This window comes from Pinus tabuliformis, chromosome 5_2 (genome assembly GCF_031772625.1).
Source record: "Pinus tabuliformis cultivar Carrire ecotype Pingquan chromosome 5_2, CPIR1, whole genome shotgun sequence".
Taxonomy (NCBI): domain Eukaryota; kingdom Viridiplantae; phylum Streptophyta; class Pinopsida; order Pinales; family Pinaceae; genus Pinus; species Pinus tabuliformis.
The window spans coordinates 1,022,069,773-1,022,141,861 of NC_142306.1; positions in this window are offsets into that span (position 1 = coordinate 1,022,069,773).

A 72,089-nucleotide genomic window follows, 5' to 3' on the forward strand; every position below is an offset into this window, starting at 1 on the left:
AATTACAACCCTCAAATACATTGGTTTTATCAGTTTTCTTTTCCTTTACAACCATTAGTAAGAACTGTTTGCATGAATTTATCATTCTTTTCATCTGTCCCGAGTTTATGAGAGTATAATTATTCTTGATCTTATGAGCTCTTACAAAGTATTTGATTCCATCTTTAACAAGTAGATACTTGTTCTCGGCTCTATAGAAAATAGCCCTTTTATCATATAAGTAAGGACTTCCTAAAACAATTCCACATATATCCAAAGGAATTACATCTAACTCAACCTCATCTACAAATGCTGACCCAAAAGAAAACTTGAGTTTGCACTGTCTAGTTACTTGTAGTTGTGCTGTATCATTCAACCATCCTAATGGGTATGGCTTCTTATGAGGTGTAGTTGTTGTTGTGGGGAAAAATGCCTATGCAGGACGATCCTATCCACCTAAGGTGTGACAGTGCCTTAGCAACAAACAGAGACAACTATTCTAGTATTCTTCCTTTATGAATTAAGAATGAAGAGAGATGGATGGACTAACCGGTGTCTTCCGTTTGTCCCTCGATCTGGTTTCTCTTCTCTTGGAGAGTTCCCAGCTACTTGCCTTCTCGCTCGCCCAGCTTCAAGAGGTTTCTACAAGATCACAAGAAGAGAACACTACACAAGACATGGATTCATATTCATAACTAGTTCAGGATTAGAAATAAACTAAACATACTAATGCAATCATACATCAAAATACATCGGTATATAGGAGAAACCAAGATAACTTTATTGATGAATAACAAGGTTCAGGAAGAGATACAACCCAGAGGGCTCCAATCCAGCATCTCCTTCCCAGCAAATGGAATTCCTATCTTCACCCCCTTCAAAGCATTAAGCACCCAATGATTCCAATCTCAAACCAACAGCAATTCTTTGCAATAACAAAATTCCAGCCCCTAGATCTCATGGAGGAGAGATCCATATATAGATGTTTGGAGAGAGAATGAGTCAGCTTGAGATCTGACTAGTGTCCTCTCCCTCCATCAGTTCTTGATTCCACTTGGAGGTTCTTGCTTCCACTTGGAGATTTGGAACCTCTTACTCATCACCAGTCGAATTCCCTGAGGCAAGTGTCATTTTGGAAGCTTCCTGGGTTCTGACACCTTGAGAAATGAACTTGCCACATGTCCACTCTCGCTCAGCGCAGGTATCTAGTGTTTCCTTTGACATTCAACACAGGTAGCCAGTGTTGGCTTTGACATTCAGCGCAAACAGCTAGTGGAGCCACTAAAATGATCCTGAATTTGACTTGTTTTTGAGCAGTTTCTGGTGGAGAACTTCTGTGAATTGCTGTGGTTTGTTAGCCTTGTTCCTCTAGGGGTAGGAACAACATGTTTAGGGACTTTGGATCCCTTAGATTATGGACATTTCATGCTCAATGCTGTAAGGCACAAAAATGTCTATAACAGTTGGCCCCTAAAGTATGAGGCCGTTTATAGGGTGAAATGCTTTATCAGGGGGATCCGAAGTTCATCCAATGCTGGGAGGGGACCTGTAATAAGATACAATACAATACATTATTTTTCATACTGCTTTCATGATCTAGCTGAGGCGGGCATTCCCATGCTCAACTTTATAAATTCATTTTTCTGTACATAGAACAGACAATCGTCTGGTGGTAGACTGATAATTTTGATGAAATTATCATCCTTTGAGTAGGATGATTATCTGCTGCAATGATGTACATGTCAATGTATTTATCTTTCCTGAATATATATCGCAGCCCAGATGGATGAAACTAGATCCGGGGTCTTCAAACTCGTTTGATCTTCACTCTAAGTACAAGTCGATCCATGCGAGAAATGTTCTGAAGTCAAACATGGAAAGACATCGCTTGATTACCGATCAATGATGTAAACCGTTAACAAGCGCGAGAGGAATCACCGATAATGATAATGACCCTCAAGGTACTGTAGTACAATTCACGTGGTGTGAATAAAGGACTTGGCGTCGAACACCACGCAAAATCTTTCGGTCGAAGGCCATTGATGTATACCTGTCGCCGGAAGTGAGAAACTTTCCATTGAGGCATGCAAGCTTCAAAGTACTGAAGGGGTTGTTCCTAGATCAACTTCTTGGATAATGAGCTGATGTCGACAAGAAGTGATCCGTCAAAGGAGGGCCTTAATGAATCCCACATCAGTGACACGGAACGGAGCTAATGATTTTGATGGAGGTGAAAACGATCTGTGACATATGATTCAGGGTGGCGGTCATGAAAGGATGAAGGATAATGTATGGCAGTGGATGGGACACGGTTGACTTTTCTGAACGACTTCTCTTGAACATATGGCGACACTGATGCGATGGATTGGTAGCATTACCCCAAATATGGATGGTATGGCGAGACCATGGATGCGACCGGTGAATGAAACAACCCAACCCGATTGTGGTACGGAGGAAAAGTGTCATGTTCAAGAGCGACTTGCTACCATCAAAGTTTTCTTGAGTTTCTCCCAATTTTTCCCCAGTCATTGCTGACCAGTACCTCTTTATTTTTGTCAAGCTTGAGGAGGATAACATATGCTTGTTCTATAACCTGCCCTTCGGGCAAGCCCATCGCTATGTTTTAACGAGCCTAGCGATAGTGAAACTCGTTCTCGTCTAAAGACAAGTTTGTCGCTATTTAATGATTTTAACGAGTCTAACGACAAAGATAACTTGGTCCTTTTCATTTTTAGAGAGTCTGAAAAGGTACATAAAGTTAACTCCCAAAGTCCTTTTTCGTCATCTAATCCCTTAGGTCCAAAAAAAGTATAAAACAATACAGAAGGGATGAATTTTCGATGGTTTTAACGAGCCGAACAAAACAAGCGCTCGATCTTTTTGTGCAATAATCCCTCAGGTCCAAAAAGATTAAAATCTAGAGGAGGGATAGCTCTCCCGGTCGCTTTAACGAGCTGGAAGGCCAAAACTCGGCAATATTTTCATATTTTACGAGTCAGATGAAAAGAGCTTAAAGAAGACTCGTCTTTTGAGGAACGAGTGATAAACAGGGTTAGCAGCTAATTCCAGGTACAGGTTGGAATTTTCCAATCACGGCAGTGTCACAAGGATGGCTAGGTGAAATCACTCTTCACAGCTGTTCCTCAAAATGGGTAAACAAACATATGGAGGTGAACGATCGGCCAATGGAAAAATGGAGGTGACGGTGCAAACACGACCAAGGCTTTAATGGCTGATGATATTACATTCACATTGGTTATTTACCGGGTAGTTCATTTTTTAATGAGCTTAAACGCGGATTGAAACACTTGCTCGATCTTATGTTTATTTTTTAACGAGCATGAACTATGCGCTCAAACTGCTCGGATCTTGCGTTTATTTTTTAACGAGCATGAACTGTGTGCTAAAACTGCTCGATTACCCAGTCATATGATAAGAGTGTCTCATTGAGACTCTATTTTTTATGGAGCTTCATCTCACAAAGCTATGCCCCGCATCCTTTCTTTATGCAAGTTAGGAAACGGCTAACCTAAAAAACAGATAAATAACCGCTCTTTGCTTGCACTCCAAAAGGTTTGCATGCCCCCAGGTATAAAGTACGATTTCAAGGTTACCTCTACTTCTTTTCCATCAAAACAATTGTTTTAACGAGAGAGGCTTACCTCTTTCAGGTTACCCAAAGATTGTCTTGTTAATCTTTCAAACAAAACACTTCCTCAGCAATGTCTACCGAAATAGACAAAGGTAAGCGACGATGCCCGCCAACTCACATAACTTTGACAAAAGAATCTTATTCTAGAATAACCCTCTTCCAGCATGGGCGGGGTACAGACTAGTCATATTCTCTCACGGAAACCTACCCTATACCCAAAGTTTTCCTGCCGAAGCAGACCAGGACGCATGCCCCCTGGGTTCCAGTCATATCCTCCCGGATTACTCGCGCTCATCAGGAGGACGGACCATGGGTTGAGACACTTCTTGCATGAATAGACCATTTAGGGATGGTATATGACTATTTGCGATGCGTGATCCGGGAAATGAAAGCTTGTCCATGAGCTTGACCACTCTTCCTTCGTGCGAAAAACACATTACTCTAAAGAGTGAGGAGACGATGGCTCCCATGCAATATATATAGTCTCGTCCAAGGAGTAGGTTATAATCCAAGGGTCCTTGAACGACCATCACGTTCATTTGAACGGACTTCCCTTTCAATGTTATGGGCACATTGGGGAGGATCCCTAAAGGTCGACTGGTTCCTTTATCAAAGCCTGATAGATTTCTCATTTCAGGCAAAAGCAGTGGCAAACCAAGTGCTTTCCAAGCAATAGAGGAAAGGATACTCACAGATGCCCCTTCATCAATGATAGTGCCAGCCATTACCATTCTGTATATTTGAACGATAATTCTGAATGGTATGCTTGCTGGCAACCGGGGTCTGCCTAGTTGGTTCCAGTCGAACGAGACAACTAGGTTGCTTGGTTGTGGGACCGAATAGATGGCCGAGTATGACTCTAACGAAGTTCCTTCCTGCGATAAAGGAATGGGCAAATTGCCCCCTTGTTCGTCGGAGTCTGTGTTGATGAAGAGAATTTGGACGGTGTCGTCTTTATTCTCCTCTGTGATGGTATCATTCGAAGATAGAGCCTCTGAAGGCAAAACCGGGTCAACTGCCACCTCAACCTTTTGACTTTCGTCAGGCATGGATCCAGACGGTTCATCTTCAATGATAGGTGCTTCGGCTGACCACCTGGGCGGGCTAGCCGGATTCTCAACTAGTGAAGGACTTGGCAGGAGTTTTTGATATCCAGGAGGAAGTTGCGCTCGTAAAATCGGGCGATCTTCCAGAACTCTTTTATCCTCGTCTAAGAAGGGACAACAGTGGATGGCATGGTCGCCTTCACACAGTTTGCAGGGAAATCTAGCTCTCCCTCTCTGTCCTGGGACTTCACTTTCACTAGTCGACGGTGAGCTGTCAACATGGCTATCAGAGGTTGATGCTACCGAATTGTGCAAACGGGGAGACCAGTCCCTTAGTATTCGAGGGATGCAGGGACAATCTTTGTGGAAGTGGTCTCCCTTGCATATGACACATGGCGATTTGGGCCTAGTCAGTGCTGTGTGTGGATTTTTTTTAGACGACACTTGTTTGCCCCCAGTCGCTTTTGGCTCCTTCTTCTTCTTCTCTTTCTGCTTCTTTTCCTTATTCTCCTTAGGAACTTGGTTTTTTGTTTTACCAGTTCCATCAAGCGAAGATGAAGGAGGAGAGGAAGAATTAGATGAAGTAGAAGGCTGATGGGCAACTCTGGTCTGGTCTAACTGTTGACTCGACTGTTCAGGAATGGTGGTGTTCTGAATGACATTGGTTGAAAAGAGCCAGACCGACAGGCCAATTGTCAGTCCTGGAAGCGACAATGTGTCCATATGGGGCGCACCAACATCTCCCCAAGAGGAGAAGGGACTAGGATTTCCACCAAGGGGAATTCCTTGGTTGGTGTGCTCCATTTTTTCAACCTAAAGATCAATGCGGGAATAGGGGTGATTGTTCCGTTTAAAATAAATTTTTAACGACACTTAGACACAACTTGCTTTTTCAATTTTAAAGAGTCGAGAAAAAGCTAAAGATGACTCTAGTCTCCTTCGATGTTTTAACGAGCCCGAAGTGACAAATGCTCGGATGGACTTTTTCTGTTATAGAGTCTGAAAAAGGCCAAAAGGAACTGCTCTGGAGTTCTAGGCAGAGGGTGTGCCAAACTTTTTGCAAAACCGCAGAATACTTTTTAGGGTACGGGCGGTCGATCTTCCTGAATGCTGTGTTCAGTGCATTGCGATCAGTAGGGCGGCCGACATGGCTTCCTAAGGATAAAGGTTTTATACCTATAGGGGTCTCCCAATATATACACGACGGTATGTGGGAGCACAATCCGTACTGGCGCTATCGTCCCTCAAGAGGAATCACCCACCATCCACGAGATCGACAGTCACCAGGCTTTACGACGCCGGAACACGTCTCTAGCCTAGACCTCTATGTTGTGCGTTATGTTGCAAAGCGTTGTTAAGTTCATTCAATTTATTTTAGGTTGATCATTTTAGAAGTTTGCCTTTCAAGGTTCACCATGAGATGTATGATACAATTCCTAAATGCAGTCTAAAGATGATAAGCAATCTTTATATCTTTTCAACTTTGAAAATCCTAGCTACTAAGGGAAAAGAAAGACACCATCTTTTCTCAAAGAGAAATCAGCAGACTCTAATGCACTTTTCCTAAATCAGACATGCAAACAATCAAGATGCAAATGCACAATGCAGGTGTTTGTTTTCCGCTTTCTTAGTATTGATGCCTACAAATAAAGCTTTTTGTACAACTTTGAATTTGCTTTTAAATGACAAATACAAACAAGTTTACTTTTTCGAAGTCAGAGAGGGTAGAAGAGATTACAACACTTAACAATTTTCGAAATGAATACTTGTTTCGACACTTAAAAGAGACAAACTCAAACCAAATGCAAAAGTAAATGTATAATCAACTGCAAACAGCCAATGAACTCTCTTCTAAGATCACAATCAACAAATCTGAATCAAGGGCTACAGGATGACTATTTCACTCATGCAAAGGAATACTGCAAATGATGCCACAAACACATAAAAACACTCACAGTATTTTTGTACAAAAGGAGGCGGAATTTAAGCAGAGAAAAGGAGTTATCAGACTGGTACCTATGCTGGTTACAGGCTGCAAAAATCAGAGATCAAAACAAGGCAAAACAGAGCAGAGAACCCCAACTGCACAAGGCCAAACTGGTTCAGTGCAACCTCAACACAGGGGTTTTGACATTCAACACAGGTAGCCTTCACGGGACCTGCGTTAAAATGCAGAATCCCTTCACTGGATCTACGCTGAAGGAGAAACTCTCGTTTCTCACTGGGTTCTGGGTCACAGATTGCTATTTAATCTACTGTTTTAAGCCAAATAAAAGCAACAAGCAAGGTGTAATCAAAGGGATGCTTTGAGGGAGTACTAAGATCTATCACAAAGGATCATCAAAACATTTATGAGTCCATTGTTCAGATCATAGACAAGTCCAGTGATTGGATCAAAGCAGCAACTGTCTACTTTGTATCCGGGAATAGCAGATGCAGTTCGATTGTTGTTGTCGAGTCTATGAAACAAACAATGATAGAAACACAAATAAAATGACTAAACAAGTTCCCCAGTGGAGTCGCCAATTTGTTGTGGGGAAAAATGCCTATGCAGGACGATCCTATCCACCCAAGGTGTGACAGTGCCTTAGCAACAAACAGAGACAGCTATTCTAGTATTCTTCCTTTATGAATTAAGAATGAAGAGAGATGGATGGACTAACCAGTGTCTTCCGTTTGTCCCTCGATCCGGTTTCTCTTCTCTTGGAGAGTTCCCAGCTACTTGCCTTCTCGCTCGCCCAGCTTCAAGAGGTTTCTGCAAGATCACAAGAAGAGAACACTACACAAGACATGGATTCATATTCATAACTAGTTCAGGATTAGAAATAAACTAAACATACTAATGCAATCATACATCAAAATACATCGGTATATAGGAGAAACCAAGATAACTTTATTGATGAATAACAAGGTTCAGGAAGAGATACAACCCAGAGGGCTCCAATCCAGCATCTCCTTCCTAGCAAAAGGAATTCCTATCTTCACCCCCTTCAAAGCATTAAGCACCCAATGATTCCAATCTCAAACCAACAACAATTCTTTGCAATAACAAAATTCCAGCCCTTAGATCTCATGGAGGAGAGATCCATATATAGATGTTTGGAGAGAGGATGAGTCAGCTTGAGATCTGACTAGTGTCCTCTCCCTCCATCAGTTCTTGATTCCACTTGGAGGTTCTTGCTTCCACTTGGAGATTTGGAACCTCTTACTCATCACCAGTCGAATTCCCTAAGGCAAGTGTCATTTTGGAAGCTTCCTGGGTTCTGACACCTTGAGAAATGAACTTGCCACATGTCCACTCTCGCTCAGCGCAGGTAGCCAGTGTTGCCTTTGACATTCAGTGTAGGTAGCCAGTGTTGGCTTTGACATTCAGCGCAAACAGCTAGTGGAGCCACTGAAATGATCCTGAATTGACTTGTTTTTTAGCAGTTTCTGGTGGAGAACTTCTGTGAATTGCTGTGGTTTGTTAGCCTTGTTCCTCTAGGGGTAGGAACAACATGTTTAGGGACTTTGGATCCCTTAGATTATGGACATTTCATGCTCAATGCTGTAAGGCACAAAAATGTCTATAACAATTGTTAATCCCAATTTCCTTACAATTGCTTCGGAAATCAGATTTTACTTATGAGCCACTATCAAACAAAGTATCAATCTTTTGATTTTTGGAAACAACTCGAATATGGAAAAGCTCATGCCTTTTTCTCTCATGTTCTTCATCAATAACAGATTGAGAAGAATTACTAGTAGATGCTTCAGAATTCTTACCTTTTATACCTGTGACTGCAATGATTGTTTCATCTCTCGAGTCTGACCCCAAATCTTTCTGAATAGCTGCTGTAGCCTTCTTCTTCTTGCCCTCAAACTTCTTAGGTCTCAGCTCTGGATGCAGAATCCAATAGTTCTCATCATCATGCCCCTCCTTTTTACAGTGAGTGCATGAAGCTTTGCCTTTCTTTGCAGTGTTAGCCTTCCTTTATTTCCACTTCTGCTTTCTTTTCTCCTTGCTCTTGCTTACAGTGGGTTGGGATGGTCCCCCAACTTCTGGATTTCCATTCTTTCCTCTAGCTTCTAGATGAGTAGCTTGTACAGATACCTCATCTATACTAGTGGGATTAAACATGAGGATGGTATGCCTCATGTAGCTGTGTAGACAACCAGTGTACTTCAAAAGAGTTTTTGGTGAGTCTAATTAAGTACCCAACATCAATGCTCTCTTTCTGAACTCTTGAGTATACCCTTGTACACATTTCCCTTTCAACTGCCAAAGAGTTTGCCAACTCATCATGGCTTGTTGCATGTAGGCCAATGGATAGAACTGCTTTTTGATTGCAGTAACAAATTCACTCGAGACAGAGATGGTCTTACCATGCTTCCTCATATTAGCTTGGGTTCTGCCTTCCCACGAAACCAAGGTAGTGCCCCCTAGGCGAAGGCTTGCCAGCTGAATCTTGCTCTTGTCTGAGTCTATATTTTGTACTCTGTAATACGCATCAATTTGTCTAATCCAATTGTCCAACTTTTCAGCATTTAGCTCTCCATCATATATAGGCAAATCAAATTTAACATCTAACTTAATCAAATATTCTTTCTTATTATGCACAGGGCTACTAGGAGGTTTAGGGAAGCTTTCTTCTTTTCCCTTTCCTTTTGAGTGGTCATGGGAATGAGATTCATCTTCTTCTTTATCTTGCTTAGAGCCTGATGAATCTTCACCCTTATGCTTTGTAAAGTCCCTATACATTTCCTCTACCATAGACTTTATAGCTAGGAAACTTTCTATGAATTGAGGATTTGGCCCTATAGAACCTTCTTCTGACATTGTCTTTTGAGAATAGACTCTCCCAATATTAGGATTAGTTTCCACCAATTCTCCTTCTCCTAATTTGAGCTTTGATCTAGTGAGCATTCACAACTAAGTCAACACAAGCTTGTCTAACCTTACAGCCTAGAGCTCTGATATCACTTGATCTGATAATCACCCTAGTAGTGACCTCAGTTGAAGATTTATCAAACAAAAAGGTATTACAGAGCCATGTGCTGGTGTGTGTGTGTGTTCTGTGTTATTGAAACAACGGATCGATTAGATTGCCAATACACAGAAAATAAATGGAAGACAACAGAGAAATACAGTAAGAAACACAAAGGCACAAGTAGTTTTTAATAAGGAGTTCACCCTATTCTCCAGGGCTACGTCTCCAATCCAGCTTCAGTGGTGGCCTTGTTTTATTGTGTCTATCAGCAGAGAAATTACAATACAGGGACTCAATATGAGTTCTCCTAAAGCAGATTTTGCTTGGCAGGGTGGTTCTTAGATTCCCCAAACCACTCAGAGTACACAGACTCTTGTTCTTCCTACCAGCTCCATGACCCTTGGTCTACAGTGTGAAGAGCCAACTATGGTGTTCAATATGGATAGATTCCTCTATGGGAAGGCTTGATTCTTCAAGCTCTCTAGTGCTTGATGTTGCATGTGGTCAGCTCATCCCTCTATCTCCTCTGCTTGGCTTTACTGCTCTTTGTGCTCAGTCCTCCTCTCAAGGTTCACTATTCACTGTCTCTCTTGGTCGCTTCTCTATTCCTCTTCTCTCTCAATCTCTATTCAACTGTCTCTGTTCATGGATTTAGCCATTCGATCTCCATGCTTGTTCGGTTCCTCTCTCGCCTACATCGATTCGCCTACCACTTGTGTGCTTGGAGTTCCCTGTTCGACATCAGCATGAATGATTGGGAAGTAGCCACGTGTCTCCATTAGAACAGTGCCAGCCTGTTCGTTGATTCATTTCTTCAGTTATGTCGTGGATACATTCTTCCTCCACCGTGGCGGTCAACAGATTCCAAATCCCCTTAAATCGCAACTTAATTCCCTATCGGTTTCGCTTCTGTCTATCAGGCACAATCTCAACCATCTGATCTGGGCTCCTCTAGATCCAACGTCATATGCAAGTCGAGTGCGGTTGACTTGCTCAACTGATAACACATGATCATGACGATTTTTCTCTCACCTCCGCTGCCATGCGTCGATCACTGAGTGGGATCGCTCTGCTCTCCTCCAAAATCTCTTACCGTTCAAGGTTGCCTCGATCAATACCTTCGGTTTCTAGGTCGTGGGTCCCACCTTCGTATGTTGGCGCATTTCGTTTCTCTGCCCACAGTTCTCCGGCTCCCAATGTGACCAAGGGCTTAAGACCCCTCCATTTCAGCCCTGTTTTCCCAGTGCCTCGAAAATCAGCTCCTTTTCCCATTTCGGGGCTCCCAGGGGCTACATCAACCTCTTGCGCATTCTCCATGGGCCTCGTTCAATGCGCTTTGACCGAGGTACTCGTCGTTCCGTGCCGGCTGCCATGGCCATTGGTTCAGGGTGTTTTCGATTGCTGTTTTGGATTTCATTCGAGATTTGTTCGACCTGATTTAGTCACGGTTCTTTGAAAGTTGTTTATGGATCCGATTCGGATCGAGCGTTAACCACAAAAGATGGATGGTATGAAAGACCAATGGTGAGATGACCGGTGAATGGAATAACCCAACCCAATTCAATAATGGAGATGAAGTGAAAGTGTCATGTTCAAGAGCAACCTGCTACCATAAGTTCTTCAAGTTTTTTCCCTTTTTTCCCTAGTCATTGTTGACCAGTACCTCTTTATTTTTGTCAAGCTTGAGGAGGATAACCTATTCTTGTTCTATAATTTTCCCTTTGGGCAAACCTGTCGCTATTTGATGTTTTAACGAGTCTAGTGACAGTGAAACTCGGTCTTGTCTAGAATGGACAAGTTTGTCACTATTGTTTTAACGAGTTTAACGACAAGGATAACTCGGTCCTTTTCATGTTTAGAGAGTTTGGAAAGGGACGAAAAGAAAAGTCCATAAGTTCTTTTTCATAAAATATTCCCTCGGGTCCGAGAAAGGGTAAAATAATACGAAAGGGATGACTTTTCCAATCACTTTAACGAGCTGAAAAAGACAAGCGCTCGAATTTTTCGTAAGATAATCCCTCGGGTCTAAAAAAGTATAAAATCATACAGGAGGGATGAAATTTCCAATCACTTTAACGAGCTGAAAATGGCAAGCGCTCGAGTTTTTTTTTCATAAAGTAATCCCTCGGGCCTAAAAGAAGGATAAAACAATATGAAAGGGATGACATTTCCAATCACTTTAACGAGTCAAAAATGACAAGCGCTCGACAATCTTTTCATGTTTAACGAGTCTGAAAAGGGCTTAAAGAAGACTCAACTTTGAGGAACGAGTGGTGTCTAGGGTAGCAACTGGTTTTGGTGAATTTGGAACTTCTCAAAACATGTTGAATTTTGTGAAGAGGCTGGCTAATAAGACCACTCATTGCAACTGTTCCTCAAAAAGGTAAAACAAACAAGTGAGAGCGTATGATCGGCCAAAGGGATGGTGGTGATGGGAGGTACAAAACCAAGGTTCAAAAGGCTGATAGAACGGTAATCACAAAGGTTAATTTTTGAAAATGGGTTCATTTTCCAACAAGCTTGAACCATGGAGGAATTATGCTTGGAGTCGTTTTCATTTCTACACAAGCTAGAAATGACAAAACTAAAAATCTAGAAACGAAAAAAATAAAAATTAAAATGAAATTGAAAAATGGGAATAAAAATGGTTTGCATGCCCCCAAAATGATGAAAATGAGAGTCTCCTGTAACCAGATGGAAATCATTGTGGTTAGGTAGGACAGTTTCATCCAGAATAGACAAAACACCTCCTTGGCTTCGTCCAGAATAGACAAAGGTGAATGGTGTGTTAGACCATGTTAGAAAATTATATATTATGGAGCAATGGAACACATAAAATATTGCAGAAATATAAACACAGAAAGCACATAAAACAAGAGAGAAATAGATATACGTGGTTCACCCGGTTTGGGCTATGTCCACCCTGAACAGCCAGTCCTTCCTTTCTATTATCCAGCAAAATGAAGAGACACAACCTACAGCAGATCTGTTGTAATATCCTCTGTTTTCTCTCACAGTCTCACCTCTCTATTTCCCGCTCATAGAATACACATCTATCACACAGCCTCAAATAAAATGCCCTCATACAAAGAGAGGGGTTTCCTTCTAGGGCAAAAAACCCTAAACTAAACATAAGTTCTACCGTCAGATCATCCACCTAATGAACGGCCCAGATTGACTAGAAATTACTATACTTTTACAAGGCAATTTTACACCTGTTTTTAGCTTCGGGGGCACTGCCCCCGAAACCCCCCACCAGGGGGGCACTCCCAAAGGTCGCAGCCGCACCCCCTTGGACCCCCTTGCAGCGAATATTTTACGGGCAGTGATGCCGCCCCCATTTCGAACTGGGGTCCAATGTGGCATTACCTTTGAATATAGAAGATAATCAGGCTCCACACCCAACAATCTCCCACTTGGAGACTGATTGTAGCAAATCCACCGCTGCTCCATTTGCTGGACAATGACTCCTCTTTGGACCTGGCTGTTTCTCATCTTCATCGTCATCCTTGAAGACCAATTGAAACTGAGCATATTCTCAGTTTCTCCCTGGTTACAACTTTTGTGAGCATATCTGCAGGATTCTGGCTAGTGTGTATCTTTTCCAGCTTCAACTCTCCATCTTCCAACACTGATCGTATGAAATGGTACTTGAGCTGTATGTGTTTAGTCCTGGAATGAAATGCTGAGTTCTTTTAAAGATGAATGGAACTTTGGCTATCACTGTATAACATGCCCATATCATGCTCCTTACCCAATTCACCCATAAACCTTTGTAACCAAATCATTTCTTTACTAGCCTCTGTAGCAGCAACATACTCTGCTTCTGTTGTTGAAAGTGCAACAACACTTTGGATTTTTGAAACCCAACTGACAGCTATTCTTCCAACAGTAAATACATATCCTGTAGTGCTCCTCCTGTTATCTCTGTCACCTGCCATATCTGCATCAACATATCCTTGTAGGGAGATGTTTGAACCACCAAAGCATAATGCTTGCTTTGTGGTACCTTTCAAATATCTGAGAATCCATTTCACTGCCATCCAATGTTCCTTTCCTAGATTGTTCATGTACCTGCTTACAACTCCCACTGCATGTGCAATATCGGGCCTTGTGCAGACCATTGCATACATTAATCTTCCAACTGCTGATGCATATGGAACTTTAGACATATAATCCATGTCTTCTTGGGTCTTTGGGCACATTTCCTTACTAAGTTTGAAATGGCTAGCAAAAGGTGTACTAACTGGTTTTGCATTGTTCATGTTAAATCTTTTCAACATCTTTTGTATGTACTCATTCTGAGACAATGTTAATTTATGATTTTTCCTGTCTCTAGTTATTCTCCTACCAAGGATTTTTTTTGCAGCTCCCAAATCCTTCATTGCAAATGAATTTGCTAATTTTCTTTTGAGCACATTTATTTCCTGCATGTTAGATCCTGCAACAAGCATGTCATCTACATACAATAACAATATAATATAGCTGCCATCATTTTGCTTTTTCAAATAAACACAATGATCAGAGTGACATCTAGTATAACCTTGTTCAGACATAAACTTGTCAAATTTTAGATACCACTACCTTGGAGCCTGTTTTAAGCCAGACAAGCTCTTCTTCAACCTACACACTAGTTTCTCCTTTCCTTTCACCTCATATCCTTGTGGTTGCTGCATATATATCTCTTCCTCCAAACCCCCATGGAGAAAGGTTGTCTTTACATCTAACTACTCAAGATGCAAATCTTCAGCTGCTACAAGACTTAAAATAGTTCTAATTGAAGTCATTTTAACAACAGGAGAAAATATTTCATCAAAATCAATACCTTTCTTCTGTGCAAACCCCTTCACCACAAGTCTAGCTTTATACCTCTATTTTCCTCCATCTTCTTCCTTCAGCCTGTAAACCCATTTATTATTCAATTTAGTTTTTCCTACAGGCAACCTAACTAAATCCCAAGTCTGGTTATGCATTAAGGATTCCATCTCTTCTTCCATGGCTACCTCCCACTTCTTCTTGCTTTCAACCTGCATTGCTTCTTCATAACATTCGGGTTCACCGGAATCAGTCAACAATAAATAATATAATGAAGGAGAGTATCGTTCAGGGGGTCTACTTATCCTAGTAGATCTTCTAACACCACTTTCAGGTGTTTGGGGTGCCTGTTGTTGTTGTGGTGGTTGCTGTTGTTGTGGTTGTTGACTATTATTATTTTCAGGCACCTTTACTTTTTCAGTGATTTCATCAAGAACGACATATTCCTTGTTTTCCTTTTCCTGTTTCTTTTCCTGCAACTGATTCTTATACAAGACCTTTTCATTGAATATTACATCTCTGCTCCTAATGATTTTGTGATTTTCATAATCATATAAGCGATAACCAAAATCATTAACACCATATCCAATAAAGGTACATTTCTTTGACTTTGCCTCAAGCTTTGTTCTATTTTCTTTATCAATATGGACAAAGGCCTCACAACCAAAAGGCTTTAAAATAGAGTAGTTTACCTTTTTACCTGTCCATGCTTCCTCTGGAACACCACCATCCAAGGAACTTGAAGGCCCTCTATTTATTAGATAAATAGCAATATCTACAACATCTACCCAAAACTGTAAAGGAAATCCTGCATGCAATCTCATGCACCTTACATGCTCCATGATTGTTCTGTTCATCCTTTCTGACACACCATTTTCTTGTGGTGTTCTTGGAACTATCTTCTCTCTGCGAATTCCATGCTCTGAACAGTACCTATCAAACTCTTTGCTGCAATATTCACCTCCATTGTCTGATCTAAGACACTTCAATTTATTTCCTGTTTCAATCTCAACCAAAGATTTCCATTTCTTGAAATTATCAAATACATCAGGTTTATTCTTAATATAATAAATCCAAGTTTTTCTAGTTGCATCATCAATAAAAGTAACATAATAACGAGAGCCACCGAGAGATGATACCTGAGCAGGTCCCCATACATCTGTATGCACAAGCTCTAATTTTTCATTCATCTTTTCTTTCCCAACTCTGAGAAATATGACTCTCTTCTATTTTCCATAAATGCAATTCTCACAGAAGTCCAAATCAACATTCTTCAAACCTGACAACAAATTCCTTGAGTGATGAATCTTCATCCCCTTTTCACTCATGTGTCCGAGCCTATGATGCCATAATGTTGCATCTGCTCCTTTGGAAGTTAAAGCATTAACAGAGTTAGAAATACCATTGCATAAATACAATGTACCAACCTTTTCGCCTTTTGCTATTACCAAGGCTCCTTTGGTGACCTTCCAAGCTTTATCTGTGAAAGTTGTCACACAACCTTCACCGCCTAACTGCCCTATTGAAATCAGATTTTTCTTTAGATCTGGAACATGCCTTACCTCCTTTAATAGCCATTGGTTTCCATTCTGTTGTTTTACAAGAACCTTACCCATTCCAACAATTTTACAGGGTTTATCATCACCCAGACGAACTTGTCCAAAATATCCTTGAACATAGTCATGAAAATATTTCTTATCAGGTGTGGCATGGAATGAAGCTCCTGAATCTACCACCCAGGAATCAGTAATATTTTCGAAAGAAAGAATCAAAGCATCTTGTAACACCTGTCACATTTGCTTCATGATTGTTTTCTCGCTGTGCATCTCCTTCTTTTCCCTTCCGAGATCTACAGTCTTTCTTTAGGTGTCCTTTCTTTCCACATTTCCAGCATACTATCCCCGATCTAGACTTGGATCTGCCTTTCCTTGATTTACTGCGATATCCTGAGCTCTTTCCTCTTTCCATTTTTCTTCCTCTAGACTCTGCACTCAAAGCATTTCCTGATGTCTCACCGGAGCTTTTCCGTCGCATTTCCTCGCTAAGGATAGCACCGACAACATCATCAAACTTTAAAGTACTAGATCCAGAAACAGAGTTACTAATGGCCATTACCAAACCATTCCAACTTTCTGGTAATGAGCACGAGAATAACAGAGCTCTAACTTCATCATCAAAGTTTACCCCTACAGAACTTAACTGACTTGTAACTGTATTAAAATCATTTAAATGTTCTGCAACAGATCCACCTTTCGACATCTTCATATTAAATAACCGTTTCATAAGAAATACCTTGTTTGAGGACGAGGGTTTTTCATATAGTTTCGACAACATCTGAATCAAACCCTTTGTCGTGGTTTCCTTCGAGATGTTGAAGGTGATTGACGCAGCAAGGCATAATCGTATTGTTCCGAGTGCCTTTCTATCGAGAAGGTTCCATTCTTTGTCTGTCATACCCGTCAGCATCTTTGATTTTCCACCCAATGGTAGGTATAGATCTTTCTGATACAAATAATCTTCCATCTGCATCTTCCACAGCGAGAAGATTTGGCTGTTAAATTTCTCGACCCTAAACTTACCATCGTCTGCCAGTGCTCCCACTCGAACCAAGAACCCTTCTTTCCTACGAGTTTATCAGCCAAATAGACCTTCGGCTCTGATACCAGTTGTTAGAAAATTATATATTATGGAGCAATGGAACACATAAAATATTGCAGAAATATAAACATAGAAAGCGCATAAAACAAGAGAGACACAGATATACGTGGTTCACCTAGTCTGGGCTACGTCCACCCCGAACAGCTAGTCCTTCCTTTCTATTATCTAGCAAAATGAAGAGACACAACCTACAGTAGATCCACTGTAATATCCTCTGTTTTCTCTCACTGTCTCACCTCTCTATTTCCCGCTCACCGAATACACATCTATCACACAGCCTCAAATAAAATGCCCTCATACAAAGAGAGGGGTTGCCTTCTAGGGAAAACAACCCTAAACTAAACATAAGTTCTACCGTCAAATCATCCGCCTAATGAACGGCCCAGATTGACTAGAAATTACTATACTTTTACAACGCAATTTTACAGTTGTTTTAAGCTTTGGGGGCACTGCCCCCGAAACCCCCCGCCAGGGGGGCGCTCCCAAAGGTCGCAGCCGCCCCCCCTTGGACCCCCTTGCAGCGAATATTTTATGGGTGGCGATGCCGCCCCCATTTAAAACTGGGGTCCAATGTGGCGATACCTTTGAATATAGAAGATAATCACGCTCCACACCCAACAGACCAATCACATAACCTACAGGGAAACTTAACTTTGCAACTAGGTATGTCCAGAATAGACAAGGGTGCACGCCCCCTAAGCTTTGTTACATTCACCAGACTACTCATGGCGATCGGGTGGATGGAATGAAGATTATTTTACAAGATCAAGTGAAAGACTCGACTTGGAACTTGGGACCTTGTTTCATTTTAAAAAGAGCTTGACATAAGACAAGGAACTATGTTTGGACTCTTTGTTTTCATTTTTTAATGAGGTTGACACAAGACAATGAACCATCCTTGAAGACCCTTGTTCAGAACTCATAAGTGGTCATGAAGGAGAGATCTGGTTCCAATGCCCCCAGTACATAATGTACAACATCACTGAATTGATCATTAGTCGATGCAGGTATGGAACATGTTGTAACATAATTAACCTGTGGCAGGGATGATACCATTGGTACAAAAGGACCATTTAGGGAAGATGGTTGACTAGGAGCCATATTTGGACTAGGAAATGAAAGTTGGTCAATGGTGATAATCCTAACTTCATGTGGGAAACAAATCACTTGAAAGATGTTCAAACAATAGCTCCCATGTGATAAACATAGTCACGCCCAAGAAGTAAGTTGTAATCTAAAGGACCCAGGACTATCATCACATTCAGATAAATGGTTTTCCCTTTGTTATAGACATTTTTGGGCACTACAACCCCAAGCATGAAATGTCCATAAACCAAGGGCTCCTAAGTCCCTAAAAGTGTTGTTCTAACCCCTAAAGGAACAAGGTCAACAGATTATACCTTCTCCAAGAAGTTCTCCATGAAAAACTGCTCAGAATTGGTCAAAACATGATCATTTCAGCTGCTCCACTGGCCAAGTGCATTGCATCTCACCTAAGTACACTGTGTGGGTGCGTTGCATTTCAAAAATCTAGGGGTGCGATGGGTGAGAAATGACAAATGGCAGTGTCATTCTGCGAGGTGGAGAGGCAATGGAAGCTTCTAGAAACTTCTCCTGTGACACTTGCCTCTCTGAATTCGACCAAGGATGAGTAAGAGATCATCAATATCCAAGTGGAAGCAAGAACTATCAGAGGGAAGACACTAATCAAATCATAAGCTGACTCATCTCCATTATAGATATCTATATATGGATCCCTCATCCCAGAGATCCAGAGGCTGGAATTTTGCATATTGTAAGGAATTGTTGTTGGTTTCTTGAGAGAAACATCAGATTGTTGGGTGATCTAAGCTTTGTATGAGGTGAAGAGGGGCTTCCTTGCTGAGAGGTTGATGCTGGGTCAGAACAACTGGTTGTAACTCCTCTTGGCTCTTTCTTGTTTATCAATAAAAGCTATTCAAGTTTTCCTCCATATTCTTGTGTCATTGATATTTGTTGCATTTGTATGGTCAATTTACATCTGATACTAGATTGTTTATGATTATAGATCCATGTCTTTGTATAGTGCTATGCTACTGTGATCTTACAGGTACTTTGTGAAGCTGGGCGTGCAAGGGAACAAGTAGCGAAAGACTATCAAGGAAGAGAGGACTCAAATTAGGAGATTAGCGCAAGACAGAGGTTGGTCTTTCTGTTCCTCTCTATCTATAATTCATAAAGGAAAAATGAAAGTAGATTTACTTTGTTTATTTCTAAGGCAGCTGTCACACCTTAGTGGGATAGAGCAGTTCTGTATAGACACTTTTCCCTGTAAAAAAATGGCGACTCCACTGGGGACGAATTAGTTTGTTTGTTTATCTTCTTGTTGTCTATTTCATAAACTTACAGGTAGCATTCGAACTGCATTTGCCATAGAAAATGCAAAGTAGATGAATGTTACTTCAGTCCATCTACGGGATCTGTTTATGATTTAAACAACTGATCCACAAACTCTCTGATTGCCCTTGTGATAGCTCTTAGATCCTCCTTAGATCTACCCCTGATTGTTGCATCACTGATTACCTTTTTCTCGGCCAAAACCCATGAACTGAACTGCAAACTATGACCCAGAACCCAAACAGAGTCTCGTTTTTGGCCCAGTGCAGGTACTGTTCAGAGAATCTAAACTGAGCGCACTTCCCGAGTGGAGAAGGTGCGCTACATTTCAAATTCCCTGTGTTACAGGTGCGCTGATCAGACTAGGCTTTGTGCAGTTTTGGTTTCTGTGATTCATTCTTTCCAGTTCTATTCCTAAATTTTGTGGCCTGTGATCAGTATATGTCTGTTTGAAACCCCTTTTCCTTGTTGTTATTCCGCCTCCTTTGTACAAAAGAACTGTAAATGTTTTTGTGTGTTTGTTGAGTCATTTTCAGTTCTCCTTTGCAAAAGTAGCATAATCGTGCTGTCGCCCTTTGATTTGAAACTATCGCAAGTGTTGATTTCAATCGTAGGAAAGAGTTTGATTGCTGTTGATGGTCGATTATCTTGTTACTATTGTTTTTGGTCTGAATTTGTAATTTTTTAGTGTCAAGAACAAGTATTCATTTCAAAATCGTAAGGTGTTGTGATCGTCTCCATTTTTTATTTCGAAAAGAAACTTGTTGATATTTGTCGCTTGAAAAGAAATTCAGATTTGTGCATCAACTTTCTTCTTATCATTCATATACTAAGAAAGTAGAAAACAAATACATGCATGTGCATTTGCATATAGACAGTTCGATTGGTTTGATTAAGGAAAGTGCATTTAGAGTGTGCTCTTTGCTCTTTGTGAAAAGATTATGTCTTTCTTTCCTTAGTAGCTAGGATTTTCATTGCACAAAGAAGATAAAAATATTGTTTATCATCTTAGATTGCATTTTAGGAATTACATCTACATCTCGCGGTGAACCTGAAAGGAAAACTTCATAAACAAGATCAACTATAAAATAAATTCAATGAATCTAACAATGCTTTGGAACTTACCACACAACATTTAGAAGTCTAGGCTAGAGACGTATTCCGGCGTCATAAAGCCTGGTAACTGTTGTTCTCACTGATGGTTGGGTGATTCCTCCACTTTGAGACGATAAGTGCCAGTACGGACTAGTGCTCCCACGTACCGTCGAGTGTATTTTGGGAGACCCCAATAGGCTTAATCCTTTATCCATAGGAAGCCATGTCTACCGCCCTATCGATCGCAATGCACTGAACACAACATTCAGGAAGATTGACTACCGTACCATAAAAAGTATTCTGCAGTTTTGCGATTGGTTTGGTAATCCCTCTACCTAGATTTCCAGAGCAGTCCCTTTTCTTCCTTTTCAGACTCCTTAACAGAAAAGGTCCATCTGAGCACTTGTCACTTCAGGCTCATTAAAAATCGAAGGATACTAGAGTCATCTTTTGTTTTTTCTTGACTCTTAAAAATTGAAAAAACAAGTTGTGTCAAAGCGTCTAAAATTTATTTTAAACAAAATATTCATTACCCTTTCCTACGTTGATCTTGGGTTGAGAAAATGGAGTCCACCAACCAAGGAATTCCCCTTGGAGGAAATCCTAGTCCCTTCTCCTCTTGGGGAGATGTTGGTGCACCCCATATGGCCACATTGTTGCTTCCAGGACTGACAATCGGCTTGCCTGTATGGCTCTTCTCAACCTCTGTCGTTCAGAACACCGCAATTCCTGAACAATCGAATCAGCAACTAGATGAATCCAGAGTTACCCACCAACCTTCTACTTCCTCTAATTCTTCCTCTCCTCCTTCCTCTTCACTTGATGGGGCTAGTAAAGCCAAAAGTCAAGTACCTGATAAGAAGAAGGAAAAGAAGAAGAAAGAGAAGAAGAAGAAGGAGCCAAAAGCGAATGGGGGCAAACGAGTGTCTTCTAGCGAAAATCCACACACTGCACCGACCAGGCCTAAATCGCCATGCGTCATTTGCAAAGGAGACCACTATCATAGAGATTTTCCTTGCATCCCTCGCATCTTAAGGGGCTGGTCTCCTCGTTTGCAGAACCCGGTGTCGTCAACCTCTGGTGATCATGTTGAAAACACACCGTCGACTAGTGAAAGTGAAGCCCCAGGACAAAACGGAAAATATAGATTTCCTTGTAAACTGTGCGAAGGTGATCATGCCATCCACCATTGTCCCTTCTTAGACGAGGCTAAAAGAGTTTTTGACGATCGTCCGGTTTCACCATTACGACTTCCTCCTGGATATAAAAAACTCTTGCCAAGTCCGTCACTAGTTGAAAATCTGGCTGGCCCGCTCAGGTGTTCGGCTGAAGCATCTATCATTGAAGACAAACCATCTGAACCCATACTAGATGAAAGTCAAAGGGTCGAGGCGGCAGTTGACCCGGTCTTGCCTTCAGAGGTTCCATCTTCAGATGATACAGTCTCCGAAGAGAACAAGGATGACACCGTCCAAATTCTTTTCATAAGCACAAACTCCAATGAACATGGGGGAAATTTACCCGTTCCTTTATTGCAAGAAGGAAGTTCGTCAGAGTCGTACCCGGCCGTCTATTCGATCCCACCTCCAAGCAACCTAGTTGTCTCCTTCGACTGGAATCAACTAGGCAGACCCCGTTTACCAGCTAGTGTACCATTCCAAATTATTGTTCAAATATATAGAATGGTTATGGCTGGTACCATCATAGATGAAGGGGCTTCTGTGAGTATCCTTTCCTCAACTGCTTGGAAAGCTCTTGGTTCACCATCGCGTTTGCCTGAGATGAGAAATCTAACAGGCTTTGACAAAGGAACCAGTCGACCATTAGCGATCCTTCCCAATGTGCCCATAACATTGAAAGGGAAAACCGTTCAAATGAACATAATGGTAGTTCAAGGACCCTTGGATTATAATCTACTCCTTGGACGAGACTATATTTATTGCAAGGGAGCCATTGTCTCCTCACTCTTTAGAGTAATGTGTTTTCCACACGAAGGAAGAGTGATCAAGCTCGTGGACCAGCTTTCATTCCCCGGATCACGCATATCAAATAGTCATATACCATCCCTAAATGGTCTTTTCACGCAAGAAATGTCTCAATCTCCAGTCCGCCCGCCTGATGAGTGCGAGTGATTCGGGGAACATGACTGAAACCCAGGGGGCATGCACCCTGGTCTGCTTCGGCAGGAAAACTTCGGGTATAGGGTAGGTTTCCGTGAGAGAATATGACTAGTCTATACTCCCGTCCGTGATTGGAAGAGGGGGTTATTCTAGAACGAGATTCTCTTGTCAAAGTTACGTGAGTGGAGTAGCCTCCTTCACTCACCTTTTTCTATTTCGGTAGACATCGCCGAAGAAGTGTTTTGTTTGCGCTGTGAATAGAACAATATTTGGGTGACATGTAAGAGGTAGGCCTCTCCTGGTAAAACAAATGTTTTAAAGGAAAGAAAAAGAGGTAACCTTGAAATTCTATTTTATACCTGGGGGCATGCAAACCTTTTGGCATGCAAGAAAAGAGCGATCATTTATTGGTTTTTTGGATTGGTCGTTTCCTAACTTGCATAAAGAAAGGATGTGGGGAAAAACTCTAAAAATTGTCGTTTTATATGAGACATTCTTATCACGCGACTGGATTAATCGAGCAGTTTTAGCACATAGTTCAAGCTCATTAAAAAATAAACATAAGCCATGAGCAAATGTTTCCCCCCGCATTTAAGCTCATTAAAAAATGAACTATTCCCCGGTAAATAACCATCTTGAATGTATTACTTCAGCCATTAAAGCCTTGGTCGTGTTTGCACCTTCACCTCCACTGTTGCATTGGCCGATCATTCACCTCCATTTGATTGTTTACCCATTTTGAGGAACAGCTGCGAAGAGTGATCTCACTAGCCATCCTTGTAACACTGACGTGATTGGAAAATTCCAAACCTTACCTGGAATCAATTGCTACCCATTTTATCACTCGTTCCTCAAAAGACGAGTCTCCTTTAAGCTCTTTTCAACTGACTCATAAAATATGAAAATATTTCCGAGCCATTGGCCTCTCCAGCTCATTAAAGGGACCGGAAGTGCTATCCATCCTCTAAATTTTAATCTTTTTGGACCTGAGGGATTATTACACAAAACGATCGAGTGCTTGTTTTGTTCGGCTCGTTAAAAGTATCAAAAATTCATCCCTTCTGTATTGTTTTATACTTTTTCGGACTTAAGGGATTAGATGACAAAAAAGGAATTTTGGAGTTACCTTTACGTTCCTTTTCAGACTCTCTAAAATTGAAAAGGACCGAGTTACTTTGTCGTTAAACTCGTTAAAATTCTAATAGCGAAAAACTTGTCTATAGACGAGAACGAGTTTCACTATCACTAGGCTCGTTCAAATACAGTGATGGGTTTGCCCGAAGGGAAAATTATAGAACAAGCATATGTTATCCTCCTCAAGCTTGACAAAAATAAAGAGGTACTGGTCAGCAATGACTGGGGAAAAATTGGGAAGAAAACTTGAAGAAACTTTGTTGGTAGCAAGTCGCTCTTGAACATGACACTTTCGCTCCGCATCCAAGTCGGGTTGGGTTGTTTCATTCACCGGTCACATCACCATGGTCCCATCACACCATCCACATTTGGGGTAATGCTACCAATCCATCATGTCAGTGTCGCCGATATGTTCAAGAGAAGTCATTCAGAGAATTCACCTGTGTCTCACCCACTACAATACATTTATACTCCATTCTTTCATGACCGCCACCCTAAACCTTATATCACCAGATTGTTTTCACCTCCATTAAAATTATTTGCTCCGTTCCGTGTCATTGATGTGGGATTCATTAAGGCCCTCCTATGACGGATCGCTTCTTGTCGACATTAGCTCATTATCCAAGAAGTTGATCTAGGAACACCCCATTCAATACTTTGAAGCTTGCATGCCTCAATGGCAAGTTTCTCACTTTCGGCGACAGGTTTACATCAATGACCTTCGACCGAAAGATTTTGCGTGGTGTTCGACGCCAAGTCCTTTATTCACACCACGTGAATTGTACTGCAGTACCTTGAGGGTCATTATCATTATCGGTGATTCCTCTCGTGCTTTTTAACAGCTTACATCATTGGCTGGTAATCAAGCGATGTCTTTCCATGTTCGACTTCAGAACATTTCTCACATGGATTGACTTGTACTTTGAGTGAAGACGAACAAGATTGAAGACCCCAGATCTAGTTTCATCCATCCGGGCTACGATATACATTCAGGAAAATAAACACATCAAATGTACATCATTGCTACACAGATAATCATCCAATCAAAGGGATGATGGCTCTATCAGAATCATCAGTCTACACTCAGACGATTGTCTGTCCTATGTACATGAAAATGAATTTATAAAGCTGAGCATGGGAATGCCAGCCTCAGCTAGATCATGAAAATATTATGAGGATAATGTATTGTATTGTATCTTATTACAGGTCTCCTCCCAGCTTGAAAGAACTTCGGATCCTCATAATAAAGCATTTCACTTGACATCAAAAGATTAACGACCTCATGCTTTAGGGGGCAACTGTTATAGACATTTTTGGGCACTACAACCCCAAGCATGAAATTTTCATAAACCAAGGGCTCCTAAGTCCCTAAAAGTGTTGTTCTAACCCCTAAAGTAACAAGGTCAACAGATTACAGCTTCTCCCAGAAGTTCTCGATGAAAAACTGCTCAGAATTGGTCAAAACAGGATCATTTCAGCTACTCCACTGGCCAAGTGCGTTGCACCTCACCTAAGTACACTATGTGGGTGTGTTTCATTTCAAAAAGCCCTTCTATCGGGTGCGATGGGTGACAAATGACAAATGGCATTGTCATTACGCGAGGTGGAGAAGCAATGGAAGCTTCCAGAAACTTCTCCTGTGACACTTGCCTCTCTGAATTCAACCAAGGATGAGTAAGAGATCATCATCTCCGAGTGGAAGCAATAACTATCAGAGGGAAGACACTAATCAAATCATAAGCTGACTCATCTCCATTACAGATATCTATATATGGATCCCTCATCCCAGAGATCCAGAGGCTGGAATTTTGCATATTGTAAGGAATTGCTGTTGGTTTCTTGAGACAAACATCAGATTGTTGGGTGATCTAAGCTTTGTATGAGGTGAAGAGGGGCTTCCTTGCTGAGAGGTTGATGTTGGGTCAGAACAACTGGTTGTAACTCCTCTTGGCTCTTTCTTGTTTATCAATAAAAGCTATTCAAGTTTTCCTCCATATTCTTGTGTCATTGATATTTTTTGCATTTGTATGGTCAATTTACATCTGATCCTAGATTTTTTATGATTATAGATCCATGTCTTTGTATAGTGCTATGCTACTATGATCTTACAGGTACTTTGTGAAGCTGGGCGTGCAAGGGAACAAGTAGCGAAAGACTATCAAGGAAGAGAGGAATCAAATCAGGAGATTAGTGCAAGACAGAGGTTGGTCTTTCTGTTCCTCTCTATCTATAATTCATAAAGGAAAAATGAAAGTAGCTTTACTTTGTTTGTTTCTAAGGCAGCTGTCACACCTTAGTGGGATAGAGCAGTTCTGTATAGACACTTTTCCTTGTGACACCCTCCCAAAGTAATAGGTAACTGAGGAAGGATCCCTAATGGTCAACTGGTTCCTTTGTTAAAGCCCAACAAATTCTGTGTAACATGCACAAGCAGTGGTGAACCGAGCGCTTGCCAAGCAGTTGAGGAAAGGATACTCACTGATGTACCTTCATCTATAATAGTGCTAGATACAATCATTTTACAAACTTGTACTATGACGTGGAAGGGCACATAAGAAGGAAGGCGGGGTCCTGCCAGTTGATTCCAATCAAAGGAAGTGACTAGACTACTTGGAGGGGGTACCGAAGAAACATGAATATTAATCCCTTGAGTTACGAGAACTGGAGAATATTCCTCCTGTCTTGATGGAACTGGCGGATTGTCCCCAAGGTCGTTAGAATCTAAAGTAACAAAAAGAACTTGAGCGGTATCATTTTTACTTTCTTCGGGGAAGGTATGATTAGCTGAAGGTGAAATCGGGTCAACTGTTACCTCGACCTGTTGATTTTGGTCGGGTATAGACTCATAGGATTCTCTTTCATAGAGAGTGGTTTCGATCAACGATTGATTTTGGTTAGTCAGTTCATCAACCAGTGAAGGATTTAGGGAGAGTTTCTTGTATCCATATGGAAGTCACTGCGGTGAAGTAGGTCGGTTATCCAAAACTCTTTTGGCTTCATCGAAATAGGGAAAAAGGTGAAAGGGGTGATTATCTTCACATAACCTACATGGAAGCTTGACTTTTCCCTTCTGTCCATGAACTTTACTATCACTAGTTGATGGTGTGTTAGCGACATGATCTCCAGAGGTTGATGACATGGGATGGTGTAAATGGGAAGACCATTCTTTGAATATCAGAGGAAAATAAGGACAATTTCGATGAAAATGGTCTCTCGGACAAATTATGCATAGATATTTGACTTTGTGGGGCTTAATGGATGGATTTTCATTTGATGTTGCATTTATAGCAATGGTTTCTTGGTTTCCCCCCTGCTGAATTGGCTTCTTCTTCTTCTCCTTTCCTTTCTTCTTCTGCTTAGCCACCTGGTTATTAGCATCACTACTTTCACCAAGCGAAGATGAAGAAAGGGAGGGAGAAAAAAAACGAAGGAGAAGGCAAAGGGTCAACTTCAGTATCAACTGGAGGTCGATTCGATTGCAGAGGAATCGCGGCATTTTGAACCACAAAGGTTGAGAATAGCCATACCAGCAGGCCAATGGTAATTCCGGGAGGGACAACGTGGCCATATAAGAAGCACCAATATTTTCCCAAGAGGAAAAAGGACTAGGATTCCCATCAAAATGGATTCCTTGATTAGTGGACTTCGGATTCGTTGCCATATGTCTCAACCTAACATCAAATAGGGAACAAGGACGTTATTCTGAATTCAATTAAATTTAAAGACGCTTTGACACAACTTTGCTTTCTCAGTTTTTAAGTGTTGAGAAAAAGCTAAAGATGACTCTAGTATCCTTCGATTTTTAATGATCCTGAAGTGACAAGTGCTCATATGGACCTTTTCTTTTAAAGAGTCGAAAAGGAACGAAAGTGACTACTCTGGAAAATCTAGACAAAGGGATTACCAAACCAATCACAAAACTGCAATATACACCTTGGTGATAAATTAAAAAGAAATTACGAAGGACTTATGTACGATAGTCAATCTTCCCGAATGTTGTGTTTAGTGCATTGCGATCAATAAGGTAGCAGACTCGACTTCCTATGGATAAAGGATTTAAGCCTATTGTGGTCTCCCAATATATACGCAATGATACGGGGAGCACAAGTCTGTGCTAGCACTTTTCGTAAGAGGAGGGATCACCCAACCTTCAATGAAAATGATAACCACTAGTTTTAACGACGCTGGAACACGTCTCTAGCCTATACCTCTAGATATGTTGTGTTAAGTTCTAAAGTGTTGTTAGATTTATTGAAATTCATTTTAAAGTTGATATTGTTTAGAGTTTTCCATTCAATGGTTCACCGCGTGATGATGATCTAAAATTCCTAAGATGCAATCTACAATGATAAACAATCTTTGTTTATTTTGAGCAATGAAAATCCTAGCTGCTAAGGAAAGAAAATTACAGTGCTTTTAAGCAAAGAGCAAGGAGCACACACTAGTGCATTTTCCTAAATCATCTTTTCGCACACAAACCAAAATGCTAAATGCAAGTTCATGTATTTGTTTTCATTCTCCTTAATGTGAGAAATTCCAAAAAGGAAAACTAAATGCAGCAAAGATCTGAAATATTTCTTTCAAAATGACATTTTCGACAAATTTTTCCTTCAAAAGAGAAAGGAAGACTCAATGAAACTTTTCAATTTTGAATAAAAATTCTTTCAACACTTTGAATAAAAACAAATCCAATCAAATACATGAAGAAAAGTCCAATTGATTATCAAGGGAAGGAAGAATCCATGACACTTCTCTTTTCAACACAAAACGACAATTATGACACTTTTTGTACCAAAGTGACAAATCGATTTAAACAACTTTTTGACAAAGGATTGTAAATGGTGAACAAATACACAAAAAAAATCACTAATCCTAATCTAATGGAGGCTGATCTACAAGGAAGTTTCAGTAAAGAGGCACTGTTCATTTGCAACAAAACAACCAAACAAAACTGAAAACAAGGTCAAAAACCCTCAATTTCTAGAATGGAAAAGGAGCTCAGTCAATCATCGCACCTAGGCTTCATAGAATATGAGATGCATCGCACTTATTGCACTTGGGAGGTGCTATGCATACTGAGTCACAGTGGGAGATAGTGCGATGGTCCAGGGAGTGCAACTGAGATGGGTTTTGGCTCAAATGTGGAGTTGTTTTCAATGAGTTAAGGTGGGTTTTGATGATCAATAAAGAGCAAAGTATTAAGGAGTGCCATGAGAGGTTACTGAGCTACCAAAAGGGCATCTAGATGTGCTTACAAGTCAGATGTTCAATTCATAAACTGAACTAGAAATTGACTGAAGCAGCGTTTATCTACTATGCAATTGCAAAGCAAGAGCAGTTCAAAGGCTATCTGGCTGACTTCAAGCTCTGTCTATAGCTTATCAATTGAACATAAAACAAACAACAACAACAAAAAAACATCTAATCGCTCCCCAGCAGAGTCGCCAATTTGTTTCTAGGAAAACTAGTGTCTTGTCGAATGACTAGCCCTCTAGGTTTGGTAGCTACCCTAGAAACAACAGTTTAAAGCAATTCAACGATTTATTCTATGCATAATAGATAAGAGAAAGATAATGGAACCAACCTGGAACTTCCACTTAATCCTTTTCTTGATCTCTTTCCCCTTTGACAGAGCTGTTATAGACATTTTTGTGCCTTACAACATTGAGCATGAAATGTCCATAATCTAAGGGATCCAAAGTCCCTAAACATGTTGCTCCTACCCCTAGAGGAACAAGGCCAACTAACCACAACAATTCACAGAAGTTCTCCACCTGAAACCACTAAAAAACAAGTCAATTCAGGATCATGTCAACTGCTCCACTGAGCATCTGCGCTGAATGTCAACTGCTACACTGGCTACCTGCATTGAATGTCAACTCCAACACTAGCTACCTGCGCTGAGCGAGTTTGGACAAGTGGCAGTCTCATTCCTCAATGTGTCATTGCTCAGGAAGCTTCCAAAATGACACTTGCCTCAGGGAATTCGACTGGTGATGAGTAAGAGGTTCCAAATCTCCAAGTGGAAGTAAGAACCTCCAAGTGGACTCAAGAACTGAGAGAGGGAGAGGACACTAATCAGATCTCAAGCTGACTCATCCTCTCTCCAAAATAACTATATATAGATCTCTCCTCCATGAGATCTAGAGGCTGGAATTGTGTTATTGCAAAGAATTGCTGTTGGTTTGAGACTGGAAACATTGGGTGTTTAATGCTTTGAAGGGAGCTGAAGAAGGAATTCCATTCTGCTGGGAAGGGGATGCTGGATTGGAGCCCTTTGGGTTGTATCTCTTCCTGAACCTTGTTATCAATCAATAAAGCTATCTTGGTTTTCTCCTATATACTGGTGTATTTGTATGATTGCATTAGTGTATTTGATTTACTTCTAATCCTGAATCATTTGTGAATATGAATATCTGCCTTTGTGTTGTGTTCTTCTCTTGTCGCAAGTAGCTGTTCTCTTGTCACAGGTAGCTGTTCTCTTGTGATCTCGTGGGAATCAAGTAGCTATTCTCTTGAGCAAGCGAGGAGGCAAGTAGCTGTGAACACCCAAAGATAAGAGGATCTAGATCGAGGGACAAACGGAAGACAACGGTAAGTCTATCGATCTCCCCTCTTTCACATTTCATAAAGGAAGAAACCAGAATAGCTGTATCTGTTTGTTGCTAAGGCACTGTCACACCTTAGGTGGATAGGATCGTCCTGCATAGGCATTTTTCCCCACAACAAATTGGCGACTCCACTGGGGAGAATTTTTTTATTCATTTCATTTGTGTTTCAGTCATTTGTTTACTTCATAGACTTGACAACAACAATCGAACTGCATCTTTCCCAGATGAAAAGTAGAAAGTTGTTGCTTTGATCCAGTTGCTGGACTTGTCTATGATCTAAACAATGGATCCAAAAATTATTTGATGATCCTTTGTGATAGTCTTTAGTACCCTCTCAAAGCATCCCTCTGTTTATACCTTTCTTGTGTTTTTGATTTGGCCTGAAACAGTTGATTTTTAAGCATTTTATGACCCAGAACCCAAGGGAAACGAGAGTTTCTCCTTCAGCGCAGACAATGTGAAGGCATTTTGCATTTCAACGCAGGTCTCGTGAAGGCTACCTGCACTGAATGTCAACTCCACAGTGTTGGACTTGCGCTGAACCAGTTTAGCCTTGTGTAGCTGGGGTTCTCTGCTGTCTGTTGCCCTGTTTTGATCTCTGTTTTTTGCAGCCTTTAACCAGCATAGGTACCAGTCTGATAACTCCTTTTCTTTGCTTAGATTCCGCCTCCTTTTGTACAAAAAGACTGTGAATGTTTTTATGTGTTTGTGGCGTCATTTACAGTTTTCCTTTGCATGAGTAAAGTAGTCATCCTGTAGCCTTTGATTCAGATCTGATTGATTGTGATCTTAGAAGAGAGTTCATTGGTTGGTTGCAGATTGATTATAGATTTAATTTTGCTTATTGGTTTGAATTTGTCTCTTTTAAGTGTCAAAATGAGTCTTTATTTCGAAAATCGTTAAGTAGTGTAATCTCTTCTACCCTCTCTGATTTTGAAAAAGTGAACTTGTTTGTATTGATCATTTAAAAACAAATTCAAAGTTGTACAAAAAGCTTTCTTTGTAGGCATTAATACTAAGAAAGTGGAAAACAAACACCTGCATTGTGCATTTTGCATTTGATAGTTTGCATGTTGGATTTAGGAAAAGTGCATTAGAGTGTGCTGATTGCTCTTTGAGAAAAGATAGTGTTTTTCTTTTCCCTTAGTAGCTAGGATTTTCAAAGTTGAAAAGATAATAAAGCTTGCTTATCATCTTTAGACTGCATTTAGGAATTTGTATCATACATCTCGTGGTGAACCTTGAAAGGCAAACTTTAAAAAGATCAACTTAAAATAAACTGAATGAACCTAACAATGCTTTGTAACATAACGCACAACATAGAGGTCTAGGCTAGAGACGTGTTCCGGCGTCGTTAAGCCTAGTGACTGTCAATCTCGTGGAAGGTGGGTGATTCCTCCTGAGGGACGATAGCGCTAGTACGGATTGTGCTCCCACGTACCGTTGCGTATATATTGGGAGACCCCTATAGGCATATATCTTTTATCCTTAGGAAGCCGTGTCGGCCGCCCTACTGATCGCAATGCAGTGAACACAGCATTCACGAAGATCGACCGCCCGTACCCTAAAAAGTATTCTGCGGTTTTGCGAAAAGTTTGGCACACCCTCTGCCTAGAACTCCAGAGCAGTTTCTTTTGGCCTTTTTCAGACTCTATAACAGAAAAAGTCCATCCGAGCATTTGTCACTTCGGGCTCGTTAAAACATCGAAGGAGACTAGAGTCATCTTTAGCTTTTTCTCGACTCTTTAAAACTGAAAAAGCAAGTTGTGTCTAAAGCGTCGTTAAAATTTATTTTAAACGGAACAATCACCCTTTAATCCTGCGTTGATCTTTAGGTTGAAAAGATGGAGCACACCAACCAAGGAATTCCTCTTGGTGGAAATCCTAGTCCCTTCTCCTCTTGGGGAGATGTTGGTGCGCCCCACATGGCCACATTGTTGCTTCCAGGACTGACAATTGGCCTACCAGTCTAGCTCTTTTCAACCAATGTCGTTCAGAATACCACCATTCCTGAAAAGTCGAGTCAACAGTTAGATCAGACAAGAGTTGCCTCCCAGCCTTCAACTTCATCTTCCTCCCCTCCTTCCTCTTCGCTTGACGGAACTGGTCGAACTAAAAACCAGGTTCCTAAGGAGAAGAAGGAGAAGAAGAAGAAAGAAAAGAAGAAGAAGGAGCCTAAGGCGACCGGGGGCAAACAAGTGTCATCTAACAAAAATCCACACACAGCACTCGTAAAGCCTAAATCGCCATGTGTCATATGCAAGGGAGACCATTTCCATAGAGATTGTCCCTGTATCCCTCGGATACTAAGGGACTGGTCTCCCCGTTTGCACAATTTAGTAGCATCGACCTCTGATAGCCATGTCGACTGCTCACCATCAACTAGTGGGAGTGAAGCCCCAGGACAGAGCGGGAAAGCTAAATTTCCCTGCAGACTGTGTGAAGGCGATCACGCCATCCACCGTTGTCCCTTCTTAGACGAGGCAAAAAGAGTTATTGAAGATCGCCCGATTTTACGAGCGCATCTCCCTCCTGGATATCAAAGACTCCTGCCAAGTCCCTCACTAGTTGAAAACCCGGCTGACCCACCCAGGTGGTCAGCCGAAGCGCCTGTCATTGAAGATGAACCGTCTGCATCCATGCCTGACGAAATTCAAAAGGTTGATACGGCAGTTGACCCGGTTTTGCCTTCAGAGGCTCCATCTTCGAATGACACCATCACAGAGGAGAATAAAGACGACACCATCCAGATTCTCTTCATCAGCACTGACTCTGATGAACAAGGGGGCAATGCCACCATTCCTTTATCGCAGGAAGGAAGTTCGTCAGAGCGATATTCAGCCGTATATTCGGTCCCACCACCAAGCAACCTGGTTGTATCCTTTGATTGGAACCAACTAGGCAGACCCCGGTTGACAGCCAGTATACCATTCAGAATTATTTGTCAAATATACAGAATGGTAATGGCTGGCACTATCATTGATGAGGGGGCATCTGTGAGTATCCTTTCCTCTATTGCTTGGAAAGCACTTGGTTCGCCAGCGCTTTTTCCTGAAATGAGAAATCTATCAGGTTTTGATAAAGGAACCAGTCGACCTTTAGGGATCCTCCCCAATGTGCCTATAACATTGAAAGGGAAGACCGTTCAAATGAATGTGATGGTCGTTCAAGGACCCTTGGATTATAACCTACTCCTTGGATGAGACTATATATATTGCATGGGAGCTATAGTCTCCTCACTCTTTAGAGTAATGTGTTTTCCGCATGAAGGAAGAATGGTCAAGCTCGTAGACCAACTTTCGTTTCCTGGATCACGCCTCGCAAATAGTCATGTACCATCCCTAAATGGTCTATTCACGCAAGAAGTGTCTCAACCCACGGTCCGTCCTCCTGATGAGCACGAGTAATCCGGGAGGATATGACTGGAACCCAGGGTGCATGCGTCCTGGCCTGCTTCGGCAGGAAAACTTTGGGTATAGGGTAGGTTTCCGCGGGAGAATATGACTAGTCCGTACCCCGTCCGTGGTTGGAAGAGGGGTTGTTCTGGAATAAGATTCTCTTGTCAAAGTTATGTGAGAGGGCGGGGGTTGTCACTCACCTTTGTTTATTTCGGTAGACATTGCCGAGGAAGTGTTTTGTTTGAAAGATTAACGAGACAATCTTTGGGTAACCTGAAAGAGGTAAGCCTCTCCCGGTGAAACGAAAGTTTCGATGGAATTGAAGTAGAGGTAACTTTGAAATCGTACTTTATACCTGGGGGCATGCAAACCTTTTGGAGTGCAAGCAAAGATCGGTTGTTTATCTGTTTTTTGGATTAACCGTTTCCTAACTTGCATAAAGAGAGGATGGGAAGCAAAGCTTAGTGAGATGAAGCTCCATAAAAAATAGAATCTTGATGAGACACTCTTATCAAATGACTGGGTATTCGAGCAGTTTTAGCATAAAGTTCATGCTCGTTAAAAAATAAACGCAAGATCCGAGCAGTTTTAGCACATAGTTCATGCTCGTTAAAAAATAAACATAAGATCCAAGCAGTTTTAACGCGGTCTTCATGCTCGTTAAAAAATAAATATAAGTAGTGAGCAAATGTTTCCTCCAGTGTTTAAGCTCATTTTTAACTAAAAAATGAACCTATCCCGGTAAATAACCACTGTGAATGTAATATCATCAGCCGTTAAAGCCTTGGTCGTGTTTGCACCTGCCACCTCCACTTTTCATTTGGCCGATCGTTCACCTCCATATGATTGTTTACCCATTTTGAGGAACAGCTGCGAAGAGTGATTTCACCTAGCCATCCTTGTGACACTGTCGTGATTGGAAAATTCTAGCCTGTACCTGGAATCTGCTGCTATCCCTGTTTATCACTCATCCCTCAAAAGACGAGTCTCCTTTAAGCTCTTTTCAATTGACTCGTAAAATATGAAAAGATTGCCGAGTTTTGGCCTTCCCGCTCGTTAAAGGACAGGAAGAGCTATCCCTCCTCTAGATTTTAATCTTTTTGGACCTGAGGAATTATTGCACAAAAAGGTCGAGCGCTTGTTTTATTCGGCTCGTTAAATTATCGAAAACTCATCCCTTCTGTATTGTTTTATACTTTTTCGGAATTAAGGGATTAGATGACGAAAAAGGAATTTTGGAGTTAAATTTACGTACCTTTTCAGACTCTCTAAAAATGAAAAGGACCGAGTTATCCTTGTCGTTAGACTCGTTAAAATTATTAAATAGCGACAAACTTGTCTTTAGACGAGAACGAGTTTCACTATCGCTAAGCTCGTTAAAACATAGCGATGGGCTTGCCCGAAGGGCAGGTTATAGAACAAGCATATGTTATCCTCCTCAAGCTTAACAAAAATAAAGAGGTACTGGTTAGCAATGATTGGGGAAAAATTGGGAGAAAATCGAGAAAACTTTGATGGTAGTAGGTCGCTCTTGAACATGACACTTTTCCTCCATACCACAATCGGGTTGGGTTGTTTCATTCACCGGTCACATCACCATGGTCTCGCCATACCATCCATATTTGGGGTAATGCTACCGATCCATCGCATTAGTGTCACCATATGTTCAAGAAAAGTCATTCAGAAAGAGTCAACCGGGTCCCATCCACTGCCATACATTATCCTTCATCCATTCATGACCGCCACCCTGAATCATATGTCACAGATCGTTTTCACCTCCATTAAAATCATTAGCTCCGTTCTGTGTCACTGATGTGGGATTCATCAAGGCCCTCCTTTGACGGATCGCTTCTTGTCGACATTAGCTCATTATCCAAGAAGTTGATCTAGGAACAACCCCTTCAGTACTTTGAAGCTTGCATGCCTCAATGGCAAGTTTCTCACTTCCGGCGATAGGTATACATCAATGACCTTCGACCAGAAGATTTTGCGTGGTGTTCGACGCCAAGTCCTTTATTCACACCACGTGAATTGTACTGCAGTACCTTGAGGGTCATTAACATTATCGGTGATTCCTCTCGCACTTGTTAACGGTTTACATCATTGACCGGTAATCAAGCGATGTCTTTCCATGTTCGACTTCAGCACAATTCTCACATGGATCGACTTGTACTTAGAGTGAAGATCGAACGAGTTTGAAGACCCCGGATCTAGTTTCATCCATCTGGGCTGCGATATATATTCAGGAAAGATAAAGACATTTGACATGTACATCATTGCAGCAGATGATCATCCTACTCAAAGGATGATAATTTCGCCAAAATTATCAGTCTACCATCAGACGATCGTCTGTTCTATGTACAAAAAATGAATTTATAAAGCTGAGCATGGGAATGCCCGCCTCAGCTAGATCATGAAAGCAGTATGAATCATAATGTATTGTATTGTATCTTATTACAGGTCTCCTCCCAGCAAATGGATGAACTTCGGACCGTCCTGGATAAAGCATTTCACCCGATAAACGGCCTCATACTTTAGGGGGAAACTGTTATAGACATTTTTGTGCCTTACAGCATTGAGCATGAAATGTCCATAATCTAAGGGATCCAAAGTCCCTAAACATGTTGTTCCTACCCCTAGAGGAACAAGGCCAACTAACCACAGCAATTCACAGAAGTTCTCCACCTGAAACCACTCAAAAACAAGTCAATTCAGGATCATGTCAACTGCTCCACTGAGCATCTGCGCTGAATGTCAACTGCTACACTGGCTACCTGCGTTGAATGTCGACTCCAACACTAGCTACCTGCGCTGAGCGAGTTTGGACAAATGGCAGGCTCATTCCTCAATGTGTCAATGCTCAGGAAGCTTCCAAAATGACACTTGCCTCAGGGAATTCGACTGGTGATGAGTAAGAGGTTCCAAATCTCCAAGTGGAAGCAAGAACCTCCAAGTGGACTCAAGAACTGAGAGAGGGAGAGGACACTAATCAGATCTCAAGATGACTCATCCTCTCTCCAAAATAACTATATATAGATCTCTCCTCCATGAGATCTAGAGGCTGGAATTTTGTTATTGCAAAGAATTGCGGTTGGTTTGAGACTGGAAACATTGGGTGTTTAATGCTTTGAAGGGAGCTGAAGAAGGAATTCCATTCTGCTGGGAAGGGGATGCTGGATTGGAGCCCTCTGGGTTGTATCTCTTCCTGAACCTTGTTATCAATCAATAAAGCTATCTTGGTTTGCTCCTATATACTGGTGTATTTGTATGATTGCATTAGTGTATTTGATTTACTTCTAATCTTGAATCATTTGTGAATATGAATATCTGCCTTTGTGTTGTGTTCTTCTCTTGTCGCAAGTAGCTGTTCTCTTGTCACAGGTAGATGTTCTCTTGTGATCTCGTGGGAATCAAGTAGCTGTTCTCTTGAGCAAGCGAGCAGGCAAGTAGCTATGAACACCCAAAGAAAAGAGGATCTAGATCGAGGGGCAAATGGAAGACAACGGTAAGTCTATCGATCTCCCCTCTTTCACATTTCATAAAGGAAGAAACCAGAATAGTTGTATCTGTTTGTTGCTAACGCACTGTCACACCTTAGGTGGATAGGATCGTCCTGCATAGGCATTTTTCTCCACAACAAGAGCTTGCAACTCCTCCCCATACTTAACACGCTTGAAGAGTACCTGCACAAGTACAACAACAAAGAACTGTCAAAGCATCGTGATCTATTAAAACATAAACATTACAAAATCAAATATATAATGAACAAATAATAGCATTCACAAATGATAACATTCACAATTGCACAATTATATGGAGGAAAACTTGAAGAACTTTATTAATAGAAGGGAGAATTACAACCTAGTTGTCTAATCCAGCAACATCCTCCCAGCTTCAATCCCTCTTCACCTCACGAAATAGCAATATCACACCAACAATACAATGCTCTTTCCTCAATTACAAACTATCAACACTTCCTTGCAATTCACAATATTCCAGCCTCTGGATCTCTTGGATGAGGGATCCATTTATAGGTATGTGCAAGGGTGTGAGTCATCTATGGGATTTGATTAGTGTCATTCCACTTGTTACATTTGGTTCCATAAGAGAAGGGATAACTGAAGTTTAGATCCCTTATTCATCCTTGGGCGAATTCAAAGAGGCAAGTGGCATAGGAGAAGTTTCTAGGAGCTTCCATGAGCATCCACTTAGCAAACTGTCCCGGACATTTGTCCATCCTCACCCTTCATACCCTATAGAAGGCCTAAACAGTATGCATCACACCCTGGTAGTGGAACAGTAAGTATGCATCGCACTTTGCCAGTGGAGCAGTCAGTATGGTTCAATTTAGGCAATTTCTGGATGGTTTCTCAGATGGAACTTTTGGGGAATGATGTCTTTAGATGACTATGTTCCTTTAGGGTATGAAACAACTCTTTTAGGGGTTGATGAGCTAGTTTTTTGACCTATAAGTTTGGGGTTGATGTGCCCAAATATGTCTATAACAAGGAGTGGCAAGATCGATCAAATGAGAGAGGGTGCAAGCGAAAGGTATAGATTGGTTTCTCTTCTTACCTCTTTTATGTGTTAATTAAAGAAAAGGTAGGGAATTACTTTGTTTGTTGTTTTTAGACTAGCTACTAAGTCTAGAGGGTTAGGCGTTTGTTAAAACACTACATTTACCAAAAACACCTCTCTACCCAACTCTAAGATGAGGAGTGTGCATAATGGACTTATTATTGTAACAAATTTCAAATATTTGATTATCTTTAAGTTCAAGGGCTTGAAGTGGCTGCCTCAACCTACAAATCTTCAAAGGAAATATGTGTTTTTCAATTAAACCCTTGCGGTCAAAGAGCTGCAAAAGACGAAGGCCTTATGGCTATTTTTAAGGGGTTATAATGAACCTCGTCTTGTGGTAAATATGTAGATATGATGCTAATGGTCCTAATCTTAGTACATTCATGTATATAATGTAAATATTTTCCTATCACCTTGAATTGTGTAAATATGATAAATATTTTGTGGTTACCCTGATGTACATTTTGTAGTTCCACCTGCATGATTATGGGAAACACTTCTCGGTTATCCTTGTGTACATGGGGAAGATCATAATTACTCCATGCGATAAAAACACTTAGTAATAGTTTCACATTGAACACTATATAATAAAATTAACCCTAATATCTTAGTGAAGAACAAGTAACTAGCTAGACTCTGGAAGGGTTTTTGGATTGACTGTTAGTGAAACTCATTGCAGTTAGGTGTGCCAATGCATGCCAGGGAGAGTTATGGAGTGTTAGGGAAAAACAAGGGAGCACTAGTTTCAAATGCATGGAAATGAATGAATAAGAGTGTGTGACAGGGATTGTCAGCAAATTCTAGGTGTGCTAAGGAGGGAGTGACAAGGTATGCTAGGTAGTTCCAAGGAATGCTAGAGTGCCAGGGCGACATGCCAAGATGTGCCAAGTCCTAGGGTGTGCCAATGTGTGTCAAGGAGTGCCATGAGAACACAAGGGAGAACTAGTTCAAATTGCATGGAAATGGATAGATAAGACTATGTGATAGGGAGTGTCAGCAAGTTCCAATTGTGTTAAAGAGGGAGTGACAAGGGTATATGCCAGGCAGTTTCAAGACATGCTAGAGTGTCAAGGCATGTTAGGGAGTGGTAGGGTCTATTAGGGAGTGAAAAATCATGCCAAGGAATGTAGGGGATGATAATGTGTGCCATGTAGTGCCAATGGATTTTTATACGTGCCAGATGTTATGGCATGTGAAGATGTAAAATATGTTGCTTAGTTGTTTTATGGGCACTATTGGATGTGAGCCTTGACTTGGTAACTTGTTAAGTGGGATGAGTTAATATTGGACATAAGAAGCCTAATATGATTTATAGTCCATTAGGCGAACAAGGCATAGTCTAGTTATAGTAAATGTAACTTGGTAAAGTTGTTGTAGTTGAGGCAGGACTTGGTTGCGTTCCTAAGTCTAAAAGAAAATAAGGGTAGTTATGAGGGAATGATAATTAAGGAGTGCCACGGCATGCAAAGGAATGAAAAGGCATGCTGACATATGCTAGATAGTGTCACTACATGTCAAGGAGTGTTTGGGAGTGTCAGGGAATCATAAGGGAGAACTAGGTCAAAGTGCATGGAAATGAATGAATAAGTGATTATGCTAGGGAGTGTCAGTGAATTCTAGGTGTCCCATGGACGAAGTTGTTGGAAATAATACTGAGAGGGGGGGTGAATAAGTATTATCTAATTCTTTTAATAAATCTTCCTTATTTGTTCTTTGAATTAGTTTTGCATGTCAGTACCATAAAATAACGAGCATGAACAAAGAAAACAGATAGTCACACCAAAGAACACAAGATGTAAGGTGGAAACCCAATGTGGGTGAAAACCACCTGCTGCAATATGTCTCTATCTTCTTTCAAATTAGAAACTCCTTTTACAATGGTTTTGTACTGGTGCAGTCCTTTACCAGTACGTAGGCTGCAACCTGCAGAGAGCTACAACTCTCTCTCGTTTTCCAGTCTCTCCTGGAAGGCAGCTACAACCCCCTACTTCTTTTCTTACAAGGACCACTTTTCATAAATTTTCAAACTGGATCCATAAGCATCAAATGATCATCAAGTACAAGAGAATCACCCAATCAACTATAGTAACCAGATCAAAAAATAATAGGACCAAACCCAGAGCACAACAATGATAAACAAAGATTTTAAGAGAAGTAAGCACCCTGCTCAACTGCTAGCCTGCTTATGTAAGCACCCTACTCAACTGCTTGCCTGCTTATAGCACTCATCCTGCTCAACTGCTTATAGTACGCACCCTTCTCAACTGCTCGCCTGCTTACGTACGCACCCTACTCAACTGCTAGCCTGCGTACCTTGCTCTGAGTCCATTGAACTGCCTGCGGACCTCCGCACCTGCAACCCTTCTGTGCCTGCGTACCGGCGCACCTGCAACCCTTCTGTGCCTGCGTACCGGCGCACCTGAAACCCTTCTGTGCCTGCGTACCTCGCTCTGAGTCTATTGAACTGCCTGCGGACCTCCGCACCTGCAACCCTTCTGTGCCTGCGTACCGGCGCACCTGAAACGCTTCGTTCCTGCGTATGTACGCACTTTTCCTTCACTGTACCTGCGTACCTTCGGGCATAGATGATTTCAAGACTTCAGAAATAACCCAGACAGTCAGATCTACAGATCTGAACATGCGCCGAAGAGATCTCGGTCCATCAGTAGATTCGCCTTGTTTAGATCTAGACCAGATCTAGCCCTCATAAGATATTCAACCAAAAACATGCTCAAGCCAAATGATCTTCTTTGCTTTATATAGGAAAGCTCTTCCTTAAAACATGGATCAATACCACGAGCCAACACCATAATAACCCAATACCGTCGGCTAAATACCAAGAGTAAAACATAAGAAAACCCCACATGTGAATTTCTTTGCCTTGAAATGTGTGCACTGGGGGTACGCACCTCCTGAACGGCTGACCTGCGGGTATGTACGCACTCTATGTAACTCCGACCTACGTGTACGCACCTTATGTAAGGTGTACCTGCGTACCCCTTATTTTCTTCAATATTTGATAGCTGATCATCAATCTCTGTTGCTGACTTGAAGTATTGTGATCTATTACCTGAATGGGTTGCCATCAAGGACAACACTTTAGCCATAATGCCAACAATCTCCCCCTTTGGACTTGATGGCAACCTCAAAACTTCAGCTTCATTCTCCCCCTTTGACATCAAGGGCAAAGGGTTATGCTCCCCCTAAGAACATGCTCCCCCTAAATATGAACCAGATCTGCAATGAAGAACCATAATCCACCATGAAAGAGATAGAGACATATTGCAGCTACTTCCAAGATCTCCTTCTGCACATCCTCCATAATGCCAACAATGCATTATATGCTCCCCCTGAACCTGTACCATCAATTAGAAGAGGTTCAGCAGTAAGATGATGCATCAACAACCCCCAGCTTTTGCCTGAGGTATTCAAAAGTGTCCCTGGGCAATGGTTTGGTGAGAATATCAGCAACTTGTTCCTTAGAAGGAACATACTCCAACTTGACCTTCTGTTCAAGCACTTGTTCCCGTAGAAAATGATACTTGATTGGTATGTGCTTGGTTTTTGAATGCATAACAGGATTCTTTGAGATGCTGATTGCACTTGTGTTATCACATAAGATGGGGATTGGTGGTGTACAAGTGATTTGAAAATCCTGCAAAGTCTGCATCATCCAAAGGAGTTGGGTGCAGCAAGATGCAGCAGCAACATATTCCGCTTCAGCTGTAGACAAGGCAATCGAACTCTGTTTCTTGTTGAACCAAGATACCAGTCTGGAACCCATAAAGAACGCACCACCACTTGTGATTTTCCTGTCATCCACGCTTCCAGCCCAATCTGCATCTGTATAAGCATGAAGTGTAAGATCTGTATCTCTAGGATACCATAAGCCATAATTTTGAGTCCCTTGAAGATATTTGAAAATTCTCTTCACTGCCTGAAGATGAGTCTCCTTTGGATTTGCCTGAAATCTTCCAACTATTCCAACTGCATGCATGATGTCCGGTCGGGTACCTGTCAAATAAAGTAAACTTCCAATCATAGATCTGTAGGTTGGTTGATGTACTACTGCAGATTCATCATTTGCACTGAGGCTACATCCTGTGACCATGGGTGTACATACTGGTTTTGCATCTTCCATACCATATTTCTTCAAAATCTGTTTGAGATACTTGGTTTGAGATAAAAAGATTCCTCCTTCTTTTTGTTGGATTTGCAAACCAAGGAAATATGTCAGTTCTCCTAGCAAGGACATTTCAAATTCTTTCTGCATGACCAAGGAAAAGTTTTGACTCATAGCTTCTTCATTGCTCCCAAAAATAATGTCATCTACATACACAACAAGTATTAGCAATTTGTCATTTTCAACTTTTATATAAAGATTGCTATCTGCCGATCCTTTTGAAAAGCCTTGTTGATGAAGATATTTGTCCAAACGATAGTACCAAGCCCTTGGAGCTTGTTTGAGACCATGGAGAGCCTTTTTCAATCTGCATACAAGATTTGGATCATTTCCAAGAATGAACCCATCTGGCTGTTCAATGTACACTTCTTCTTCCAAGTCTCCATTCAGAAAGGCTGATTTCACGTCCATTTGAAATACTTTGAAGTTTTGAAAACTTGAAAGAGCAAGGAACATTCGGATGGCCTTAAGTCTTGCAACAGGAGCAAAGGTTTCTTCAAAGTCTATTCCTTCTTGCTGCGCATACCCTTTACAAACAAGTCTGGCTTTGTTTCTAATTACTTCTCCATTTTCATTCAATTTGTTTTTGAAGACCCATTTTGTCCCGATAACATTCTTATCTTTTGGTCTAGGAACCAGCTCCCAAGTGTTGTTCTTTTCGATCTGCTCAAGTTCTTCATCCATTGCTTTCACCCAACATTCATCTTTACATGCCTCTTTCACATTTTGTGGTTCAGTAGAGGAGAGTAATGCCAAATAGCTTGAAGCTTCTGCAACTGTTCTTCTTGTTTGTACACCTGCTTCTTTCTGCCTCATAATCTGAGATTCTGGATGATTCTTCTGAACATATATGGATGGAGTCTTTTCTTCTATTCTTGTTTGCTCCTCTGGTTCTTCTTGAGGTTCTTCTTCTTCATCATTCTGTCGTTGGGGGTAGCCTTCATCTTCTTCGATGTCTTCATGATGTACTTGCCTAGGAATGTATCCCTTCTCATCAACCACTACATCAATGCTGTCAACAATTCTGCCAAGTCTTTTATTGTAGCATTTGTATGCTTTGCTATGTGGAGAGTAACCAAGAAGAATGCCTTCATCTGCTCCAGGTTCAAGTTTTCCAAGCTGCTCATCAGTATTCTTGATATAGCATTTGCTCCCAAAGATTTTGAAGTGCTTTACTGAAGGAGTCCTACCACTCTAGAGCTCATGAGGAGTTTGAGTGCTGTTCACCCGGACATTTGTTTTGTTGAGAATAACAACCGCAGCATGTGCAGCTTCACCCCAGAAAGTTGCAGGAGTTCCTGACTCATCAAGCATAGCACGAGCCATTTGTTGGACTGTTCTGTTCATTCTTTCCACAACTCCATTTTGCTGAGGGGTTCTTGCTGTAGAGAATTCTCTTCTTATCCCATGTTCTTCACAGAAATCGAAAAATTCATTTGAAGTAAATTCCCCACCTCTGTCGGATCTGAGGCACTTAATTTTGTGACCTGATTCATTTTCAACCAAGGCTTTGAAGGATTTGAATTTTTCGAATGCTTCATCTTTGTGCTTCATAAGTCCTAACCAAACAAACCTGGAGAAATCGTCAATGAATAATATCAAGTATCCTTCTCCTCGAGGTGTTCTTTTCCTGAAAGGACCGCATGTATCTGTATGTACTAGCTCAAGAGGCATGCTAGCTGAACCTTCTTTCTCTGGAAAGTTAGTTCTGGTTTGTTTTCCAAACTGACATGATTTGCATGTAGTGTTGTCAGGAATTTTGATATCTGGAAGATCGCGAACTGCCTGATATTTGCATGCTTTCCTTATTTGTGAAAATCTTAGATGTCCCAACCTCCGATGCCATAACCAGTGCTCATCATCCTTGCTCAGATAGCATTGTTGTTGTCCTTCTTCAAATATGTACAGATTATTTGGAGTTCTTTTGCCTTTGATCACTGTTTTACCTGTATCAAGATCACGAACAAGACATCCATTTGATCTGAATATAACCTCGGTTCTTTGATCACACATCTGGCTGACACTTAGAAGATTATGCTTCAATCCATCAACATACAAAACATTTCCAGCCTTGACCTTTTCTTTTAACTGAGCAATGCCTTTTCCTTTTATAGTTGTAGGAGTATCATTTCCAAAAGAGACTTTCTTTCCTTTTCTAGAGCAGAAAATGACTCAAGTTTTTATTTATCACCTGTCATATGCTTCGAACATCCACTGTCAATGTACCATAGATTTTCATGTCCCTCTGCATAAAATGCTATCCCACATCTTTCTGTTTGTGGTTCCTTTATTCTCCATGTTTTGGTGCTTGAGGCTTGTTCCTTTTTCTGCTGAAACCTACTCCTGCATTCAGAGTCTTCATGACCAAAGTTATTGCAAATAGAACATTCAACTTCATTTTCAAGAACCGAAAAGTTGTTATAGGTCCTTTTTGTAATCCCGGTCATACTTCTTTGTTTTTGAGCTTCCCTAGTCATGATTGTTTTATATGCAACACATTGAGCTGCTTTGTGACCAAAGTTATGGCAAGAAAAGCATTGTCCATTGAAGAAACTTCTGCGCTTATCGAATCTACCAGCCAATTGATTGTAATTTCTATTGTCATCTATTCTTGAACCAAATTGAGAAGATTTTACCTGTGGCTGGTTGTAGCTTTTGTTCACCCTTAAGATGGATTGCCCCTGATAGTTTCTGTTTGTAATTCGTCCCTGCTTTACCTGATGATCTTCATTGTGCTTTTGCTCATTTCTTCTTGCTGCATCAAGATAAATTTTTGAGGTGGATGCTTGAGAAGTTTCACCATTATAGCCCAGACCTGTCTTGTTTAGTGGAGACCATTGCACATTGATAATCTCATCCAAAGTTTCAGATCCTTTGACAAACTTGAGATTAATAGCTTTTGTTTTCTCAATCTCTTTTCTAAGACCAACAATTTCACCTTCTAATTTTTCAAGATGTTTTTCCTTTTCATCAATTTGAAATTGTAGAGTATCAATGATCATGTTCTTTTCTTCTATACATCTCTTGAGTCTAGTAATTTCATCATAAAGGTTATCCACATCTATAGCATCCATATAATCATCATCTTCAAATGCCATTAACAACTTATATTCATTACCTTGTTCATCTTCATCACTGTTTGATAGACCATCACTATCTTCATGAGTGTAGTAGCTTTTCTTATTTGCGTTTTGTTTCTTGTTCCATCTAGCAGGTTCCTTTCCTTTATCCTTATAAGGACATTTTGCAGCATAATGACCTACTCTTCCACAAGAAAAGCATTTAAAAGGTAACTTACCTCTGAACCTTCCAGAACCCCTTTGAAGATTTCTGACAAAATTTGATTCTTCTTCCTCTTCTTCTGGGACGTGGCTTGCTTCATAATAATCTCCTTTGCCTGATGCCTTGAAAGTAGCTTCTCTTCTATCTGATGGACCTCCCTTTCTCATTTCATAAGAAGTTAGAATTCCACGTAGCTGAGACATAGTAAGAATTCATAGATTTTCCTTTTCTTCTATAGCAGATACTTTAGATTCAAACTTGGGGGACAATGATCTTAGAACCTTTTCAACCACAATAGCCTCTTTTATTTCTTCACCCAAATTTTTCATACAATTAACAACCTCATCTACCCGAAGAAAATAGTTAGCCACACTTTCATCATTATACATTTTGAGAGTCTCATACTGAATTCTGAGAGTTTGAAGTTTAGCACGCTTTACCTGTTCATCTCCTTCATAGCTCGTGACAATTTTGTCCCATATCTCTTTTGCGGATTTATAGTGCATTACCTTCATGAATTCTGATTGAGATATACATCCTAATAGAGTACTGACTGCTTTCGCATTTGTTTCATACTTCTTTTTCTCGGTTGCATCTGCAGGAGTAGCTGAAGGAAAAGGGTAGCCTGTCTCTACGATGTCCCAAACTTCTGTACCAAGAGATTGATGATAGGCAGTAACTCTTACCTTCCAATAATTGAAGTTTGTCCCATCAAAAACTGGTGGTCTGATTGATGCTTCTCTCTCGTAGTTGCTCATGATGAACGATCTACCTTCAAGCGATCAAGCTTCTCTGAAGGACCTGCTCTGATACCAATTGTTGGAAATAATACTGAGAGGGGGGGTGAATCAGTATTATCTAATTCTTTTAATAAATCTTCCTTATTTGTTCTTTGAATTAGTTTTTCATGTCAGTACCATAAAATAACGAGCATGAACAAAGAAAACAGATAGTCACACCAAAGAACACAAGATGTAAGGTGGAAACCCAATGTGGGTGAAAACCACCTGCTGCAATATGTCTCTATCTTCTTTCAAATTAGAAACTCCTTTTACAATGGTTTTGTACTGGTGCAGTCCTTTACCAGTACGCAGGTTGCAACCTGCAGAGAGCTACAACTCTCTCTCGTTTCCCAGTCTCTCCTGGAAGGGAGCTACAACCCCCTACTTCTTTTCTTACAAGGACCACTTTTCATAAATTTTCAAACTGGATCCATAAGCATCAAATGATCAACAAGTACAAGAGAATCACCCAATCAACTGTAGTAACCAGATCAAAAAATAATAGGACCAAACCCAGAGCACAACAATGATAAACAAAGATTTTAAGAGAAGTAAGCACCCTGCTCAACTGCTAGCCTGCTTATGTAAGCACCCTGCTCAACTGCTTGCCTGCTTACAGTACTCACCCTGCTCAACTACTTGCCTGCTTATAGTACGCACCCTGCTCAACTGCTCGCCTGCTTACGTACGCACCCTACTCAACTGCTAGCCTACGTACCTCGCTCTGAGTCCATTGAACTGCCTGCGGACCTCCGCACCTGCAACCCTTCTGTGCCTGCGTACCGGCGCACCTGAAACCCTTCTGTGCCTGCGTACCGGCGCACTTCAAACCCTTCTGTGCCTGCGTACCTCGCTCTGAGTCTATTGAACTGCCTGCGGACCTCCGCACCTGCAACCCTTCTGTGCCTGCATACCGGCGCACCTAAAACGCTTCGTTCCTGCGTATGTACGCAATTTTCCTTCACTGTACCTGCGTACCTTCGGGCATAGATGATTTCAAGACTTCAGAAATAACCCAGACAGTCAGATCTACAGATCTGAACATGCGTCGAAGAGATCTCGGTCCATCAGTAGATTCGCCTTGTTTAGATCTAGACCAGATCTAGCCCTCATAAGATATTCAACCAAAAACATGCTCAAGCCAAATGATCTTCTTTGCTTTACATAGGAAAGCTCTTCCTTAAAACATGGATCGATACCACGAGCCGACACCATAATAACCCAATACCGTCGGCTAAATACCAAGAGTAAAACATAAGAAAACCCCACATGTGAATTTCTTTGCCTTGAAATGTGTGCACTAGGGGTATGCACCTCCTGAACGGCTGACCTGCGGGTATGTACGCACTCTATGTAACTCCGACCTGCGTGTACGCACCTTATGTAAGGTGTACCTGCGTACCCCTTATTTTCTTCAATATTTGATAGCTGATCATCAATCTCTGCTGCTGACTTGAAGTATTGTGATCTATTACCTGAATGGGTTGCCATCAAGGACAACACTTTAGCCATAATGCCAACAGAAGTGTGTTAGGATAATTTCATATTAGGACTTGTAGGAGGAAAGCCTACAATTGTGATAAGAGGATGGAAAAAGCAGTTTGAGACAAAGGGAGACTTTGGTCTAAGCACAACACTATTTTTTCAATGACTTGGTTGGGTTCACAAGTCACAAAAATGTAAGGTTATCTATGAGGGCATGAAAACTAGGGAGTGCCAAGGTGTGCTGGGAATTTCAGGAAGTGCTAACACATGTTATAATGTTCCAAGGAATGGTAGGCATGTAAAGACATACCAAGTGATAAGGCATGCAAAGCGTAATGTAGTGGAGGCATTTATAGATTCAAGTACCACCTTGCACAAATACCCAGCCATGATATAGGTCTCCGCAAAATCATTGACGAAAATGTCAAACAACAAGAAACCTTGGCCATTGATATGTTGAGTCAACATAATGCAAAGAAAGAAAAGCAAAAAAAAGAAATAGGAACTCCTGGAGTTAACAATTTTTCTTCCACTACCCCATTGTCATCTCCCTCTGTTGAATCCTCAATGAAGTTCCCAAGTTTCCCACACATGCCTCCAAGTCCAAGTCAAACTCAAGGCCAAATGAATCCTCCTGCATTCAACATTGGAGGTGGAAACATAAACACCTTTTTTTCTCCCTGCACAAAACCCAGTTCCCAACCTACCTTGGATACCACTGGTTGGAAAAAAAATATACATAGTCAGGCAAGGAGGGCCATTGCTAAATTTTGGTACTACCCTGACATACCTTTCCACTGTGCCATAAGTCCTTATTAGCAATCTATGATTGATGCAGTTGTTGTTGCAGGTCCAGGGTTCAAAGCTCCTTCATTAGAGAGCATTAGGACAAATTTGCTATTAGAAAGTGTTGAATATGCCATGCTTGTGCTATCTGAGTTTCATTCATCATGGTTAGAAATAGGGTGCACGATCATGAGTGATGGATGGACAGATCACAGGAATAGAACTTTAATAAATCTCCTTGTATCTTGTCCAGTAGGTACAATGTTTCTCAAATCAGTGGATGCCTTAGACAATGTTAAGACTGCACAACTTATTTGTAAAATGATGGAGGAAGTCATTCAAGAAGTAGGAGAAGAACATGTTGTACAAATTATCACTGACAATGCAGCTAATTAAGGAATTTAGACTTCTGTGATCCATAACATTGTTCAGAAACTCTTCGGCAAAATCAAATAACCAATCTTTTGTCGACGCGTTTCGAACCAACCAGTGTGGTTCATCGTCAGGACAAGATGAAGAACTGATCTGGCTTAGCTTGATTAAATAGAGCGTGCAGAGACTCCAACGGCTATATTGCCAACGGCTAATTTTGACCTAAAGGACAAAGTCAAACCACTAAAATTCATCTTTGCAATTTGTGGTTGAGGAAATGATAAATCTGAAGACGATGTCCTTAAGACCTGAGTGGATGGCATCTAAACATTCCAAAACCCCTGAAGGCATTGAAGTTGTTGCAATTGTGTTTAATGACAGTTTCTGGAAATATGCCGAAGAGATTATTGTTGTGATGGAGTCCCTTGTTAGAGTTCTCAGGTACTTCAAGTCTTTTAACTTTTTCATGTTTTAAATTTCGTTTCAAGCTTCTTTTTATTTTCAATGTTTCATATTAATTTAAATTTTAAATCTTGAACTTTCATGATGGTTGATGGTGACAAACCCGCTATGGGTTGCATTTATGAGGCGATGGATCTCCCAAAGGAGGCCATCAGCTAATTATATGGTTGCTGGTAGAATTTTTGAGATTAGGCACCCCACTATTTTTTGGACCTATTGTGTTGCCCATTGTATATATTTAATGCTTGAGGACATTGGTAAGCTTCATTGGATACACGAGGTTGTGGAGAAGGAAAAATCCATAACCAAATACCTATAAAACCACATTATTGTCCTAAACACCATGAGAAAATACAGTGAAGGTAAAGAAATTGTTTGACCTGTAGTGACTAGATTTGCAACAAATTTCATATCTTTGCAATTTGTGGTTGAGGAAATGATAAATCTGAAGACGATGTCCTTAAGACCTGAGTGGATGGCATCTAAACATTCCAAAACCCTTGAAGGCATTGAAGTTGTTGCAATTGTGTTTAATGACAGTTTCTGGAAATATGCCGAAGAGATTATTGTTGTGATGGAGTCCCTTGTTAGAGTTCTCAGGTACGTCAAGTCTTTTAACTTTTTCATGTTTTAAATTTCGTTTCAAGCTTCTTTTTATTTTCAATGTTTCATATTAATTTAAATTTTAAATCTTGAACTTTCATGATGGTTGATGGTGACAAACCCGTTATGGGTTGCATTTATGAGGCGATGGATCTCCCAAAGGAGGCCATCAAAAGAATATATGGGCATGAGGAGGCAAAGTATATGCCTCTTTGGGACATTATTGATCCACATTGGGATAGGAAATTGCATTCCCCCTTACATGCTGCTAGGTACTTCTTAAACCCATAGTATTTTTATGATAAGTGTTGGAATTATGATGCATGTATTGTACTTGATGGCAACCCACTTGCAGCAGAACATCTCACTTATATATATAACTAGATGAATCTACAGAAGAGACATTAGATGTGACAAAATACGTGGGATGCAGGGCAACTCAAAGCATTCAGTTCAGATGTAATGTACAGTGACATCTTATTATGATGACAGTTCACAGTATGGAAACTTACTAAGAAGGCAAATCGCAGTTCAGCCTCTCAAAATGATAGAAAATGAGATACCCACAGGTGCACCAAACAAAAGCCGTGGACCCGCAGGTGCTCCGAACAAGAGGTGTGGACATACCTGCAGGTTCTCCGAACAAAAAGTGTGGGCCTAAAGTTCACAGACTTTCATGCAGAGAAAAATGCGTGCACGTGGGAAATCTTATGGTTGGTCTATGGTATTTAGTCTGACATTTTTGATCCTATGGTTTTGGTCCATGGTTTTGCTTCTAAAGTATTGATCCCTGGTATTGGGTCCCTAGTATTGGATCTCTATGGTTTTGGTCCATGGTTTGAGTAAGGCCTAGACTATAAAAAGGAAAGGAGATCATTTGGCTGGGTAACTTATGTGTTGAATATCTTAAGGGGAGCAAGATCTGAAATTTTGGTGATCGGTTGGTGAGTGATAGCTGGATTTGAATCAAGGAGAAACCTGAGCATTACAAGGTGAATCTATTGAGGGGTTGAGATCTCTTTGGCACGTGATCAGATCTGGGGTATAATTGAATATTGATAAATTTCTATACCCGCAGGTCCGCAAGCTAGACACGACATAGGCATGCGGATCCGCAGGCTAGACAAGGCGCAGGTGCATAGATCCACCGGCTAGACAAGGCGCAGGTGCATAGATCCACCAGCTAGACACGGCGCAGGTGCGCAGATCCGTAGGATAGACACAGAGCAGGTGCACAGATCCACAGGTTAGACACAGCACAGGTGCGGATGCCCGCAGGCGGAGGTGCGGATGCCCGCAGGTTTCTATTGGTGAAGTTGCAGACTTTTCTTGAAACATGTTTTAGTTGTTTTATCTATTACTGCAGTATTCAGGGTTCTGAATTGATGTCTGGTTGCTGTATGCTGAGAAGTTATTGATTCAGTATTTGTACAAGGAAGTTGGTTGATTACAGATCTATTTGATGTTTGATTGATATTCATGGATCCAGTCTGAAAGCGTATACATTATAAGATATGATATTTGAAGTTGTAGTTGGATCTGGTTATTGTTAATTTTGTGCTTCAATGATATTGATGGGTCCAGTATGAAAATTGGATGAAACGTGGCCTTCAGATTATGTGTTGTGCTTCAAGAGTATCCAGTCTGAAAATGTATGAAATGTGGTACCTGTAGGAGAGAATATTGTAGGCTGCTGCCTACGTACTAGTATCTTAGCTAGTACAAAAGCTAAGGGGGTGATAACTCTCTTCCAGTAGCAGTTGGAAAATTTTGGAGCATGTCAGCAGGTAGCAGCCTGCGTACTAGTAAATGGATCGGCTAGTACAAAAACTATGGGGGTTGTAGCTCCTTTCAAGAGAAGCTGAAGAACGAAAGAAGGTTGTAGCCTTCTGCAGGTAGAACCCTGCGTACTGGTATAAGACTGCACCAGTACAGAATCATTGTAAAAGAAGTTTCTTATTAAAAGGAAGATTGAGACGACTTGCAACAGGTGGTTTTCACCCACATTGGGTTTCCACCTTACATCATGGTGTTCATGTGTGCTTCTTGTGTGTGATGATCTGTTCTATTTTACTGATCCTGTTTACTATTCTTATGGTAAAAAATGTTCTGATGCACTCACTAAGGATCAACTAACTGAATCATAAGTTTACTGGATATACGCTTGTTGCCTTAACTAAAGTAGAGTATATGAATCTTAATATGGAAATGAAAAATTTATATTGATGTGATAATACTGATTCACCCCCCCCTCTCAGTATTATTTCCAACAATTGGTATCAGAACAGGTCCTTTGGTAGAAGCTTGATCGCTTGAAGGAGATCCGTAGAACAATGGGAAAGAAGCTTAAGAAGAAAGAACCTAAGAAGAAGGATGCATCTTAGAAGAACTATGACAGTGGGAGAATTTACTAGGGATTATGTGGAAGAAGCACTTAAGATTCAGAATCACTTCAGAATGAAGATGAACAGACAAAAGAACTTTCATGTATGAATTTGTTATCCTCTGGTGATACATTTGCCTATCCATTTGGAGATGATGAAAGTGATAGCGAAACAACTGAATTTTCTCTTATGGGTGAGCAAGAAAGATATCAAATAGAGGAAAAATTTAAAAGGCTTACAGACAAAATTAGAGATCAACAAGATCTGTTGAAAAAAGGGGAATGTGCCTTCAAAGAAGAAGCTACCAAACTAAAAGCTCAACTAGAGGAAGGAAACAAGGTAAGGAAGTTATTCAAGGAAAAGGAAGATCAATATCAAAAGCTACAGGATGAGGTGACATCATTAACAAAGGAATTCAATGAAAGGATCACAACAATCAAGAAACTCAGAGATAGATCCAACTACTATGAAAGTCTTGAAGCTACAATCCTCTCGCTAAAAGAAGATCTTGAAGGATGCTCCAAAGGCATCTATGAAAGTCTTGAAGCTACAATCCTCTCGCTAAAGTCAAACTTAAATTCACATTTCAATGTATCATGATAATGATAGGCTTGGATAATTTACCAATAGACCTTGAAGAGATAGATTTACAAACTACAAATGCAGCAGATTGGGTCCAATTAGAGGAGGCTCCTCTTTTAAGCCTACATGACTTGAAGAACTTTGAGAGTCAAGCAAGCGGAGGAGTGGGAGGAATCGCTTCTAGTTCTCACTCTTAAGAGTCTTAGACTCTTAGTTACTGATTTTTTCTAATTAATATGGAGTTGTTTGTAAACTTTTAGAAGCAGTTACTTCTAGTTCTATGTAGTCACTAGTTAGGAGTCATGACTCACTACTTTGGATCATGTTTTGACTCATAACATATATGATATGCTTATTCATTCATGATATTTTGGACATATATTGATATTATGAATTGTTTGGACATGGATTTACTGAATATCAATGAGAAGTGTTTTTTTTTAAATTCAATATATGTGTATATTTTTATTTATTGAATTCACTGATTTTTTCCCGATTTTTTTCCAATTTTCCCCAATCTGATTAAAACTCTTAGCTCTTTTGCCTCACTGATTTATTGTCTATTCCAAGTCCGGTAACATTGGTTATAAGTTTCATTCTTCACTTATGAGTGCTAAGGTGAGCTAGAGAGTGCCAATGCATGCTAAGGAGTGTTAGGGAGTACTAGGACAACACAAGGGATGTTGGGTCCCTATAATACTAGTGATTACCCCATTACTATTGTAGTTATACCCCTTATTTATATTTTTGTGCCCCTATTACCCCCATGTTGTTATTTTTGTGCCCCATAGAATCCCTCTATTGTTATTTTTGTGGCTTTATATTATTATTGTTAGGTCGGCTGGATTATATTGTGACTCCTTAGACTCCTATATATAGAAAGGAGGTTTTGTCATTTGTATCATCCAAGAATTGTTCATTTATGTAATGTAAAGGAGTTTTCCCCCTCGAAGAGGCTGAATTCTAAGGCGTTGATCTATCTTTTCTATCTTTTCTTTAGCTGGTTTCATAACATTTGGTATCAGAGCTTTGGATTCTAGGGTTTCGCTGCTCGAAACAAGTCATCGTGGTATTTTCGCTATAAATTTATTTCTGTGACGTTTTAGAAGTCGCAAAGAAAAATCATTTGAGAAGAAATCGCACTGAACCTTGGGTCCAAATTTTAGAGCTTTTCGCGAGATATTTGCGGAAATATGATCTGAGGAAGTTGGTCTTTTTGCAGACTCCTGAATTACATTCAAAACAGGTGACCTGGGGAAAATCATCATAACTTTCTCTTTGGGGATCGGATTGAAATTTCGTAAGAAGGTACAGAAAGAGGATGGACTGTAGTTTCTTGTATGCATGTTTCAGATCCAAAGGTTGAAACAGTGACACATGGCACGTCGTACAATTTTGCTTTACTGAACTAGTCTAAAAGCAAGTCACTGTGGGAGATTTCACATAACTCTTCATTGGAGAATCCAATTTGGGTCAGACTTGTGGCATTGGAAAGAGTACACAGAAGGATACTAAAATTCTCAATTTCAAAACTAGATGATCCAAAATTACAGAGATACATCAGAGGCAATATCGAGCTCCTACAAAGTGAAAAAAGGTGTGTAGATTTTCTTAAATTTTTGCTTAAGCTTGGTTTGAAAATTTATTTTGAAGGAATTCAAAGGGAATAGTAGAGCATTATTATCGGTAACTGATGCCTCAAGGAAAGAAAATGCAAACACCTAGTAAGGAACGTGAAAGCTCTAGCATGACTCATGAAGAAGAGGAAGAAATGCAACATGACATATCAAAATTACAAGACCAAGTGCAACAACTGTCCCTTGCACAAAAAGGAACAGAATCTAAGATGGATGGTTTAATGAAAGATGTAGAAGCTGTTAACACCCAACTTGTTCCCTATGACTCCCAAGGGAATATGGCCGGGGTAACAACTAACCAATCTTTGGATTACAGTTTCTAGCCAAACTGTAATCAGAGAGGGCTCTCTCTTTATGATTTGTCTCTGTTCTGATAGTATTTTAGGCTAGATGTGAAGTTTTAATTTTGGTTTAAATTGTTTGGTTGGAAAAGGTTCAGTCAAACGTGTATGCTCTTACCAGTATCTTATATAACATTGGGCAATGGAGTCAGTGGTCCTTTGGTTTGGTGTGCTATGTTGATACAGTAATGAAAGCTGCAGAGCAGGATAATTGTCTGAGGAACAATGCTTTGAAATTGAGTTTGTGTGTAACATGTTCAGGATAAGAAAGGCAATTAAGGATCTTTCTATAAACTGATACGAAAAGAAAAGCAATTGTTACCTGGAAGCATTTAAGAATTTCTAGATAACATTCACAACATGGAATTAAATGTAACATGAGCATTTAAGAATTCATGTCTGTTTTAATCCTGAAGAAAACATTTACAGCAATATAAGATTGAGCACAGGGTGTTAAGAAACATGTCCTGAACTATTCTTTTTCTTTATTGCTAGATATGATGAGAATATGAAAATGAAATAACATAGGGAAACAGAACAGAGTTTAAAGAAAACATATCATTCCACCAGACAACGCAAGGATTCTGCAACAGCACTTAAATTATCAACAAGACACCATAGCTTCAGGAAATCACTGAGCTGAAATTGCTCTTTGTATTAAACTTTTCTGAAAATACAGAGTATACATGCCTCAGAGTAAAAATTACCAACCCCTTATGCATTACTAAGGGGAGTATATATACAAATTTACATAAGAAAATATCAGAAAGGAGAGTGAATGTTTCATAAATGCTCAGTTAATTGCTGGAGTGTAGCCGCTGAGAGAGTAAATACTGTGATCACTTTTAGTCCCTTAGCTGTCAGAAAAAGGTCAGAGACTGCTGACTTGGTGGCTCTTGGAGTTGGTTAGGGGTGTACCGCCAAAATTTACGCATTTATTTATCTTTTTGGCTAGCCGACATAGTCTAAATGCTGAGTCTGCATTCAGCTGCTTTTAATGCTCACTTTATCCTTCTGTTTGTTTGATAGTGACCTGGAGCTGGCAGTGACTGAACAACTGGAGCTACCGTGGCAGAATTTGAAGCATTGCTTGCCACCAATCTTCCTTTGGCATCTGATGCCTCCTAATCTTTATTAAGGTCTCGTCGGCCTCTGTATACCTGTAAAAATTAGGAGGAGTCTCAAAAAGGTGGTTCACTTCATTTTCAATAAAGAAAAGGCCTCCCAGTTTATCATATAAGCTCTGTCCTGAGGGGGGCCCTGTCTGTTCAGATGTACTGCTTGATGAAGTAATCTGATTCTCAATGTATGATGACATTCTGTTGGTAAATTGATCTTGGGAGATCAATTTTCCTGCACCAGTTAGGAGGCTGGGTAAGCCTTTTGCCTGCAGTTCTGCCAATTTGACCCTGAATTCTTCCACATCTGCTGTGATCTCATTGCACTTCCTCTCCACATTTTGTACATAATTCCTGAGAGTGAGTACTTTCTTGGCAGTGAGTACGGCTTCTGTTCTGTTGGGGATACCTATGGCTGCCAGTTCCTCCTGTTCCTGCCTGTTTAGGAAGTCTATCATTCTGTTGGCCTGTTCTGGTCTGTTTCCCAGCAGTGTTTTGGCCTTATTGATTTCTGTATGTGCTTGGCCCAACAATTCCATCTGCTGATGTATCGTTTTTATTGATTTCCATTGTTGGGTGATAGATTGGCCTATTTTGGCCCATAAGATCCTTTTTATTTCGGCCATGGCTGTTTCTAGATTCAATTCTTTTTCTAAGGCCTTTATTTTGTCCTTGAGGGCCTTTATTTCTCTGCCCTGCTCTGCCACAGTTACCTTGGACTTGTCATATTTGGAATCCAACTCTGCCAATTTCTCTTTGGCTTTCTTTATTTCATTGGCCTGGAGTTCCATCTCTTTGACAGCTTTGGTCAATTCCTCTATACTTGGACTGGCCTCTTGGGCTGCTGTTGTGCCTGTTGCTTCTGTTGTGGGGGCCACTGCTGCCCCTGATGTTGCTGTTGTTGCTTATGTAGTTGGGGGAGCTTGGGAGGTGGAATCTGCCTGTTTTTCCTGTAGTATTCCCTCCAGCTCTTTCTCCAGCTCTATGATCCTTTGGTCTTGCTTCATTAGGAGGTCTAGCTGGTCGTCTGCCCGTTTTTGCTCTTGGAGCTCTGCTGTTTGAGGGTGCTCTGTGGGCTGCAGCTTTAGCCTCTTCTTCATTGCGTTTAGGTCATCATCCTTTTTCTTCAGGAGGGCCTTTACACCTGTTGGATCACTAGGATCATGTCCTAGATCAACAATGATCTCCTCAAGAGACTTTATTCTATTGTCCTTGGCCTTAGAGGACATTCTCTCAAAATCCAGCTGAGTATTGGTGTTCTTTAGGGATTCCTTCAGCTCATGAGCCAATGTAGCCTTTTCAACTAAGGTGGCATAGACCATCTCCCCAGTCTGCTTGTGGAGTTCAATCTGGTCCATGGGATGTATATCTTTAGCTAGGACCTCCACCCTTGTTTTTATGAAATCTGCAGCTGTCTTAGGCTGCGGCCCTTTGGGCTTGAAATGACTGAATATTATCTTTTCTTCTTGGATGTCATAAACAGACATCAGTCTCTCCTGCTGGGCTGGTGTAGCATCTATGAACTGTTTGTATACCTCAGCCCTCAATAGCTCATTCTGAGCCTTTATTTTCTTGAAAGAAGCCTTGGTGCTCTTGGGCTTCTTGCTTTGTTGTGAAGGAGAGTATACCTGCAAGCCAAGCTGTAAAGTCTGCTCCTATAGAAAGGAGCTTGTTCCTGTGTGCTGGCTGCCCTCCTTGTCTCTTGCTGTACTGTTCAAGAAATCTTCAGTAATGTCTTCCACCTCTGGGGAGTCTGCTCTTTGCCTTTTGGCTTCTGGCTGGTGGGAGGATCCACTGAGAGGAGTGGACTCTTCTCTTTCTCTTTTGATTCCCCTCTCTTCATGTGCTGGGGTCTGAAAAATTGGGGCAGTCAATGGCTCAGTTTGAGGTGGCGGTGTTTGCATTATGGGGGTCTCTGGCAGCCCAGTCTGTGGCAGAACAGTTTGTCCTTGTTGCTGCTCTGTTTGCTGGTCTGTTTGCTGCTCTGACTGTTCTTTTCCTGCTTCATCCTCTGCATCCATTTTGCCTTTGCCTTTATCTATTGCTGCTGCTGATGTAGAAGGTGCCTGTGGTGCAGTCCTTGTAACTGAGGTCCCTTCTCTCACTGAGTGGGGCGGTCTGAAAGGTACCTGCTGCACATAATCCAGGTCAATAGTCTTCTCAAGCTCTTTCCTACTTTTAAGCATTCTTTCTTCTTCAGTTAAGCTCTCAGATAAAGTGTCCAGCTGCCATTCTTGTAAGTTGGCATATTTTTCTATGTGTGGGTAGTGGCAGTGCTTAATACCTAGGAGCCTATACTTATTTCTCCTAGCAGTGATGAAACCTTGAGGGTCATAAGGGACCCATCGAAAACTATAGGACAACTTATATTTGTCCTTGAGGATCAAGTCTGCAGCTTCCCATCCTTCCTTCTTGTTCATAATGAAGGGGCCCAACTCATTTTTGAAATTAAGGTGGGCCTTTTTCTTGGAGCTGTGGAAATGGGTGAGGTCTGACTGAATTAATTGCCTGTAATACTCCAAGGCAAACAACCTCATAGGTACATACTTGGGGAGCCTGTATGGACAAAGCTCACAGCCATAGACTCTGAATACAGTATGGTGTTCATATAGGTACCAGTCACCTATTTTATATTTCTTAGAGAGTTGCAGAGCTTTCTTGATCTCATTAGATATTCTGGGAGGAGGGGACTTCATCAGCATACAAGAGATTGGGTACACAAATTGGTCCACAAATTCACAGTAGGTGTAGGGTGAATTTGTGACCTTGTGATAAACTGAGGTCCAGAAGATGACAGATCTTCTCTCCCCTCTATGGTCCAGCCTTCTGATGTAGCATGGGAAGGCTTCAGAATGATGAAACATGAATAGGTGGTAGATGTAAGCTGAGTATCTGAAGACCCCCTGTCTGTCCACTTTGCTCAACTGATCATGAATCTTATTGGCTATGAACTTAGCAAAGTTATACTTTCGGGCAGGGGGTTGGCATGGGCTGTAAACAGACAGCAATACTAGCATGGCTTTATCCACATGCTCACTGTTTTGGTATCCCAATACATAGGCTATCATGTCTAGTAACAGCCTGCCTACATCATTGAAATGTACACTCAGATAAGGAGGTGGCCCTGTAGGCTGGCACTCAGGTCTCATGAAGGTCCTTGTGACCTTCTGCAGCTCCTCACTGGTCATCTTGTCACCAGCTTCCAGCAAGTAACTCATGGAGAATGGGATCAGCAACTCTGTCTGATCAAAATGTAGCATCTTGTTGATGGTTTCAGCATTTATGTAGAAAAGGATCGTCCCTGATGGAGTATTGACAGCTCTGTGCTGCACATCATAGTGTTTAGCACATAGGTGAATGATTTCAGGGAAAACATTCACGGTTGGGAGACAGTAATAGGGCAGGTTTGACTCCCATATCCCATGTGTGCCATGACCATCTTTATAGTCTTCCCTCAGTTGAGTAAATATCTGCAGGAAGTCCCTGTTTCCCTCAAAGTCTCCAATGAGACAATCCTTGTCAATAATTTGCAAGGCCTCCAGCTCCTTATTTGTTTGATTTAGTGGAGCAACACTGAGGGACTAGGACGCAGAGGCTGCCATGATATAATCTGAATCTGTACAGGTAGAGGTAATGGTTTGACAGGTCCTTCAAGATTTGAGCAGCAAGTCCACTGTAAACATAGGCTAGTGTCTTCCTTTTAATGAAAAATGCAAGCTGGCTTTTGTGGTTTACTGCAAATTCACAGGGATGTGAATTGCTAATGGCAAGCTTCAGAGACAGTGATGTTTCTTTGGTAAGAATGCAGGTGGTCTGTGCTTGGCAAAAGGGAACAATGCCGAGCACCTGGGGGGCAATTTCACGGTTTCAGCCCGCGGAATGAGCGCTCCAATGTCAAATTATGGTTCAGGGGTGGCGCAGGTTGCTTGGGCTCACTTCAGATGGCAGGCAGAGCTGAACTTAGGAGTTTTAGCAGTCTTTTAATGGTGAATTTTACAGAGAATTGGAATGCATGGGCAAAGTAGGAAAACTGGCGAAATACCTGGAAAAACTGGCTTGAAAGCTTGCGGGCCGGCCTGTGGAGGCTTAATGCCGTCGAATCCTGAACTTGCAGCGGTTGAAATGTCGAATTTGATGGCTGGAGGACAGATTTCGCGGCAGCTGGTCGACAACGGCTACTTCTTTTGCGCGTGATAATGACCGAAAACGACTCATTTAGTCGTTTATAACGTTAATTTTGGAAAAAATGTGCATTTGGCGCTTTTCCGCCGATGACGTCAGCATGACATCATGGCGGGGCCCGGGTACGGAGGTGACGTGTCTGCTGAGGTGTCCGCCAGGGTGGCAGGACACGGTGGCGGGTGGATGCGGTGGCAGGACTGCGTGGAGGGCCACGGGACGCGGGGGCGGGCATAGGTGAGGTGACGTCAGGATGACGTGCGCATGATGCAGGGGGAAGGGTGGTAACAGGGAGGGTGGTAAGCGGGTTCCCCGCACCGCTTTTGCTGGCGAGTGGTATTGGGGAGGGGGGCTCCGAACAACCCCGGCGATTGACACGCGTCCAGGGTACGGAGGTGGTAAAATCGCTTTCCCCGGACGCTAAAGGTCGGCAGGTCGGGGAACAGCAATGACCGCCCACCGTAAGATCTGGGCGCCTCGAGATCGGACGGCTGGCGGGTCCTCCGACGGATCGTGCAGGTTGGGGGGGACCCGCCGGCCGATTAAAATATTCTTTTTAAATATTTCGGGCGGGGACCTTAGAATAGTGAGTTTTTATGGGTTTTTTCGGGATTTCTTGGGTTTTTCCAATAATCTGAATGGGGTTTATGGTTAGAAAGGGTTTTTATAGGCTTTTCTTTGCAAATGAGGGTTAAATGAGTGGATTGAGCTGTAGCAAGGGAGAGAGAGACAGTGGAGGCTCATCAAAGTGACCAGATGTCATTTTGATTCCTTTTTAGAGAACATATGGCTATAATGCCAAGGGGAGGGATATTTATACAAAATTTTTGGGGTTTATACACCATGGTGTTAATACTAGTAGGGGAAAGGTAATGTAGGGGGGTTTACATAGTAGTGTTAGAGTTAAAATGGATGAAGGGGTAAATGGAGGGGAAACCACTAAGCTTATTTGAAACTTGCTTAGTTTAGAGAGTAGATCAAAATGAAAAGATTTTTAGACAAGAAATGTGGCTTCTGAATGAACAAGAACCACCATGAAACCATGATGTTCTTCCCTGAATCTCAGCTGATGGGGGGATGTTAGTAATGAAATGGAAGGGGGAAGGAGGGAGGTTAGTCATGCTCCTTGCTGTAACTTGATGAAGATGAACACCTTGTCAATTGATCGATTTTACTCTGGTAAACACAGTTAACATATCTGCAATGGTAAAGATAACCTTTCTGCAACCCCAACTACTTACCCAGCTTCTTACCTAGCATTTTTATTACTTCTTGGAGGGTGCACTTGGACTTGCAGACCCTTTACTTGCCTTTTCTTTTCTTTGGCCTTTTCTTTTGTTTTTCTATCTATTTCTACCCTTATTGCTTCCAAGGCCCCAGATTAAACAGTTGGGAACCTTAATTCTCTACCTAGCTACTTGTCCGCCAAGATTAGACTGTTTGGACAGACTTCTTTCTCTATTCTACAACTGAAAATTTAAAGCATGACATGGTCCAGATTAGACTGTTGGACCATCCATCAAAATTGAATCCTTATCAAGATATATACATACCTTGTCTCCTTATGAAAAATATGGGATCTTTGCATCATCAAAGCAGAGCATATTTGGATTTTCTATAACCAATCATGAAACATGAAACCTATTGATATAGGTAGCAAACAGTGGCTCCACATGGGGATGGTTTTTCATTTGAAAGACCAAGAACAGCAGGTCAGATTGCCTTGGTCCATGGCTGCCCAAATCATTCTTGAATTTTGCTGCTTTGAAGTGCCAAATTGTGTGCTTCTCTTCTTGGTAGACCTCTGATTCTATTTACCTTTTGCTGGTCAGTCAATAAACTTGGAAAACTGCATTTTTACAATCTAAACAGAAAATAATATGTACATCTGCATATATACAAGGGAGAATCAGGTTGCACTCATGGATGATATTCAAAATAGTGCTTCAGCATCCTGCCATTCACAGGTCCTTCGTCCAAATCAGTTTCAGTGAGACTTTTTAGGAAGTAAGTGTTGTTACCTTGCACTGCTTGGACAGCAAATGGTCCTCTCCATAAAGAATCAAATTTTCCGTGTTTTCCTTTCTCTTCTCTTCTTGCATCCCACTTGAGGACTTTATCACCAACATTAAAATCTTCTGCTTTGGTTCTTCTGTCAAAGGCTTTCTTTAGTTTTTCTTGTAACACTTGAACCCGGCTGAAAACTTGGTCTCTGGTTTGCTGCAAGCATATGATTTGATTTATTCTTCTCTGCATATCATTTGGTTCAGCTTGGCTTTCTTGAAGAAGCTTCATGACAGGTATCCCTAGTGATGAGGGAAATCTGGCCTCTAGTCCATAAACCAATTCATATGGGCTGGTCCCAATTGATCTCTTGGTTGTTAGTCTATCTGCCCATAAGGCATTGACTAGTTTCTTGTGCCAGTTCTTTTTGTTCTCTTCAAGTACCTTCTTTATAATGTTTACAAGGCTTTTGTTTGATGATTCAGCAAGGCCATTTCCTTGGGGATAGTATGCAGTAGAATGGCCCAAAGTAATATGAAATTTATGGCAAAATTTCACCATTTTCTTGGATCTGAAAGCAGCAGCATTGTCTGTAATAATTTTATCAGGGCAGCCAAATCTAGCTAGTATGTTGTTCTCCAAGAACTGAATGATAGTGGAATCATTTGCTTGTCTGCATGGAACAGCTTCAATCCACTTGGTGAAGTAGTCTGTGGCTGTCAAGATCCATCTATGTTGGCCTGAAGATGAGGGATGAATTTCCCCAATGAAGTCCAATCCCCATTGTTGAAAAGGTCTCTCTGTTGCAATAGGCCTTAAGGGAAGTGGCAGCAGTTGTCTCCTTCCTTCAAACACTTGGCATTTATGACATGATGTGATAAATTTCTTGACATCAGAGAACATGGTGGGCCAGTAGTATCCAGCCCTTAGTATTTTATCCACAGTGGACTTCCAGTACAAGTTTCCACCACAGTCTCCTGCATGAAACTCTTGCATGATATTGTTAGTTTCATTTTCAATTAAACAGTGCAGTAATATCCCTTCATGGTTTTTCCAAAGTAAATTGCCATCCATCACACAAAATCTTGATGTTTTCATTTTTAGGAACCTACACTTAGTTTTGGACAGTCCTGGGGGAGCACACAGGTTTTGTAACACATAACAGATATCAGAGTACCAGGGGGATTGTTCAAAGGCTACATTGATCTTTGGAGTCGCCAGCTCTGTTTCACTGTCCAGCTGATTTATGTCTAAGGCTTGAAAGTTGGTTTCTGTCATTAATTTGGCCAAGCCTTGCCCTTTTATTAGTTTTGTAGGTTTTATCTCAATGTCAAATTCCAAAATGCTGGCAATCCATTTTCCTCTTCTGCCTTCTAAATTTTCTTGAGTGAGAATGTCTTTGACAATAGGACTTGGCACATATGCTTTGACATGGGAATAAAGGATATAAATCCTAAAGTCTTTGATTGCTTTGACTAAAGCATAAGCTTGTTTTTCCATGATTTGATATTTTAAAGGTGCATCTCTAAGAGCTTTGCTAAAGAAAGAAATTGGCTTCTCATTTCCTTGGTCATCCTTTTGTAATAAAACAGCTGCAATAGTATGTTGGGAAGCAAAAGAGAAAATGATAAATTCTCTGTCAAACTGAGGATTGGTCAAGACTGGGGTTTGGGTAAGGGCCAATTTTATACCTTCAAATGCTTGATTGGCTTCAACAGTCCACTTGACCTTTGAATCCTTTTTCAGCATGTTGTTTAATAATCTGCTTAGTTATGCTAAGTTTGGAATAAACCTTCTCAAGAAATTGATTTTTCCCAAGAATCCTTGTAATTCCTTGACATTTCTTGGGTTGGGCATTTGTAAGATGGCTTGGATTCGGTCTGGGTCTATTCTAATGCCATCTTTTGAGATGATGTGTCCTAAGAGCTTGCCTTCTTCTAAACCAAACAGGGATTTCTTGGGATTCAAAGAAATTCCATATTTTCTGCATTTTAGGAAGATCTGTCTCAAATGTTTTAGATGCTCTTGGTCTGATTTTGAGAAAGGTGTAAGGTCATCTAAATAAATGACTAAAAAGTCATGAATTTCCTTGGCAAAGGCAATATCCATTGCTCTTTGAAATGTTGCCCCTGCATTCTTCAATCCAAAAGGCATCTTTACATATTTGAAAGTTCCCCATGGGGTTGTAAATGTTGTTTTGTCCTGATCATCAGGGTGAACTAAGATCTGGTTAAAACCTGAAAATCCATCCAGTAATGAGATCCTCGTGGCCCCCACTACTCTCTGCAAAATGTGATCCATCTTGGGCAAGGGGTAATTGTCTTTGAGGGATACCTTTTTTAGATTCCTTAAGTCCACACACAGCCTGATCTCACCTGTCTTCTTTCTTGTAGGGACTAAGTTGGAAATCCATTCAGAGAATCTGATTGGTGCTATGATGCCTGCTTTGAACATTTTATGTACCTCTTGTTCCATTGCTGGGAGAAGCATAGGATTGATTCTCCTCAGTTTTTGTTTAAAGGGCCTTTGGTCAGGCTTGAGAGGGATGGTATGCTGGATAACAGAGGTATCATAGGACTTCAGGTCCTCATAACTCCATGCAAAAACATCCTGGAACTCTTTGAAGAGGTCAATGTATTTTGGCTTTTGGTCAGGAGGTAAGGACGCTGATAATTTAATTATCTTGGGTTTGTCAATTGTACCTATGTTACATTCTTCAATGGCTGCATTTAGGGGCTGCATTTTTGGTTTTCTGGGAATATCATTTGAGTCAAAGATGTCCTCTAGTGGGGTTAGGCCTGTTGGTAGAAAATTGTCCTTTAGCTCAATGATTTCAGTTTCAGCATTGGATACTCCCTCTTCCCAGTCAATTTGTTGAATTTGCTGGATGTTTTCTATATTGAAAATAGTTGGATTCAGCATTTGTTTTGCAGTCCTAGGTGATATTGGCTGAGCAGTCTGTTGAAACTGTATTTGTGATGGACTTGCTCCATTGAATATTTGTGATTGACTTGCTGTCTTAAGTATTTGTGATTGACTTGCTGTCTTAAGTATTTGTGATTGACTTGCTGTCTTAAGTATTTGTGATTGACTTGCTGTCTCATTGTCAATATTTAATCCTGCAAATTCTTGCTGCAGAGTTAAAAACAGGTTTATTTGCTTGTCATCCTCAAATACTTGCCAATCATTGATGTTGTTTGGAATGGAGGGTCTGTGTTTTACTTCAGCTGTGAAACGATGGTGGGGTTCAAAGGGCAACTTGCAGGTACTTGCAAATGTAGCCAAGCTATGGGCATGAAGGTTCTGGGTCCTAGGGATTTTCATAATCCGAAATTCAGTAAATGAATTTAATAGATCAGCAGCAGCAGACCTATAGGATCTCAGCCTTTTGTCATTGGTAACAAAATTACCCTTAACCTGTTGAATAACTAAGTCTGAATCACCCATGATTGAAACCCTGGCTGCTTGTAAGAATTTTACTAACTTGAGGCCTAGCAGAAGAGCCTCATATTCTGCCATATTATTAGTACACCTGAAATTTAATCTGTAAGCTCTGCCCTCTGCATGGCTATTTTCTTTATTGTGTACCCAAACTCCGGCCCCTGCCCCTAATTTGTTGACTGAGCCATCAAATTCAAGGAACCATAGAATATCTTGTTGGGAAGGAGATTTTATGATCTGTTCATGGGCTAGTAATGTAAGTAGCAGTTGTGGTTTTTTCTCTAGCTTGTCTTCTAGGACAGTCTCATCATTCAATTGGCTGTTTTTGACAATTAAGGCATCAACACTATCTAATGTTAGATTGACTGTTGTTTTATGAGTGATACTACTCTCATTTGCATCTTCCTCTTGTATGAACATCTTGGTTTCAACTTCACCTTTTGAGGGAGTAGTTGCATTATTGAAGAGAATGTATGAGTCTATGTCTGAATGAACAACATATATAGGAAAATTTTGAGGTTTTTCTTCACTGCTGACCATGTACTTCATTAGTGTTTCTCTATACAGTCGTTTTGGTTGCCCAAACACAGAGATGGTGGCATATGACATGTCTAATTGTAGGGAACCTTGGAGTTTGGCTCCCCATGATCTTGATAACAGCATTCCATACTTAGGTGGGATATCAGCAACTACCACATCCATTAGGATTGTCTTGTTTGGGTATTGAACTAGAGAGACACATAAGTCTTTTATGAGACCTAGACACTTGACTTGGCTGGAGTCAAAGGAAAACAGATCCTTGTATGGTCTTGTTATGTCCAAATTCAATCTTTCCATGACTGCCTTTGGCATAAGGTTGTGAGAGGCACCTGAATCAAACATTGCATTATGTAATATTTTATCATGAACATGTAAACTGACATAGAAAGGCAGTACCCCTGTGACTACTGTTTTTCCATCCACTTCTGGCCCAAACAGGAGTTCTGGGGTATCATCCAGCACATTGACATCATCCTTGTTGCTGGTGAGTTGAAGGGATTTCTTGATCTGTAGTTTATAGATATCATGTTTGGCCAGTTCTGAGAGGGGAATTGCTACCTTAAGCTTGCCAATTTCGGTGCCTAAATCAAAAGGTTTTTCAGATTGGGCTTTAAGGTTATGGGTAGCAGTCCTTTCTTTTTTCATCAAGTCTTCTTCTTCATTTTTATCTCGATTTGGTGTCTTATCTGTGTTACTGATCTCTTGGGGAGTAATACTAGAATCAGGTTGAGCAGTTGAAGTTGCCATAGGTTGATCTTTCAAAAACCATGGTTCAGTGACCTCTTCAATGATCATTTCTTTTGTAGGTAAATTAAGTTTGTCACTAGGTTGTGTGACTATAGCTCTTTCAGGCTGCTTATTATCCTTTTTCCTTTCAGGCTGGTTGACATTCACAGTTCTGCTTCTTAACTTGTACTGTTTATGGACTTCATAAACAGCAGTGTCATAGCCTTGTTTAAAGTCAAAGGATTCCCCTGATTTAGTGTGGAACAGTTTGATTTCATCATCCTCATGATCTTCTCGGGTTAAAAAGACTTGACTTTCACCATCTAGACCTATCAAATTAATCTCAGGATCTTCGTTTGGCTCAGCCAATGTGGAAGTTTCAGCATAGTTTTCCTGAAATGGAGGTCTGATTTCCGGATCAGCATTGGCCCTGCCATTGTTTGTGTTTGGGTTCCTCCTAAAATTTGGATTTCTAGGAGGGTTATTTTGTGGAGCTTCCCATGATGCTTTTCTTTCAACTGATTCCACTCTATCACCTAGTCTCTTCATGCTATTGAGTATGGCATCAAGTTTTTGATCAAAGGCTGTGGGTTCTTCTTTGTATATGCTTCTCTTTTCTAACCTTGCCCTGTTTCTCTTGGCAATCAAGTTTGCTTCTACTGTGACAGCAGCCTTTTGAGCGTCTTCAAGGGTTTCAGGTTCTCTTTCCCTCAACTGAAATGCTATGTCAGAATCAAATCCATCAGGGAATTTGTACAAGGCCAAATCAGGGGGGGGTCTCAAGTTTTGTGGTATTGCATTGTACACATTGTTGAATCTAACACAATACTCTAGAACAGTCTCTTAAGGGCCTCTCTTGATTGTTTCATATTCACCAAGTATGTGCAGGGGATCTTTCTTCTTCTCCCATCTGGTAGTAAAGGCCTGATAAAGCTCATCAGGGGTTGTGATAGTGTTTGCAGCAATTGACCTGAACCAGGTTCTAACATCACCTGTCAGGCTTTGAACAAAGATTCTCATCCTTACACTGTCATCATCTATCTCATAGTTTTCAAAGTGATCTTGCATCCTTTTAGCATGTTGAATAGCAGAGTAAGGGCCAGTGGAGTCAAAATATGAGATTTTGGTTTGGTAATCCTGGGGTAGAGCTGGTGGATTAGCAGGTAGCCGCAAGGGTGCATATCTATTTGCCATATTTGGTGGGTTGGGTGTATTTACGGGGACTGCTGGGATAATAGGAACAGTGGGTACCACAGGGGTAACAGGTGAAGCTGAACCTGAATGATGGTTGAAGGGGATATGTGCAGTGAATGAGGATGAGGGAGGAGGACTTTGAGATGTGGATGGTGAACTAGGAGAACTTGGAACAGACCTAAAGAGGACTTTAAGTGGAGTAGAAAGGTTGGGAAAATCTGCAACTGAGGTCAAAATAGTAGGCTGGTCCTGCTTTTGTTGCTTCCTGATGTTTCTTGGAATAGTGTTTGGATTATCAACAATGATGGGTGGATTAGGGTCAGGATTAGCCCTAGTATGTCGAGGATTTTTCTTAGGAGCCAGTTTCTAACTGTTTTTGAGGACTTTTATAGGAAGTTTTTATATATGCAAGGACTGGATGAAGATTTTGGAATGGCTATATATGTTTCAAAGCTAAGATGAAGATTCCCTAACTAGCTCTTCCCTAAAGCTGTCACTGTGGTACAGAAACAGTTCTAAGGCCTCTTGGCTGGTTTCAGGCTTGATGGTAGCTTTGGAAGATAGATAGTAATTGAAAAATCCTAAGAAGTCCCCAGCGGAGTCGCCAATTATGTTAACACCCAGGTTGTTCCCTATGACTCCCAAGGGAATACGGCCGGGGTAACCACTAACCAATATTTGGATTACAGTTTCTAGCCAAACTGTAATCAGAGAGGGCTCTCTCTTTATGATTTGTCTCTGTTCTGATAGTATTTTAGGCTAGATGTGAAGTTTTAATTTTGGTTTAAATTGTTTGGTTGGAAAAGGTTCAGTCAAACGTGTATGCTCTTACCAGTATCTTATATAACATTGGGCAATGGAGTCAGTGGTCCTTTGGTTTGGTGTGCTATGTTGATACAGTAATGAAAGCTGCAGAGCAGGATAATTGTCCGAGGAACAATGCTTTGAAATTGAGTTTGTGTGTAACATGTTCAGGATAAGAAAGGCAATTAAGGATCTTTCTATAAACTGATACGAAAAGAAAAGCAATTGTTACCTGGAAGCATTTAAGAATTTCTAGATAACATTCACAACATGGAATTAAATGTAACATGAGCATTTAAGAATTCATGTCTGTTTTAATCCTGAAGAAAACATTTACAGCAATATAAGATTGAGCACAGGGTGTTAAGAAACATGTCCTGAACTATTCTTTTTCTTTATTGCTAGATATGATGAGAATATGAAAATGAAATAACATAAGGAAACATAACAGAGTTTAAAGAAAACATATCATTCCACCAGACAACGCAAGGATTCTGCAACAGCACTTAAATTATCAACAAGACACCATAGCTTCAGGAAATCACTGAGCTGAAATTGCTCTTTGTATTAAACTTTTCTGAAAATACAGAGTATACATGCCTCAGAGTAAAAATTACCAACCCCTTATGCGTTACTAAGGGGAGTATATATACAAATTTACATAAGAAAATATCAGAAAGGAGAGTGAATGTTTCATAAATGCTCAGTTAATTGCTGGAGTGTAGCCGCTGAGAGAGTAAATACTGTGATCACTTTTAGTCCCTTAGCTGTCAGAAAAAGGTCAGAGACTGCTGACTTGGTGGCTCTTGGAGTTGGTTAGGGGTGTACCGCCAAAATTTACGCATTTCTTTATCTTTTTGGCTAGCCGACATAGTCTAAATGCTGAGTCTGCATTCAGCTGCTTTTAATGCTCACTTTATCCTTTTGTTTGTTTGATAGTGACCTGGAGCTGGCAGTGACTGAACAGCTGGAGCTACCGTGGCAGAATTTGAAGCATTGCTTGCCACCAATCTTCCTTTGGCATCTGATGCCTCCTAATCTTTATTAAGGTCTCGTCGGCCTCTATATACCTGTAAAAATTAGGAGGAGTCTCAAAAAGGTGGTTCACTTCATTTTCAATAAAGAAAAGGCCTCCCAGTTTATCATATAAGCTCTGTCCTGAGGGGGGCCCTGTCTGTTCAGATGTACTGCTTGATGAAGTAATCTGATTCTCAATGTATGATGCCATTCTGTTGGTAAATTGATCTTGGGAGATCAATTTTCCTGCACCAGTTAGGAGGCTGGGGAAGCCTTTTGCCTGCAGTTCTGCCAATTTGACCCTGAATTCTTCCACATCTGCTGTGATCTCATTGCACTTCCTCTCCACATTTTGTACATAATTCCTGAGAGTGAGTACTTTCTTGGCAGTGAGTACGGCTTCTGTTCTGTTGGGGATACCTATGGCTGCCAGTTCCTCCTGTTCCTGCCTGTTTAGGAAGTCTATCATTCTGTTGGCCTGTTCTGGTCTGTTTCCCAGCAGTGTTTTGGCCTTATTGATTTCTGTATGTGCTTGGCCCAACAATTCCATCTGCTGATGTATCGTTTTTATTGATTTCCATTGTTGGGTGATAGATTGGCCTATTTTGGCCCATAAGATCCTTTTTATTTCGGCCATGGCTGTTTCTAGATTCAATTCTTTTTCTAAGGCCTTTATTTTGTCCTTGAGGGCCTTTATTTCTCTGCCCTGCTCTGCCACAGTTACCTTGGACTTGTCATATTTGGAATCCAAATCTACCAATTTCTCTTTGGCTTTCTTTATTTCATTGGCCTGGAGTTCCATCTCTTTGACAGCTTTGGTCAATTCCTCTATACTTGGACTGGCCTCTTGGGCTACTGTTGTGCCTGCTGCTTCTGTTGTGGGGGCCACTACTGCCCCTGATGTTGCTGCTGTTGCTGATGTAGTTGGGGGAGTTTGGGAGGTGGAATCTGCCTGTTTTTCCTGTAGTATTCCCTCCAGCTCTTTCTCCAGCTCTATGATCCTTTGGTCTTGCTTCATTAGGAGGTCTAGCTGGTCGTCTGCCCGTTTTTGCTCTTGGAGCTCTGCTGTTTGAGGGTGCTCTGTGGGCTGCAGCTTTAGCCTCTTCTTCATTGCGTTTAGGTCATCATCCTTTTTCTTCAGGAGGGCCTTTACACTTGTTGGATCACTAGGATCATGTCCTAGATCAACAATGATCTCCTCAAGAGACTTTATTCTATTGTCCTTGGCCTTAGAGGACATTCTCTCAAAATCCAGCTGAGTATTGGTGTTCTTTAGGGATTCCTTCAGCTCATGGGCCAATGTAGCCTTTTCAACTAAGGTGGCATAGACCATCTCCCCAGTCTGCTTGTGGAGTTCAATCTGGTCCATGGGATGTATATCTTTAGCTAGGACTTCCACCCTTGATTTTATGAAATCTGCAACTGTCTTAGGTTGCGGCCCTTTGGGCTTGAAATGACTGAATATTATCTTTTCTTCTTGGATGTCATAAACAGACATCAGTCTCTCCTGCTGGGCTGGTGTAGCATCTATGAACTGTTTGTATACCTCAGCCCTCAATAGCTCATTCTGAGCCTTTATTTTCTTGAAAGAAGCCTTGGTGCTCTTGGGCTTCTTGCTTTGTTGTGAAGGAGAGGATACCTCCAAGCCAAGCTGTAAAGTCTGCTCCTGTAGAAAGGAGCTTGTTCCTGTGTGCTGGCTGCCCTCCTTGTCTCTTGCTGTACTGTTCAAGAC